Source organism: Dipodomys ordii, unplaced genomic scaffold (assembly GCF_000151885.1).
Source record: "Dipodomys ordii isolate 6190 unplaced genomic scaffold, Dord_2.0 Scaffold7, whole genome shotgun sequence".
Classification (NCBI taxonomy): Eukaryota; Metazoa; Chordata; class Mammalia; order Rodentia; family Heteromyidae; genus Dipodomys; species Dipodomys ordii.
In genome coordinates, this window is record NW_012267223.1 from 14684863 (window position 1) to 14756951 (window position 72089).

Here is a 72089-nt window from a genome sequence, read left to right on the forward strand (position 1 = left end):
GTTAGTAACAGCGGGATTTTATTTCAACAGCACTGACATGGTCCACTTTCTAAATAATTGTTGAATAGAAATAAGTTGACTTCATTATTAAAGCATGTTGAAAGAAAAGGGTTTGGTGTGGCAGCAGATGCCTGTAATCTCAGGATTTAGGAGGTTGAGACAGGAGGATCTTAATTTCAAGGCCACCCTTGACTACATAGTGAGGTTCCATTGAAAAAAGGAAGGAAGGAAGAAGAAAGGAAGGAATTGAAGGATGGTAGGAAGGAAGGAAAGAAGATAGGAGGAAGACAGGAAGGTAGGAAAGAAGGAAGGAAGGAAGATAGGAAGGATAAGGAAGCTCCACACAAAGCTTAAGAATTTGACCATACAGAATAGAATCCAGGCATGGATCTGATGTGTTTTACTTGTTCAGCACATTTTATCACCTACTATGAGATATCTTCAGTTAATAATAATCAGATCAAGCCAAGACAGAAGTAACACAGCAGGATGGAACAGGCAGTGTGGCTTGGGTATGGAATAGGACTAGAATGTGACAGATTTTATTTCATCAAGGCCATTTTTCTATATGCCAACATTAGCTACAACAAAGACCAGAATGGAAGGCCGTACTACAGGCAGGACTGGATAATGTTTGCACAGAGCTCAAATCTCACATTTTCTGTACTGAGACAGTTGCTGCTGTTAGTATCTGAAAAATGAAGGTCATATACTTATCTAGGACTTGTCTGATTTCAAATCCTTTACTCTCAAGATTTAAGAGTTCAAAACCAAGTCTGGATGGGCATCTTTGGCCCTTTTGAAACACTTGGAGAACTATCCTCCTTACCACATTTTAGGGTACAATTTCAATTACAAAGACAGATTTGAACAGAGGTCATTTGGGATTAAGCCTGCATGATTGAGAACGAAGCTTTCTACCCTCTCTACTTTCTCTAGATTTGAACTTCTTTATTGGAAGGAGCCCAACAAGCCCATCAGTGTAGGCTTTTTTTTTTTTTAACCACAACTGCTGGATTTGCCATTTTTGTACTAACGTGAAAGTCTTGGTGAGCAATGTACACTGTTTCCTATAACAGGCATTTTTCCTTAAATTATAGTATATAGCTTTTCCCTGAGTGTGAGCCCTCAATAATGGCAGCAAAATTACACCTTTCATGTGTGGCAACACAAAAGTAAGTAGGCAATTATTTTCTCCAAACATTTCCAGAAAACGTTTACATTGTGTTTCAGAAAAAAAAAAAGGGGGAAAAATCCAAAGGGAATTTTCCAAAAAAAAAAATAAAAAAAAAAAAAAAACCTAAAAAAAAAATAATCTTTCTCACCAGATTTTACTCTGACCAGTACAACTACATCAAACAGTTCTCTTTTTTTTTTCTGAAATAGATTCTCTTTTCCTATAAAACTACCTACTTAAATCTTCCTTCCTTCCTCTCTCCATCTCCCTTTCTCCTTCCCCCATCTCTGAAAAAGGAAAAGAGGCCAGTGCACCTTATTCTTGAAAATGGAACCTGTTAAGCATCCATAAACTATATTCAGAATCTCAAATTTAGGCTTGGCGGTATGGCCAATCTAGTTATTTTTAAAAATTTGTTTGAGTTTCAACTAGAATTGGATTTCTTGATTACAATCAGAATTCTTCCTAGAATTTAAAGTAAGAATATTAGAACAAAATAGGCATATACTTTACACTTAAATTACTACATGAAGTATCATGACTTATCATGATATTTGGTCATGGTATTTTATAACTTCTTCTTTTACCATTTCTTTTTATTTTGGGTTTATAGGAAAGGCATAAGGAACATATAAAGAATATCTCACCAGTGATACAAATTCATGAACTCAGGTGTCTAAGAATGTGAACTTTTCTATTTTTTTCCCCAATTTCTAGTTCAAGCCACTATTTGTTCAAGTGATTATAACTTAATCTTCATGAATTCAGCGTAATCCCAGCCACTTTTGGGTTCTTGTTTCCTTCTTAGAAGTTCTGTTGAATGTCTTGTGGGATCTATATAGCATAGCACAGTATGAATGTTGGCACCAGAACTAGGCTGTCCTACTCTGATTTATGTGGAGATACCTTTATTCCTATTTGGCCATATGCAGGGCCACTGTGTTAGTGCCTGCTTCATGGGTTACTGCTGGGGCTCTATGGGCCAGTGTCCCTTTTCCATTTCTACACAGAGAAGAGTTGGGGCTGCCCATACCAAGGTAACCAGGATTCTTTTGTGACAACTTTATTGTATGCTACATGTGCTAAATCAAACAAGACCCAAAGGTCTTTTTATTTTCTTGCTTCTCCTGGGAGATGAAGTACAAGTTGATTCTGCACTTTGATACTTCCGTGTTATTCAGGTTTTCTGTTATATTTGTCCAGACTCTACTCCAGTAGGGGCCTGGGAAGCAGCTCTCAGCTGAGCCCATGATCACATTTATGTGTTTTTATACCCTATGTTGTGAAATAGTATGTCTTACCCTTAAAAATGTCTTTGTACCATTCCCACAGATTTCCCCAATGGCAGTGCTTTAGAAAAGCATCGTTGTATTAACCCCCCAAAATTCTCATTGCTATAATACTAACTGAAATGAGGATCTCAATCAGATTTCATATTGTTTTTATATATATGTTATATATATATATTTCTATGAAACTGTAGCACATGTATAGATTTGTGTAAACATCTCTTTCATCAGCAGGATTGTTCAGAGAAGAAGAATCAATAGTAGTGTATGGATTCAAACTTAACACATTGACTCTCATGATTATGAAGACATAAGGAAGCATTGATTTTGTAGTTTCAGTCTGGAAGCTGTCTGGAAGCAGAGCCCCTCTTGCTCATGGAAAACCAGTTTTTGGCTCCAGTTCTGCCTTCAATTGATTGGATAAGGGCATCATGAAGGGGCAATCTACTCAAACTCTCCCAATTGAATGTTCATCTCATCTGAAACACCCTCACAACAACACATATTTGGACATTGTGGCCGAGCAAAGCTGATGCATAAAAATCAACCATCATAATCACTGTTATCTGTATATGGAACTTCCCATCATCACAATTATTTTCTAAAGATATATACTATATACTTAAAGTTGCCCAATTTACCTCAAAGTTGTCTACATATAACTACATTGGATCTCTACATTTGCCCTGTAAGATTAAGTGTTAAGAGAAATTGATTTAGATCAAAAAAGATTACTAAGACATATTGGCACAGGCAATATATCACTTACATAAATACATGTCCATGTCCACATACTTTCTTAAGTGTATGAGACATTAATTAAATGTATGATTCTAAATACATACTTACAAATGCACTGAAAACAATCAGAAGGGACATACATTGAACTTACCAAAGTGCCTAGTTTCAGAGAAGTGATTAGAATTGGTAGCGGTGTTTAAAGGCAGATTTAATTTCATTTGTTTAGTATATTAGTAAACAGAACCAGGATATTTATATATAATCATTGTAAAATTAATACAGAGAAAAATTTGGTAACTTGATTATACTAATATTACTTTGCATTCTAACTCAAATTATTTCAAAGGGAAGAGGATTCATTCTGTGCATTGTTCCTCTGTTTTTTTTTAAGTCAAACCTGACCAAATCTTCGTACCTGACTTTTAACTTTTGAGATACAAATATAGGAAGTTGACATGCTATTACATAGAATCAGCTATAATGCCTTATTCTTAAATGAGATACCATGAACAAATGGCTATAAATTTCACCTTATTGTGTGCATTTAGTTTTGAATAGTTGATGAACTTCTTTTTTATGCAAGCCATTGGGGAATCCCATGTTGGAAGTCTTCTTCTACTTCTTGTGTATATCAGAAAACCACTGCGATCAAGCCCAATGAGCAATACCTCTCTTGTAGTCATCTCCCTTTGAAAATGACTGAGGCTTATTGGGTGATTTGTAATGAATAAAATATAGCATAAACGGTGGGATGTTACCTGCAAGAATAGGTTATAAAAGATGATCAATCACGATATTAGTGGCTCATGCCCATTATCCTCACTACTTAGGAGGCTGAGATCTGAGGATTATGTTTTCAAGCCAGCCCAGGCAGAAAAGTCTGTGAGACTCTTATCTCCAATCAACCACCAGAAGGCCAAAAGTAGAGCTGTGGGTGAAGTGGTATCTTTGAGAAAGAAAAAAAAAGAAAAAGCTCCGGGACAAATGCAGGCTCTCTTTGTCTCTTGGATTGCTTACACTGGAAGAATCCAGGCATCATCCCTTTGGAAGAATCCAAGTAACGAAAGTTTAATATTTACCAACCATCATGTACATAAGATTGGAAAACAATTGTTTGCATATTACCTAATAGGAAAACAAAGCTTCAGTGGTCATCTTGGCTATAAATTTTTAAGAGATCTTGAGACAGAGACAGACAGCTAAAAGTGGCCCCTAGATTTCTGACATGTAAAGATTGCAAGATAATAAATGTTTGCTGACTTGAGCTGAAAATTTGTTAATTTAAATAGGCTTTCTCCTATATTCCTGAGATAACTTATTTTCTCTCTCTGTTAAAATCCTTAATAGAAATTATGGTGCTGACCAAATGACAGTTAGTCCTCTGAGTACTTTATTTCCATTAATTTACTTCATCTTCTCATTTTATCTGTCAAAGATATTAGTTTCCCCATTGCTGCTCTAATAGGTCACTACAAACTGAATGGCTTAAAACAAGCACTGTATTGTCTCAGATCTGGAGGCTAGAAGTTGAAATCAAGTAGATTCAGGATCATGTTTCTTATGAAATTCTAGGTAGCATCCTTCCTTAGCTTCTAGTTTCTACTGATGTCAGGCACTCTTTAGTTCCTAAGTTCCTTAGCTTGGCTTCATTTTGTTATTAACATTATTGTAAAGACCCTACTTCCAAATAAGGTCATAAAAATCAGCTCAAAATGGTTTGTCCTTTCATTATTATTATTATTGTTGTTCCTGTCTTAAATACAAAGATAGTTCATGTCAGAGGGGTTATTTGGATCTGGGAAATCTGGTTCTAAAAGCTATGCTGATGGTCACTTCCTCACACTAGCTATAATTTATTCATTTCTTATAGCTGTCCCTTATCAAGCAGCAGTTAATCAGCCACTAACATAGCACCTGGCAGGTGCTCAGGAAGTATTGATGGAATTTAAGTGACATAAAGTATTAAATCACAATTGTTATTTATAAGATGACAAAGAAAGAACGAGAGAATGAAATACTCTTTTTCCAAGCCTTATTCAAGTTGAATTTGAATAGAAGTCCAGAGCTTACAGGCTATTATTATTACCTACTATAACAAATGTTATTACCTATTATAACAAATGCAGCTTCAGGTGGTTATGGGGAACATCTTCTACTTTGAGCAGTACTTGTCATCATGTCCTATAGAAGAGCTCCTTTTGAACCTACTCAACTGATGAATGAAAACTATGGGCTAGATAATTATAAAAGAGTCTACAAAAATGGCCAGAAAAGACATTTTGAAGTCTGTGATTCCAAGGTTAGTTCTCCTTGCTGAGATTCAGTATGGCAGAAGGTTCCTGACATTGGACCATTGTGCCTGTGATCCCTAACCAGAGCTGAACAGGGAACTTTGCAACTGCACCGGAACACTGACCGCATTATGTAAAAGGTAAGCTCATTCATGGTTCCCTGGAATAGCACTGTTTCTCAACTGCAAGTCCATTAGCAAGTTCCATGCAGAGTATGTGGGTTATTAAACAATTAAATAAATGTTGCCCATCTGTGCACCAGCAATTCAAAAGACTTATTGAACAAGTTCATCGGCAATGCTTAATCAGCACGTCAATGGTTACCTACTTGGCTTAGGGACATGGGCAATTTATTTATGCTGGGAATTGGAGAAATGCTTTCGGATGAAATAATTTTACCCTGAGAGCAAAGGAAGCTAGAGATTAAGGCCTTTTTTGCCTGTGTTAGTGTGAATAAGATGTATTTCTCATCCCCTCTCTCTCACAGACTAAGCCACAGCATTCAAAATGTACAGGATACACACAGGGGCTTTTCCTCCAGGGTGCAGTCAGGTTCTCTTAGCATCGCTTTAGGCTCTATCTATAAAAACACTTTTCTCTTACTTTATACTATTATGAAATAATACCACTGAAATAAAATACTAGGAGTTATTATGCAAATCTGAGAAGAATTAGAAATCCTTATGCCCAGCTATAAGACTGAAAGGAATACTTTATTAACGTTGGCTAGTTGTCTAAAAATTCTTAGTTGCAATGCATTAATAACCTAAGGGATTTGCTGACAGTAAAAATCATCTTGTAGACCAGTTCTTCCCCAAAGTACCACAATACTTGGCCTCCTTCCCAGGATACAGAAAGTAAGAGATTGTACCATAGGATGAAACTATTTAATCAAAACAAACATTGCTCTTCACCAACGACCTCATTGACAAGATATCAATGTGGAAAAAAAAAGTAATCGAAAATATAAAGGAGCAGAGGGAAGTAAAATGGACGGCAAGACATAAATTTGTTTTTCATAAAAGTAATATGTTGAGCTGAGTACCAGTGGCTCATGCCTGTAATCCTAGCTGCTCAGGAGGCTGATATCTGAAGATCATGGTTCAAAGTCAGCTAAGGCAGGAAAAAATAAAGCAGGAAGAAGCAGGAAGTGGGGCACTGTGGCTCATGTGGTAGAGCGCTAACCTTGAGCACAAAAAGGCTCAGAGACAGCTTCCAGGCTAACTTCAGGCCCCAGGACAGGTACATACAAAGTACTATGTTGGAACTAGGATATATTTTAAGTGTGTTTCCATAAATCTTAAAACATTATAGGTTTGCCCCTAATAACTTATTTTGCATTCCTGTGAAAGTCTGGAGTTATGTGGTCTGTTCTAGTTCACACATGAAATGACCCTTTATGGCCTTTTTGTTGAAGGATTGGTCCCCATCTGGTGTTGCTATTGGGAAGTCAAAGAAAGCTTGGGAGAAAGTTAGGTTATTGGGGGAATGCCTTGGAAAGGTATATTTCCCTGGCTCTTTTTTTTTTTTTTTTTTTGTCGGTCGTGGGGCCTGAACTCTGGGCCTGAGTGCTGTCCCTCAGCTCTTCAGTTCAAGGCTAGTGCTCTACTACTTGAGCTACAGTGCCACTTCAGTTTTCTGGTGGTTTATTGAAGATAGAGTTTCACAGACTTTCCTGCCTGGGCTGGCTTTGAACCGTGATGCTTAGATCTCAGCCTCCTGAGTAGCTAGGATTACAGGCGAGAGCCACCAGCGCCCGGCCCTGGCTCTTTTATTTTTCTTTCTCTACTTCTCTACCACCTGTAGCTTTGCTCTTTCCCATGGTCTTCACTATGATGTTGTTGGGGCCCAAAAGCAGTGGGATGAAGAGTCCATAAACCTCTGAAAATATGAGAGGAAAATGAATTTTCTTTTGTTATTCATCTCAAGAATTTTGTCACCAAGACGGAAAGCAGTCTGACATTGTGTAAGACTAGTAGGTTACTTTTACTCCATTAAGTTCTCAAAATCCTGAGTCTGATCTCTCTAGCATGTGACTTTAGTTCTCATGTTCCATGGGCCAATCAACAAAAGAAGAGGAACACATGGTATAAAGCTATAAAAAGTGTGCTCAAGATGCCACTTAATGATAGTCCCCAAAGGTTACCACACATTTTATGATCAGATTCAGTAACATGACTAGATATTAGTGCTAGAGAAACTGTACTCTATTTTGGATGGCCAGTTGCTTTATTAAACACCCAAGAAGCTATTTATGAAAATATTGTTAAATGTGGTAGAGTAAAAAGTATCTAGCTTGGTGATGGTTATTACTCCATGAAGTTTAGTTCTGACTCTGTTTCATCCAGACTTTCAGATGCATAATCTAAAATATTTGTTTCCTTATTTCTTGATCTATCATTCATATTCTTTCCCACTCTGGGGGCACCAAACTAATAGGAAGTGGAAGTCAATGTAGATTTTTTTTCGCATTTAAAATATTCACAGAGGGAGAAGATGGATCTGGAGAGTTCATTTGAAAGCTAAAATGGATTGGGTATATCATGGGAAAATAATCCTCTCTACAGGACTATGAGCTCAAGGTTGGACAAGGTTGCACATTACCAGATTAACAGATGGCCACACATTCTTCAAATCTCCTCCCGTTGAGATATAGCGAGGGCATGTCCCATTTCCCTGGAGTCTTGTATAATTCGATGAGTAAATTACAGTAGAACTGTTACTCTGCTGTTTTCCTAGTTCAAGATTTTAAAGACTGGCCCCTTCTTATCATTCTCTTAGCATAAATGTTCTCTCTGGGAGAAGCAAGTCACTGTGGCAGATTATTATCCTAAGACTATCATAAACAAAGGGGCCTAACCTAGCCATGGATAGGACTATGTGGGACCAATCACCCCAGTCAATCACCCCAATCTATTTTCAAGGCATGCGAGTGGGAAAGATACCTTAGACATTCCATGTTCAGCAGATGGAACCAAAGAATCTGGTTGACATCCAAAAAGTGATTCCCCAGATAAACAGTCCTGGTCAATTTGTCCAAGCTCCTTCCAGCCATTCAAGTCATTCCAATATGTCCTAGTTAGTGTGGAATAGACAAGCGATACTTTCCATGGCCATCTCAAATCCTGCCCTGCAAAATTATGAGCAAATACAGTATGTGTCTTTTCCCTTACATGGATAAATATCTGGGATTATTTGCTATGCAACAATAGGTTAAGTAGAACAAGCTCTATAAATCAGGAGTTTTCTTTGACCATCCTATTAGTGGTGTGTAGAAGATATATATGCTTATTATAATTGTTTTTCTGACCTCTCTATAGAATAGAGTCCTGGAGGTTGAGTTAAAGAAGGCAGTTTCCAAATTCAGGATTTGGTTCTTTTTCGTCTACTGAAGCTTGTTATCTTTGTAATGTAATTGATGGTTTATGTTATAAGATTTATATTTAGTTTATCAGTCAGTGGATTAAGCTATTACTTCATTTATAACATGTTAAATGATGCATAAATGTAATACAACACAAATGAAACATGATAAACTGTAGGAATGTATATACAAATTTGATTCAATATGTTGGCAATTTCTCTTGCCCTCTGCCAGTGTGATTGCTTCTGCATAATCCATGTCTCTAATTATCCCTTTCTCTGCTTTGCATATAAATAGCTCATTAGATAGCATCCTGTCAGCTATGAAGTATATAATATCCAAAGACATACTCCTTTAGAAATTTAATTTAGGATAACAGATTGTACTAACCAATTGAAAAGAAAAAACCTCAGGATTCCAGTTGGTGAATCATCTAATGTTTTAATTTGAAGTCAGAAATGTCACAGGTAAGTCAAAATATTGGCCAAAATAATTGATTCTACTTTGGGCAAAGGCTTTCTTTTTTCTTGCAGCTTTATATCATCTCAATGCGTGGTAACAGCAGTGAGAATGGAAGTTGAAATCTCTTTTCTTTAAGGGAATAGAATTTAAGGAAACTACCACATGAGGGGAGAAAGGAAAAATGAAGGCCTAATTCTCAGGTCTGAGAACTAGCATGTTGGGTTGTTAGTAGTACTGAATGAACAAACACAGCATGTGAAACCCCTCACACAGGCTGTTTTCATAGGTTCAACTCTCTCCAAGAATTAACACAGAAAATAGCTATTTCATGTGAATCGTCAGAGAAGTATCAATGAATTTTGCTTAGGAGCACTAGCATAGGGAAAGACAGATTTTTTTTAAAATTAAGAATGTATGCTGCCTTTGCTTGGGGAAAAGGAGGAGTGGATTTCCTTCCATGCAGTAGCTTGGAAGTCAGATAGATGGCTGAAAAAGAGCAGAAGCTTTGGTTTACGTAAGCAAAAAGAACAAAGAAAAAGAAGGTTAATTGTGGAGAGACAGTGTTCAGATTGGAGGTTTGGTGAATGCAGCTTAAATAGGAACCAAGTGAATCCAAACACACAGCCAAGTTCCAAAGATCTGCTCAGAAAACTTCCACAGGAACTGTTTGTCACCATTGGTCATTCATTGCCCTCTGTCAGAATTCACTACCTTGAACACCTGTTGCCATTTGCTTGATTTTGTGGATGAACTCCATTTGACTCGGGGCATTTATGTCACTACTGCCATATTCAAATTGAGAATGAAGAGCTACCCTGAGGTCACCTGAATGAATGTTAGCTACTAATCAGGGAGCGACTATTTTTCCTCCATCAGATTCCTTCATGGAAGGTGAAGTCTGATAGCCATGAAAAGTCCTCAGCTCCATTAAGCAGGGACTCTGGGCACTCAGCTTTAATGAAACCCACGCTAGATTTGGTTAGGAGCTAGCCCTATACTGAGACGTCAGCCCTATGCTCCTTTTAGCCTCCATTAGTGGAGATCAGGAGCAAAACCTAGCTTGAAGGAAAACCAATCAGACCATCAGTTGATAATAAGGACTTCTGAGCTCCAAGGAAAGTTCCATTTCCTGACACAATTTTCCACTTTGACATTTTCTATCAGCCCCCATCTCACATTTCCTAGACTCTGAACCATATTTGAGTTATACATTGCTTACTCTTCCATCCCTCATTCTCAACTCCTGAAACTTTTCTGCCATGGCTGATAAAACTCCCTGTTCATCACCAATAAAATCCTGCCTTCATTATCTTCTTTGATAGTTTCCTTCTCCTGCTTACTCAACCCCAAATTTGTACCTTCATTGAGTTACTTCTTCATTTGAGCTCCTTCAAGTGCTACTTGCTTTTTCCATCTATGTTCATCTACGTAGGTAATTGATTAGTGTCACCTTTAAATTTTCCACAGCCTTTTCTTTCCCTCTTCTCTGAACTCATCCACCTATAATCTCAGACTCTCTAGATGGCCATTCTACCTCATTCCTGACATAATTTACCTGACCTGCGTCACCTTCCTTCTTCACATTTTGTCTCCTTTTGGGGTAATTGACAAATCTTTGGGAAAAAATGATTTGAATATGTTTGTTGATAATCATTGCAGTAATTGCCTACTAGTGGAGCTCATCTATTCTAATGATCTTGTCCATTGTTCTATTTAAGTCACTGCTCTATTTAAGTCACGCTGGATCTTTCCAGATGCTCCTGATCACACACACTTTTTGCTGCTGCACAATCATACAATATCTCCCTGGTCCAGCTCACTTTGCAGTATCTAGCAGTTCATTCCTAGGCTTTTGTTTCTCTCCAAATTACCGGTGTCTGCTCTACTTTGTTCTCAGATGATTGCCTCCTCTTCTGTACTAAGGCAGATAGAACAATTAGAAAATAACTTCCAGTGGACTTCTACCAGCATTTTCACCTCACCAGCCTCTAGATAGTCCTGTACCCAATGAGCTCTTATTCTTCCAGATTTATGTCTGATTCATCTATGTAGTCCTCTACCTATTCCTGCTTTGCACTGCTGAGCTGGTTCTTTGCACTGCCTGAATTGTTCTTCTACCTACTATCAGTGTCAGTCTGGAATTCTGTTCCTCTCTCACTGAAGCTAGAATGGCTTTACTTAAATCCACCCACTCTGATCATGGGGAATCAAGTCTACTTTTTTTTTTTTTAAATTGTCCCTTTTAACAGAATATTAGCTTACTTCACACATTTATAATATACTGTCTACAATGCATGAATTTATAATATACTGTCTTCAATGCATACATTTATAATATACTGTCTACAATGCATGCATTTATAATCTACTGTCTACAATGCATGCATCCAAGGGCAGGAAGCATAGCTGAGTGAAATCCTCTGCCACACAGTCAATGGGCCAATGAATATTGCTGAATAAATAAATAAATAAACTCAGACTAAACTTTTCTCATGAATTACTTGAACAATTAGTGTTATCTAGTTAATCGATCTAGAACTTATTTTTTAACTTTTCACGATGTGCTAACATTGTTTTTCTCTAATAGATAATTACCAGAGCCATATTTATTGGATTGTCTAGCTTTCCGCATTGGTTTTAAATGCCAGAGTTGTCACATGAATAATTGCACTGGATTGGTTTCAGGATTTTTAAAAATGTTCACCAATTACTCAACAATTTAAGTAGTGTAGGAGTAACTGTAGTGTCGCCGTATGTTTTGCTATTTGGTAAAGTACTGCTTGTGTGCTGTGTAATTGGCAATTCTTGTATATTGTTTTTAAATATAATATTTAAGGCAGTTTGAAGAGTTTCTCACACCCTAGATTTTGGCATCAGTGGTACAAGTCTATTATCCTAACTACTTAGCAGACTGAGATCCAGAGGACTGTATTTAAATACCAACCTAGGCAGATTCCAATTCCAATATAACCAGTAAGAAAACAGGGATAGTAACACGGCTTAAGTGATGGAATACCAGCTGAGCTAGCACAAGGTCCTGAGCTCAAATGCCAGTACTGAAAAAAAAATGACATTAGAATTTTCTTTGGATTGGGATGATCTTCTTCCACAAATTTTGGAGAAATTCTATTCATTTTTTTTCTTAAGTCATTCAGTATGTAGTTATTGATTGACCTCAATGTACCATGATAGCTTTATGAGAGCAACATGTTATTTCAAATAGTCTATGAACCACATTAAGAAAAGTAAAGAGAGCTAGAACAATCCTAGGTATTCAGGGTAGAAGAATCACAATATGAAACTAGCCTAGGCAGAAAAGTCTGTGAGACCTCATCTCCAAATATCCAGCAAAATTCCTGGCTAGACGCATGGTCCCAGTGCTAGAGCACAAACCTAGCAAGCTAGCAAGCTGAGTGCAAGTATGTGCCTCTAAAGTCAAGTCCCAATATGACAATAAACAAATGACGTTAATCTTAAATGTGTATTACTTAATTCAAAATCTGATCAATTCCATGTGTAATCAACACAAAAAACCAATACTGTAAACAACAGTCTAGGCATGGGCATGATACATGATGGCTAAAGACAAAAGCTTATCTTTATTGAAATTCTGTCTTCTTCCTTTAAATAATGCTTAAACTTCATTCCCAAGATCCTAAAATGTCATTATATTTAGACAAATCTCTTAATATCCCCTGTACAGTGAATGGTTTTCAGTATATTTTTAACTTCTTTTTGTTATACAGCAATGGTATAGCAATTAGTGGTGCTATTTTTAAATGTAAGTGTTGTTTTAAAATTATTTCTGGTGTATCAGTTTGTTTTTCTTTGCCTTTAACTGATTTAACTATATTACCTAGATTTTTTTTTTTATCTTCTTCCTTTTTTTGTTGTTGTTCAGTTCTGGTGTGGGTCAAGCAAGTTTTCTACCATCTAAGCCGCAACCTCAGCCTTTTTGCTTTCATTTATTTTTCAGAGGGGGTCTTGATTTCACTTGAGGCCTGCTCAGATCATGATCTTCCTACTTCCACTCTCTACCTAGGTGGGATTACTGGTGTGCATCATCACACGAGTCCATATTCTTTTAAATAGGTGTTTAACTGACATCCTGTAAATGTATAGAAAACAGTGTTATTACTTACAAATGTAAATTAAAGCATTTGCATTTCAATATTATCAATCATGCAGTAGTTTGACTGGAATGTTACTTTTTTGTAATCTCTCTCTCTCTCTCTCTGTTGTAGCACGTCTGGTAGACACTCCATATAAAATTAAGGATTTCTCTACTTATTCCTAGATCTTTAACTTCTTTTAATAGAAATTTCATGTCTATAGGCAGACATTTTACAAGCGAACTGGAAGCTCACTGTGGGTGTCTGGGGTTTTTCTATTCATGGGCTCAATGAGAAGAGTTGAAGCTGGAACATCACCTTTTTTCTTCAGACTCTTCAGATGCTACCATGCTAGTTGTTCTCCTGAAGATTATTTAACTGGAAGGAAGAAACAAATCAATGGTTTATTTGTTGCTTGGAGTGACAAAAAAAATAGAGATGCTATTATTTTGTACCTCAGAAGGAATTTTGGTCTGACTTTATGTGAGGTAGACATTTATTTATTTTTCAGGCCTTCAGATTTTTCAGAGTCTGAGTATTTGCTAGTCAGTTTTTCGCCTGAGAAGAAGCTTTTGGTTTTGCAGCTAGAGAAAAACAAAAAAAACAAAAAAAAAAACAAATTTATATGTTCTTTGCTATGCAGAAGCTCTTCAGTTTGATACAATCTCGTTTACCCAGTTTTTCTTTGAGTTTCTGTGATTCTGGATTTTTATTTGGGAAGTTTTACCTCGTGCCTAGAAGGCCTAGGGTTTTCCCCCTGCCTTTCCTGTAATATTTTCACAGTATCTTGCCTTACATTGAGGTCTTTGATCCATTTAGAGTTGATTCTGGTGCAAGGTGACATATGAGTATCTAGCCACAGTTTTCTGCACGTAGATAGCCAATTTTGTCAGCACCATTTGATGAAGAGGCTGTCTTTCTTCCAACTTGTGTTTTTGGCTCCTTATTAAATATTAGGTAGCTATCTATTTGTGGGCTTATTTATGGGTCTTCTATTCTATTCCATTGTTCCTCAGGCCTATTTTTTTTTGGGGGGGGGTCTGGTCGTGGGGCCTGAACTCTGGGCCTGGGCGCTGTCCCTCAGCTCTTCAGCTCAAGGCTAGCGCTCTACCACTTGAGCCACAGCGCCACTTCCGGCTTTTTTCTTTTTGCTTATATGGTGCTGAGGAATCGAACCCAGGGCCTCAGGCATGCAAGGCAAGCACTCTACCACTGAGCCACCTTCCCAGCCCCTCAGGCCTATTCTTGTGCCGGTAACAAACTGTTTTTATTACTATGGCTTTGTAATAAACCTTGAAGTTTGGTATTGATATTCCTCCAGTACTATTCTTTCTGCTAGGTTGTTGGAATTTTGGTGTGTACTGTGTTGAATTTGTTAATTGTAGAATTGCGTGGTTTTTTTTTTTTTTTTTTTTTTTTTTTTTTTACTATTGTAATTCTCCACAACCAGGAGCATGGGAGGGATTTCCATTTCCTTAAGTCTGTTTCAATTTCTTTTCTCAGCATTTTATACTTTTCACAACAGAGGACCTTCACATCTTAAGTTAATTCCTAGGTATTTTATTTTTTTGAGGCTATTACAAATGGATTTGTTTTCCTGATTTTAACATCACTGTTCTCATTGTTGGCTTCCTGGAAGGCTACTGATTTTTGTGGGTTGATTTTATACCCTGCTACTTTGCCAAAGTTTTGAATCAATTCAAGTACCTTGGGTGAGGAATCTCTAGGGTACTTCAAAAACAAGATCATATTGTCTGCAAATGAACCACATAGCAGGTTGGACTAAAGCCACCAGCACCACCATGTTCATTGCAGCACTGTTTACCATAGCTGAGTTAAGGAATCAATCTAGATGTCCCTCAATGGATGAATGGATCAAGGAAGTGTGGTTTATATACACAATGCAATTCTACTCATCCATCAGAAAGAATAACATTGTATCATTCATGGCGAAATGGAAAGATTTGGAAAAAATTATATGAAGCGAAGTAAGTCAGAGCCAAAGAAACATAGGCTGCATGGTTTCCCTCATTTGTGGTAACTAGAACGTGCCTATAAATCTATAAATAAATGCACTGAATCACACACTCATACACACATATACACATATATGCACACACTGGAACATGATAAATTATATAGGGTTCTTATCATTCATATACTGAGGCCAAAAGAGGATATACATAGGAGTGGTGGGCATAGGTTCAATAGCTATGTATAGATGATCACGTAAAATAATATTCTATGAAATGGACTTGAAGAACAGGAAGCAAGAGACATTTTTTTAGTTGCCATTGTTGCTGTTTTGGTTTTCTTTTCCTTTTGTTCATTTATTTGTAGTTGGAAGGGAAAGGTAGGGCATATAAAAGGTGGAACAAGGATGAACAAATACAACAGTGATACTCATTAGACAACATGTGGAAATGAACTGTATATCTTGTGCATGGGGATGGGAGGCAAATCCAGGAGAGAGCAACAGAGGGGAGACATAGTTCAAAAAGAATTGTACTCATTTACCTGATTCATGTAACTGTAGCCCCTCTATATATTAATTCTACAATATCAATAAAAAATTAAAACAAGCCTCACTTCCCACAAATAAACCTTATTAGTAGCTGGCTTATCCAGGAAGAATTAGCTCATGTTATATGGTAACTTTTACCTTGTCATCTGATCTTAATATTCTCCCATTTGGAATTACTGAATTCTGAATATAGGGTTTCTCAGAGCTACTCCTGTAATTTCTTGTCTTTCTGAGTCCTACACAGCATGCATTCTACTCTAGTAATTCCTCTACTATTGTAAATCCATTTTTATTTTATATTAATCTTAAAAAATTCTCAAAATGTCCAAATATACAGGTATCTTTTTCCTATTCTGTTTCCATGTGCATTGATATTTTTATAGTTGTGCCATAGTATTTTTGAGGTCTCTGGAGAAATGAGAGTTAAAGCATGTTTGGTCAATCTGCCCTTTCAAACTGAAGTTGCTTTCATTTTATGAATTTCATAAATAAATTATTCATATAGTTTAGATTTAATTATTTTCTTTTCTATTTATATTTTCTGCCTCCTCAGTTTTTGTTTTTCTAAAGAACGGACTTTAATAATTAACCAAGGGGAAAGATTTAGGTTTCTTCTTCTTAATTTGTTGAAGTCCTGAAAATATTTTATATTTATTTTGCATTTATATTTGAATAGACATTGGATAAAGCTTATTTTCTATAAGCATATTATAGGTGTGCTTTAATGTTTCCTAGAGTCTTACAACTTTGTCTCATGTCCTATTTTGCTTATAGAATTTCTCTTTGTTCTTGGGCATTAACAAATTTCACCACTGTGCTTCTAGATGTCTTTTTCAATACTAATTTCCTATTCAATGAGCCTTTTAATGTGAAATCAAACTTTTCTTCAGATTGTAGATTTGAAAAATGTTTCCTTTATTATTTATTTGGTTATTTTTTCCACTTAACTCTTCTACCTATTTCATATTTCTCTTAAATATTTTTGAATTTATATATTTCTCCTTATTTTCCCCCTTCTGAAAACTCAGTGCCTGAATATTCTGATTTATTAGTTTAATATTCAGCCAGAGTCATTCTGTTATTTAATTTTCAATCAAGTTTCCAAATGCCTTCCTCCTTTTCCCCATTTATCTGTATGAGTTATCTTTTGTTTCATAGCAAATGTTCCCCAAACTAGGAACTTAATCAAAACAACCAGTTGTAGAAAACACAAGCTCTTAGTTCAAACTTCATGCCACAAAAAAGGAAAAACCTTATTATCTCATAGGAAACAATTATTATCTCAAAGTGTCTATGATTGTGGAATGTATGCATGGCTCAACTGAGTTCTATGGCTAGATTATTGTAATGATTCGAATATGAAATGTTTCTCAAAGGCCACGGACCATATGCTAGGGTTTTGGCCAATGGCTTATTGGGAGCTGATGAAACTTTAGGAGGTGAGGTCTGTTACTGGAATTACTTCACTAGGAATATGGCCCGAATAATATATCTGTCTTTAACTACTTCACTTCTCCCTCTTCTACTTTTGAGTTTTTCTCTCTCTGTTGCTAGCTGCCAGGAGGGGGTCAGCCTTCTCAATCACACACTAAAGCAAGAGAGCCAGATGACCATGCAGTAAGACCTCTCAAACTCTGAGTCAAAGTATTTTTTTCCTCCTGTAAGTTAATTTCTTAGGTATTTTGTCACAGGGATGGAAAGCTCACTAAGACACCTGCAATTAAGGTGCTGGCCAAAGCTATTCTCACATAAATGTTGAATTGAAAAAAGTACCTTCTTTCAAGGAACTCACTAATGTGACGATTGGTGTCCAGAGGGCCTTAGTAATATTTTTTTTCTGGATGTGTTAGAGGTGGAAAGAGCCTGTTTCAAGTTTTGATAACAACTGCTGGTTTTGCATATCTGCCCCCAGGCAATGCTTGCTAGTATTGCAGCTTCACTTCTGCTCACTGCTGTCATCACCCATTGAACTTAATAAAATTCACAGACACTGAAGGGTGATTTTAAAAAAGTCCTATTTAAAAGCTACTACTGCATAGTGGTTGAGTTTAGGAATTTTCATGCCCTGGCTTATGTTCTGACTGGTTGCACTCTATGCAAATAAGGTGTAAGATAATTGACCAATCAAAGAAGACCTGAATAGTCACTGCACTCCTAAGGACCCAAAACCTTAGTTCTCCATTAGGTCTGTCTCATGCGACCCCATGCCCAATGATGCCAAAGTAGGAAGGATAGGGTGGGGTGGGGGGCACAATATTGTCTTCTCTGCAGCTGCTGGCACCAGCTGTTGACCGATAAAACCATCAGAGACAGGAAACTGCCAGTGCCCCTTTAGTCTTCTCACCTTGATTTTAACATTTCTTTCTCATCTCTCAGTTCTGTGAACCCATGCCCTGTGGCTTTATGACCAGTCCTGCAGAAATTCGTAAGAGTTTTCACAAAGGTCAGGCAAAAACCTAATTAACATACAATTAAAATTTATAGTATTATATAGCCACTGCATACAAATTGCCATCTTATTTGCAAATGGATGCTGTAAGGTAGTCTCTGTAGCCACCTCTTTTCAGGAAAAGCCTTCCCTTTCTCTTAGTAAATATAATTATGTACATCCTGTTAACATATTACCAAGAAGGGATAGTGAAACCCTGACAACTTCAGAGTTCCTTGGCACTTGACTGCTTGGTCTGCTTGGTTGGCGCTTGGTTTGCTTTTGTTTGCTTATAATAAAACTTGTTGGGAGGAGGGGGACTCCTCTGTGTTCAATATGAATTCTTTCTTTTTGAGAGAACAAAGAAGTTATATTCCAGTTGTTTTGTCTCAATATGTGATGACACTAAGATTGCTATTACTGGGCTGTTGGGTGCAAAAGTCTTCAATTCATTTCTAACATTTGGATGGAAGGCTCTATTAGTTCCTTGATATGTGGGCTTCATTATAGAGCAACTAGATTTCAACTGGGTAACAAATGAGAGATCAAAGGATGAGCATGAGGTAGAAGTTGCAATCTCTCTATAACTTGGAAATAGTACCTCTCATTTTTGTTGTATTTCTATTTGCTAGAAGAGAACGAACTCCAGATAATACTCAAAGGTAAGGAATTTCATGCAAGCATACATTTTCTTGAGAGTCTTCTCATTATCTTTATTTTTGAATAGTTAAAAGATTCAGGTTGCTTTCCCAGTAGGGATCATTGCATTGTAAGTAAATGTGAAGTTGTTTTTAAATCTCTCAGAGGATGCTAATGCTCATTATAAGTAATTTGAGCATCTCTTCTGATGACCACAGTCATTGTTTGGCTTAGTGGTCAAAAATTTCTAGCTTAATACGAATGGTTAGTGTTACTGTTTAGCTTTTCATTTTTATTACCAGAAGACTGATGAGTATTTTAAGCTCTCAAGTAAAAGCAAGTCTGTATTCTACTAGTAGTGGCTATAGATTCTGATTGTAAGACCCTGGTGGTGTGTACATGAAGAGGTAAGCAAAGGTGAAGCCACATGGCATTTTTCTCCAGAGTAACTTCTAAAAGTTATTTTTGGAACCTCACCTTATTCTCTAGAGAACCAGAGCTCATGCTGGGTGTATTCTGCCTTTGAATAGAGAAGACTGTTTGAGATTTAACCCAAGGGCACCTGCTCTTGGAGGAGCCACCTAGAACTGTTTTTAATTAATACCAGTACCTTCCCCCAGGGATCACTGCATTATTTTTTAATCCTGGCTTGCTTTGAATCGAGGTTAGGCCATAGTTTCTCCAGGAAAATAAATTTTCTTTTTTGAGATCTTTTCTCTTTGCTTTAGAGCTTCTCATGCCCCTTTGTCTATTGAGTTTTCTAGTGCCTATCAACATGTCTCTTCTTATTATCTATGATTTCTTTACATCTTAGTCTTTTACTGAAACATTTTCTAGCTTTCCAGTGGCTAACGTATTGTTAACATTTTGCTTAGTTTGACAAAGCTTTCTACAGGCATCTTCCTGGCTCTTGGTCCTGCAGTTTCCTTTCCATTAAAGCATTCTGTTTAGGAAATTAGTAATTGTCGATTCTTTCTATTTATCTGTGAGTTGTAGATCTTCCTGTAACCTCTAGTTAGCATTAAAACCCAGAAATATCTCTTTTGATGATTTGGGAATTCTAGAATGGTAACCAGGAAAGGAAGGAGCAGTTTTCCTCTTTTCTTGTAGAACCTCACTTTATTATGTGCCAGTTAGCAAGCATAGATTCCTAACTTTAATGATCAACCTTTCCTTTGTGAACTTGTAGCAGTTTCACAGTATCTTACTCCTTTCATCTCTGGGGATTGGGGGGTGTTGCTCTGTCAAAGAGCACTTGCTTACCAGGAAGGGGCAGTATGTTTGGTCCCCAGAACTTCAAAACAAAAACAAAAACCAGGTCCTTCTTTTGTCTCAGCAATGTTGAGCTTAGTCTCTCTCCCTATTATAGGATCTTTAAGATTTCCTTACCTGTTTATCTCCACATAAGGTAATTTTTTTCTTTGATGACAGAGCTATTCTGATTGTATATCTACTTTTAGAGTTTGTATTTTCTCAATAGCAGGTTTTCTGATCACAGAGATAATTACAGTTTGGAACTGACAATGCTAATCCTGTTATTTTACCTAGAACTTCAGTTGTCACTAACTAATAAATTGCTGGTGTCTCCATTTTACAGAGGTCCCTTTACTAATTATAATACCTAATTTTTATTCTGAGCAAGTTTGTCAAAGTGCATTATTTATAGTAAAGTATATACTATGTAAAAGATTTTCTGAGTTGACCTTGGAATTTAGAAAAATAATCACTATGATTAGGAACACATTTGATCAGCACAAATGATGGTTAGTTTTAGATAAAAAGTGTATGTTACATGATAGCCTTCTCTAGTATTTTGTACTTTCTGTCAAAAATATCTCAATGTAAAAGATATGAAAATTATAGAGCTGTGAAGATGACTTCTTAAAAGATTATAATAATAAGTCTTTATGCCAATTTAAATTAGAGTCCCCTGGATTTAATGGAAGTGTATTTGTAGTTTGGCACTATTATAAATTTGGCTGAAGTCCTGTATCCTGTAAGAACTTGCCTAAACACTTGCTAATTCTTGGGGGATTTTTCTCAAGAATTTTAGTTCTCTAATTCAGTTTCTCACACTGAATTCCCAAGAACTTTAGTTCTACGATTGTTCAGCACCTCTCCAATGTTGCTCCCTCTCTGGCTTCTAACTCAGATGTGAAACTCGATGTCTTTTTGTTGACTGCCTCTTCCTGCTCCATCCTCTCTTTCCTTAGTGACATAAACCTGATACTGGTGTGTAGGCTGGCAGCTGTGGTTTCACATGAAAGCAAAAGAAGTGCATTAAAATTAATTGTTGGATGTTTGTTTCCATAAGTCTCTAGATTCCTGATAAAACATAATCACTTATAAGACTCCTTTATCTGTGAAGTTAGAACTTTGTCATTTGGTCTTACTTCAATCTCTCAATGTCCTTTTCCTAATTCATCTCTCAATTTGGATTCTGTTCTAACCAAAGTTCCTTCAGCTTTCTTTCTAGAATTTAGCTCTCTGTTAATTGTGAAGTCCCAGAACCAATCTCTGTTTTCTCAACGAAGAACTATCAACTCATAGTATCATCTTGTAGGTCGTTCCTGATAAAGGATTGAAAATGTGTAAATAAATAAATTTATAAATAATTCATTTTGAAAAGAAAACTCTAAAAGAAATAGCTACACTTTGCTGAATTACCAATGTTATTTTTACCATACTATTTAGATAATTAAAATTATCGGAACACTCCACAAAATCAATTTTAAGTACTTGTAAATGAGGATCAGGGAATATTTCAACTTTAATTCTCCTGCTAATTATGCTGATGTTAAATATGTCATGTTATGATTGGCTCAATACAACAGAATAGGATACAAATCTCCCATTTCTCAGTTATGAATTTTTATAGTTCTTACTTTATATAGATATCTTTGCTTAGCAAAGTTATTCCACATACTTTCAAATAATGAGTATATTAAATATGTTTAGAAATTAATTCATTTCTGTTTTGCTTTAAATAAGTTGATAGAGTAAAACTAACTAGAAATATACATCAAAACTCTTTCTATGACAGGTACTTGTGGCTCATGCCTATAATCTCAGCTTTTTAAGAGGCTGAGATCTGGAATATCATGATTCAAAGCCAGCTCAGGCAGAAAAGACACTCTTATTTCCAAAGTAAAAAGCTGGGCTGGATATGTGGTAAGCATGTCACAGAGTACTAATCATTTGAAGTGCAAAAGACTAAATGTTAATTAATTAAGCATTAATAATTGTTGCAGTAACAAATACCACAAAGAAAACCTAAGGAAGCAAGTAAAGTGAGTAGCACTAATAAAATAGATAAAAGAAGTCAGAAAAGTAGGTTACTAAATAAATTCGTGAGCTTTTTTTTAGAGAACCACAACTGTTATGACAAATTATTTTAATTAAGAGAAGAAAAGAGGAGAACCATGAGGTAGACAAAATAGAAATAGGGATAAGAATTTAACTACAGATTATGAGATATTCCTTTGCTCAGATACATGCCAGAATTCAAAGTGTACGCAAAATAGATCATTTTTCTTGAGGAAAAAAAAACGAAGAATTTTTAATTTTTGTAATGGGAGAATCTTTCTCTGAAAGAAATAACTTCAATACTCTAAGAGTAAATACTGATATACTTCTCTATTTCAAAGCTTTCAACTGCAAAATTTGAAAACTAGAACCAAGGAGTTCAGAAAACTAATATGGATCAACTGGGATAAAATTCTTTTCTACCAACACAAACTAAAACAAAACCATGTTTCTGTAAATATATGAGGAAATCATAAGATAAATGAGTAAAAAAACATTAATCTAATAGGAAAATGGACACAGAACAGCAACTGGTAGTACATAATACAGAGAATAAAGAGCTAGGAAAAATAAAATAGATCTGTTAAGAAATTGAAACAATGGGTTCCATTTCATTTATCAGATTGACAAACTCAAAAAAATTACTTGATGATTCACATTTGGCAAGAGGCTGTGAACCACACTTTAAAGAAATGTGCATGTAAATTCTCAACCTTCTTATCTATTTTCATACCTACCAGAGTTGAAGAGAGACAGAGTTTGAACCAAGCTATTCTTCTTCAAATGATGTAACTGGGCTTCAGAGATATTGACATATTTGAACCGAAGAACATATAGGATGTCATTCATGGCAGCCTAGTAACATCATGAATTTACGAGATACAGCAAAGCATTTTTAGAGAATGAGGCATTGTAGAGTGAGTTATAGGAAATGCAAATTAGTGTTGTTCTAATTCTCCCATTGTTTGCGGGAAAATATACCTACAAAACACTTAATTTTTTTAATAAATGGATATTTCTGGAGGAATGCAGAAGAAATGAGCAATATGAGTTACCTCTGTGGCAGGAATTTGAGGGGAGATTAATGGAGGAAGCAAGACTGAATTTTCTCTTGAATCCCCTGGGTTCTATTTGAATGTTTTCTATTCACATACATTTCTTTACAAGAAACCAAATAATGTGACAACACCAAAATGAATGTGGATAGTGTGCAATCCATGGAACACACTTTACATTCAAGGTCTCTGCAGTGTCTAATGCAGTATCTATGGACTACTTGCTTTCTAAAAATATTAGCCAGAAACTTGGTTTTCAGCTCTACTCAATAGAAATCCAATTAGATTCTTTCTAAAGTATCTCAGGAAGTCAAACACTGAATATTTAAAAGGGGGTTCATTTCATTTGCCGCTTAGAGCTCATCGTACCTTCATGATGCATTATTTCTAGGCAATGTCCCTAGGCTGGTATGTTTTAAGTCAGCTTCAATTTATGTGGTCATATTTATTAATTCAAATGAAATTTTAGGTCTATTAGAATTCAACGTGTAAAACTTATGAAAGTGTTTCCATTCTTAATGGTGAACATTTTGGCTTGAATACTTCATCTATTTGAGTACAAATGGTTGGTACTTCCCTGCATCAAATATGTGTAATTTTCTAAATACTCTGAATTGGCCTTAGGCAAAATTGTGAGACAGCATTGCCCTCATTACAGTTGAGTTTCATATTTTCAGTCATGCATTTAGTGAAAGTTATCCACCTGTCCTAGCTATTATTCCTAATTCTGTCATCCCATCAAGTCAAACTACCGGGAAAAGGCTCACATTTGGCTTATGGTAATCATAATACGTAGCATGTATGGGGAAGTTTAAATTGAGATACTTTACCTGCATCACCTGATTTAAGGATACTGAGTATTTCACTTGTAAGAGAATTACAAATCCAAATGTGCACAGTAGAAAAGTGAACCAGAGATAGCTGTAGATATTGATATACATCATCCTGACGTCATTTTTCTTCAGCCTACTGAGGCCCACGTGTCTGCTGAATATATATATTTTTTTACAATATGGGTTCCTTGAATTATTTCACTGAATCTCTTTCTCTGTGATGACAGGGAAATTATATTTCTCTTAAACAGTCTTTTTTTTTTTTTTACAGTGTACTGCTACTGGCAAATTTGATTAAATGTCAGATAATCAACTTTCTCATATTCACAAGGGTTTAGGCCCTCAGGTTTTGAGTTCTTAGTTTTCTGACCTATTCATTTTTTTTGAAGAAACATAAAATAATTTCTCTTGGACCTGGTGCAATGTCTTATTTGTGATTAGTAAGTAAAAGGAATATTAAATAAATGATCTTAGGAGTAGGCATCCATTAGCCTTGGGTAGCAGAGGGTAGGAAGATCAGTATCTGGAGTACAGAAGATCAGGCTCCTTCAGACTCACTTTCCTCATTTGAAAACATGATAAATCTACCTGTGAGTAAAGAGTGATAAGACAGAAACATTGCTGTTGTAGATTACTAATCATAAGGCAAAAGAAACTCAAGAGTCTAGCAGAGTTGGACTGCACGCCTCAGTTGGAAGGAAGATTCTCCATTCTCTCTCCTCTTTTTCTCTTTAAATCCCAAACTAGCCTTTGCAGAGTGTCACTTGTCTGCAGGCCTCAATCTATCTAAAATCCTACTATGATACAAAATGGCTTACTTTTCTCACATACTACATTTGCCTTGATCTCAAAGAGAGGGATCTGACAGTCTTCTCTCTGGGACTTGAATTTTCTAGCTCTGATTAGAAAAAAAAAAACCCATAGGGTGGAAATATCTGTTGCTTTTGTGCTAAATATGGCTGTGCAACTGATGGGGAATTCAAAGCTAAATATTATAATGTGGAGAAGAGAGGAAGTTTTGGATAGCTTAAATGATAATTTAGTTGAAATTTGACAATAAAGAATGGAATATCAAGGGGGAAAGGGGGCAGGGAATCCTAAAGGGCAGAATGTGGTAACACATACTTATAATCCTAACTACTCATGAGATGGAGGCGGAAAATCAAGAAACTGTCTGAAAAAAAAAAGCACAAAGGTTTTGGGGCATAGCTCCAATGGTAGAGCATTTACAAGTGCTAGGAAACTGTTAGTTTAAAATCATTTACAGTGCAGAAGAACAAAGAAACCTTCAAAGGCGAATGTAACGCACAGAGCCCTTTTCTCTTGTTGAAAGATCTCTTCTGTAGAATAGGGTATGTGGTAATGACTGGGTGAGGGAAATCCGCATGGAACTGAAGAACATTTCAGATCACATGTGTAAAGAATGACTTAGAAAATCTGTTATTCTCTCTTTGCTTGCACATACATTGTCTTCCTCTATTGGGTAGCTCTCCATGATTATAATGAAATACCTGAAGCAGCCTATTTCATAAAGAAAAGAGGTTCATTTAACTCACAATTGTGAAGAATACAAATTGACCCCGGCAGAGCCTCCTTTCCTGTATCATATAATGGGTGTATATCTCTATGTCTGTGTGCTTTGTCTCCCTCTCCTCATAAAGCAACTATAACTAAGTCTTCACCCAAATGATCTACACTGATCTAATTACTTTACAAGTCACTAGCAATGCATCTTAGCACCATGATTGGATTAAGTTTATCCCCTTCGTAGCATTAACATAAAGATTTTGGGATTCAACTCCTGTATGAGTTCTGGGTCATAGCATCTCTCATCTCTGCCATTTTGGTACACTGAAGGCCAGTGGATAAATGCTGAATGGCCTGGACTCTCTACTATAATACTTATTAATAAATATATATCCCTTTATTTTCTTCTCTCTGTTCAAGTTTCTTCATTGCCAAGATGTAGTATGTTGTGTTACATTAAATTAATAATCTCCCAAGAAAGCAGTCTTAAGTGCTTAAAAATGAGGACTTGAAAAATGTAACCATAACTCATTCCTTCAAAAACTTCCACCTCAATATTGTCACATGCACACTTCAGGTTGAGTGAGTGCTTATTTTGTGAGTTAATAAATGGCCTGTCAATTCAGCTTTAAGGGGTTTTGTATTGTTTTAATGACAGGATGATCTAATCAGGCAAGCTCTCTCTAGAAGAAACTAAGTGTAATATTTACTCTATCCGGAGCCATATGGCAGTGCAGAACACTTTTTTCAAAACTAAAGATCATTATGATGGGAATTGCCTGTTACCATGTGAAGGTATATTCTCAATTTCCTTTTTTTTAAAGCTTTATAGGTACATAGATTAGATGATACTAACAATTATTTATATAATGAGGAATGATGCTTTAATAAAATACACAGAATCTCAGGCAAACACACTCAAACACATGCATATTAATAGATGTGTGAGCCAGTATTCTTTCACTGTAACAAATACCTTAGATAATTATCCCATGAAGAAAAGAGGATTATGTTGCCTCATGGTTTTAGAAGTTGTCCTTGCTGCTTTGGGTATAACAACATACCTCACTGCATATAGTAAAGCAAAATATCTTAATTCCTGGATAATAGGCAAAAGGAAAATAAGGAGAGAGTTGAAGTCCTTGTATTCTCTTCAAGGGCATACCCTTAATGACCTAAAGACCTCTTATTCTTGGCTCCACCTCTTTTTTTGTGTGGCAGTTGTAGGGCTTGAACTCAGGACCCAGTTGCTGTCCCTGAGCTCTTCTGCCTTGAGGCTAGTGCTCTACTTTTGAGCCACAGTGACGCTTAGAGTTTCCTGGTGGTTAATTGGAGATAAGGGTCTCACTGACTTTCCTTTCTGAGCTGACTTTGAATTGTGATCCTCAGATCTTAGCCTCCTGAGTAGCTACAATCGAAGGTGTGGGTCACTGACTCTGGCTCTCTTTATTATCTTATTTTTGTAAGTTTAAAATGGTTATTCAAAAGGTGATAACAAGATTGGTTAAAGTTATATAAGTCAGATAAAAAATACCTTTCTTTTGGACAATGTCACCCCTTCCCTCAATCTTTCCCAGGGTTTCCCTCCCATCCTCACCTACAAGGTAGATAGTTCATTTTCAACAGAGTGTCCAGTGAGTACCATTTCTGCATTTGTTCACCCTTTGTTCCTCTCTCTTAAATATTTCACCACCTGCCCATAGTATTATGTTGGGGCCAACAATTCAACTATATGTCCAAACTATAGTAATGGACATGCTAATGCATTTAATGAAGACTGAAAAGAAACTCTTCAGAATAATCTTGGTATTTGAGACTTCATTCCAATTGTGTTGACCTGGGTGGGCAAAAGATTGAAAGACTAAAGATTTCATGTTACATAGCACCCTATAGTTGAAAAAACATTTTATGTCTAGTCTGGGCAGGTAGTTTCAGAGATGTGTGGTTTAATTCTCATGGCAAGGCTTTGAATTTATAGATAAAAGCACAACACTGGGAGAGGTTGAAGGGCTTGGTTGAAGTCACATTCATGACATGTAGAATAGCTGCTCATATCAGTCTGGTGCCCATGGCTTTGAGTTTAGCACCTATCAGCTCCCAAAGCTTTACATCGACATCCTTATGACTCCTACTAGGTTGAATATTGTTTCTCATCTGTCCTGATCTGGTAACATCTTTGGAAGGTAGTGTCTTAGTTCACTGCTCCTACTGCTGTGACACAAACTGAATAATTTACAAAGAGTAGGAATCTGTTTCTCACTGTCCTTGAATCTGTAGAGCTCAAGGTCATGGTGTCACATGACTGTCTAGTAAGAACCTGCTCATATGATGTCAGCTACTCATGTCCCCTAGAAGAACAAGAGTGAGTGGTGAGAAGGAGAAAGAATCTTGCTCAGCTTTTCAGTGAGGGCCCTAATCTCATAAAATAAGACCTTTTAGTATTTCTGAAGAGACTAAGTTCTCACATAGGATTTGGGGGGAAGGACAGATACATTCCAATCATAGCAAACAATAATGTGGAATTCTCCTAATTCCTCACAGTCAGGGACTAGCTGGATGTATGTCAAAACGAAAGGAAGATGTTGGTTTAAGATCTGTCCAATGGGGATTCAGGAAAGAACCTATCTGTTTCCAAGAAAATGACTCACTTTTACCATCAATCATAATAGATGAAGTATCAGGATGTCTGCTTTCAAGTTCAGGTGTGGGCATTGACTGTTCTTTGGGGATAGAGTGAGGTTCTCTAGAAGATGTGGAAAAGTAGATTCAATTGTAAAACAAATATGTAATCCATGACAGTAAGTTTAATTCAGGAGACAAACTTGTTGGTAAGTTGTCTGTGGTTAGGGTTGTTAATCAGTCAGAATCAGAGGAGACCCAGGCTCCCTCAACTCTATTTAGCACCTTTAATGCCCTACATTAACATTTCAGGGACTGGTCAGTCATGTGGCTGGCCAGAGTGCCAGGCTTCTTTTGTGCCTCTATTATATGAACAGGAAGCTGGCATGAATGGAGTCTGCTGGGAGGAGGGAAGCCTGTGTGGTCAGGTGAACTTGTCAGGAAAGACACAGGAAGCCATGCTCAGTTATAAGACAGTTCAAGCCGGGCGCTGGTGGCTCACGCCTGTAATCCTAGCTACTCAGGAGGCTGAGATCTGAGGATCGCGGTTCAAAGCCAGCCCGGGCAGGTCTCCAGGAGAGACCGTGAGACTCCTATCTCCAATAAACCACCAGAAAACCGGAAGTGGCGCTGTAGCTCAAGTGGTAGAGCACTCGCCTTGAGCTGAAGAGCTGAGGGACAGTGCCCAGGCCCAGAGTTCAAGCCCCACGACCGACAAAAAAAAAAAAATAAGACAGTTCAAACAAGAACATGTAAGGAATATGTAAGGCAGTTGGGAAAAAAACCCCACATAATTGAGATTGAATTAAATGCCATACTTAATCAGCCTGCAGTTTGCAATCTAGGAAAAACCTCTCGAAAGGAACAACTGGCACGGGACATAAAAGTATTGCCCTCCAACCAGAATCACTGTGCGGTTTGTAGCAATTTTCTTCAGAGTGGGGAAAGAACAGGACTTTAAATAGAGAATGAATGATGAGCTTTTTGACATGTTATCCAAGGGGTTTTTAGCATCTGCAATAGGTAGGGTTAAGATAACAAGAAGTGACAACTTTCAAGACCTCAGAGACGGCCAGGGAATGAATAAAGTTATGAAATGAATGAGCTGCTCCTCCCTGCTAGAATCTGAAGTTGAAATCAAAATCATACCAAATTTTCCCTAGAGGTGCCCGGGCAGTGGGGTCTGGGGTAATATTCAAGTGGAACTCAACACAAGTGGCGTCTGGCAGTTTCATAACCTAGCATCCCTGGGCATTGCAGAGCCAGGATTGTAGGATCTAATTAATTTTCTTTAGGGTGTGTCAGATTAAAACAAATACTAACCAGACCTCATCTTTATTTTGTTGTTACCATGACAATTTATGGTGTGCTGGCAGCCACAGATGGTCTGAACAAATTCTAAATACAAGGCTGCATGCAAGAGAGAGCCATTTGGAAATCTCGATAAAGTCAGGTTGTCTTTATTTAAGGCACTAGTCTGTGACTTTTAGAATAAACTATGCAGGAGTGCCCTATTTCTGAAATGGGAAAAATAGACCCGTGCAAATGTCTGTAGATTTTAATCTATTGAAGTCTAGTTTTGAAAGAGTGCATTTCATGGTCTGTTTAACTGTATCACAGGAATAATCTAACAGGATGGGAAATGAAAAGAATTTCTATGTTCACATCTTGCTTTGTGCCTCAATATGTGACATTTAAAGCTAAAAGACCTTCAAGATTTTGCAATTAATATTAAATATAGGCATCGGGACTAGGACATCTGCTCTCCATCAGTGGTTTGTATTTTCTGAGTATGTGCATGTGTGTGTGTGTGTGAGAGAGTGTACTAAAAAAAATCTTTGAAAAAATTGTAAAAAATATTGATGTTATAATAGCAATAAATAGACAACAGAGTATGAATTACTAGGTCATTAACACAGGTTTCTCCATTAAAGTCAATTTGGTTCTATCATTATGACTTATTACATGCCTGAGGCATGCATTAAGACTACAAAGCACACATGCCTAGACTTCTTTTATTGCTTAATTATCTATAACGGTTATTGCTCCTTGTAACAGGGCCATCTGAATAAAAATTAATAGAAAGTTAGAATTTTCTTCATATTGTCTTTCCAAACTTAGTCTGGACAGCTGCATACTCTCTGCCACTCACCAATAGGCCATATTTGGTGAGAAAAATGATGAGAGAACTTCTCACATCCCTTGCTCACTCAGAGTCTCAAAGCAATTTGCAAACATGGATTAATTATGTTTTAATGCATGCCCCTCGGTTACAGAGCAACTAACTTCTTTCGTCTGTCAAACAGGATGTATGAAACTTGTTTACATCAACCTTTTTATTTCCGGCCCTGCCCTGAGCTACTTAAGAGTGTGCAACCTGTGTATTTTAAAAGAGGTTAAGAAGATCATGTTTACTAAAAGCCAGAATATAACCACGTAAGGGCAGGGGGATCACACATGCACACGCGCACGCACACACACACACACACACACACACACACACACACATGCATACAATTTTCAAGTCCTAAGATTACCCTTCCTTAAGTCCCATTCTTTTTATTATTCATTTAGAAAACATATTCATTATCTTTAAGTAGTTGTACCAAGCGGTTGCCATGCAACAAGGCAGTTTATTAGTACTGGGTATTTTGATCAAATGTCATCCATTCAATATTCTTACCCAACCCTCCCACATCTCTCCTTCCCTCACTTTTCTTAAATTGTAGAGTATTTACTGAATTTCTTTTTTCCATTTAACAAAGCGGTTTAAGTATGCAATGCATCTTGACCTGGGTCATCCCTCCAACATTTTCACCCTCCCCCTGCCAACTTTGACAGACTTCTTCCCTTATTTTTCTGACTTTTGTGGTATATGTACTGAACTCTTGACTGTATTCTTCCTATTCCCTTCCTCTATTCCTCTACCTCTCTCCCTTTGGTCCACTCCCCCAGCCCCCTTGCAAGTAACCATTTCTGGTACTTATTTTGTCGGACTTTAACTTAGTCTTTCTAAAGAATTATACTATTTGAGCTCTTCATAGAGCCTATTATACTTCAGTAAATTCATTTGCAACCACTTGCATACTACCCAGTGTGTTTACTTAGACATTTATAGGCACATCCTAGTTGCCACAAATGAGGGAAACCATGCAACCTCTATTTTTCTAGGTGTGGCTTACTTCACTTAATAAATTTTTTCCCAAGTCTTTTCATTTTCGTATGCATGGTTCAATATCATTCTTTCTGATGGATGAGTAAAATTCTACTGTGTGTGTCTGTTTACACACACACACACACACACACACACACACACACACACACACATCATATTTTCTTGATCCTTTCATCCACTGAGGGGATCTGATTCCTTATCTTGGCTATGGTAAATAGGGCTGCAATGGACATGTGTATACTGGTGGCTTTGCAGTAGCCTTGTTTATGCTCTATTGTGTAAATGCCCAGGAGTGGAATTGATGGGTCATAAGGTAGTTCTATGTTGCACAAGCTTACATTCCTACCAACAATGTTACAGACTTCCTTTTGGCCACATCTTCACCAGCATTTGTTGTTGTTTCCTTGATAGTGGCCATTTGAACTGGGGTGAGAGGGAATCTCATTGTCGAGCTTTCAGACTTAACTTATAAAGCTCCTGAATAAATTTTCTATCATTGCTGCTATAAGGAATTGGGGTTGGAAGAATATAATGTAGGAAGGAGTTTCTCTGGTGATTGATGCCATAAGCCCTTCTGTGTCTCTGGGCCTGCCTTTTTTCCACACTGCTAATAGATCTGGAGTCACTAGTGTGGATGGTGCAGGAAGCACCAGATTACTGCCAAACCCCTGGACAGTAGCCCTTACCTGCTGATAGTGCAGAGATCACACATAATGCTAGAGCCCTCAATGTTTGAAGGTAGAACACTTGTCTAGCAAGCCTGACACCCTCAATCCTCAGTAGTAACAAAATAATAGAAATGTATCATTAATTAGATGATGAGAATCCTATGTCTCTTACGAGCATCTTGAGTTGATTGCATTACTCACTAGCTCTTTTATTCAAACACGGTTGATTTGGCCTACAACTGCTTTCACAGAGACTCAGAATTGGTATCTTAGGCTTTCAGTATCAAGTAGTTTTGATGGCCAAGGGCTATTTCTAAGGGAAAATTTCCACTTACCTTCTGGCACATGGCTATCCAAAGTCTTCTATATAACCTGAAAGGAGTGTAGTCACTTCTACTTTCTGATATGGGCAGGTGTACAGCACTTCCCCATTGTGCCCACCCTCAGAGCTGACTTAGGTGGGAAGAAGGCAGCAGAGGTAACTGGTGAAACTTTTGAAAGCTGTCTCTGTCATAGGGGAAATCAAGACTGTATAGGCTTTATTTTGGTGGGGTAAATGAAAGAATCTTTGGGTATATAAAGCATCTTTGCTGGACTTCTTTTGCTGGCCAGCAAAATTGTTCTGCAAATTTCTATGAAAATTAAATGAGAGAGAAAGAGAGAGAGAAACTCATAGGATATATGCTTATGAACTTTCCTAGAATAAGGGATGATTATGGCTCAATAATAATTATTAATAATTACGGCTATTATTTTGAGTATAAAGCTTTTCTGAAATGTCTTCCCAACTACACAAAGCCTTTGGCAAGTTTGCTTCTCACAAGTGTTTTTGAAATAGCATTTTTTTTCTGGAAAATTAAAAAAAAAAACACCAAGATCTGCATCCCTGGGTTAGTGCAGAACAGTCAAAATGAAATGCTTACTGGAGGTGATAATTAAGAAAAATTAGTAATCAGAAAGAGCAGAAAAATCAGGTCATGAAGCCAGGCCCCAGGTAACCTACAGAAATGCTCAGAAGTACTGGCTTTCTAGAGCATAAGATGGGTGGCCAGAATAATTGTGTATGGGTTACAAAAAGTGATGATTGCTGGCATCTACATAGGCACAAAGTCCTAAGATTCTGTGTGTATATGCATTTTGTGTGTATATAGTATGTGTGTGTATGTATGTGTTTTGCATGTGTTAGCTGTTGGTTGATGCTAAGATTAAAATCAAGAATCTTTCCCCAGCTTTGAGGAGCCCCAATATGCACCCTCAAAGCTGTGAGATTTCTGACCTGGGAATTATGATAATGGGTTTGGGGTCTCAGTTAATTAATGGAATGAGTTCTATATAGTAAGTTCTCTGCTGCCGGGAGCCTCTATTTCCTCAAATGAATAATCATGACATTAGAGCTTATTAAAGGATCTGTAAGAAGTCAAATCCTCCCTTACTCTTGAAGCTATGTCGACACAAATCATGCCCTAGAGTAAATACACACTAGATTTAAAAGTCAATAATTTAAATTTTTGGTTTTCGAAATATTTTTGCAGTTCCAAGGCTTCCTATTGATGGAAAGTTTACAATGTTTCCATTGATGCATCATTCACTCCCCTTCTGCTAGAAGCCTTCTCTCAGTTTCATTAGATTCATGTTGGGTAGGGAAAAAAAATGCTTCAGCAGAAGATGGATGGTCTCACGTCCTAGCTATGAACAAGCCTGGCTTTGAAGCCTACATACAACACAAGTATGGTGGTTTTGACCATCTTTCAGTCAGAGCCCAAAGGCTTGTTCCAGGAGAGAAAAACTGAGTCCTGCCTTTATCACTGCCAAACTCTGAGACCTTAGGCCAGTTTTTCTTCAATGTTCTTAGCTGGGGTTTATTCATCATTAGAAGAAGTTAGAAGATATTGCACTGCCTAACTCACAAGTTTGCATGCAGGGACTTAAAGAGAAAGCAGGAGAGAGAGAGAAAGAGAGAGAGAGAGAGAAAGAGAGAGAGAGAGTGCTGAGTAACTATGAGGAATGATAATGGTATTTTCATTTGGATCAGTAGCTTATCTCCATCTAGTAACTGTTACTTTTTATCTTTGGGTTGTTGATATTGCAATATTGCTAATAGGAAGATGGGTTAGAACAAGGAGGGTGTATCTATATGTAAAGGAAGATTTATAGTATTCCTTGATTTCCTGATGGTAATAAGTACAGCCCTGACAGTTGTGGTTTTCCTAGTGGCATCTTTATATGACTTGACTGAATCCTTTACCAAGATTTATAGCTACTTGAGCAGCCTCCCCGAACCACAATCATCAGGCCCATAAATCTCTAGCACATTTGCGATGACGGTAGTCACGTCCCCTGCCTCCTCAGGCAACTGCGCCAGGGCCTCTTCGTGGATGTTTTTCGTGTGATTCACAAAGATTTCTTTTGAGTTTTGCTGTGTTTGCGGGGAGACTTGAAGTTTTGGTGGATAAATACTAAATTAAGGTCAATCCCAGCGCAAATGCTGTTAAAAGCCAGATGGCTTTTCATGATGATTCTTGGCTCAGTGGAGACCTGGAAAAAGTCAGGGTGGGGGAGTGGAGGAGGGAGTAAGACTGCTGCTTCTCCTCCTTTCCTAAGACTTACAGTCCCTAATGCCAAATTAAAAGATCAAAGCCAACCAGTGCTTGCTGTGTGAAGGTTATAGCCCCAGAACCAAACGTTGAACCATTGTGTGAAGACATAAGGGGTAAACCAGTAACACACCTCCACTTGGGCCTGTGCTTCAGGGAAAATCACAATTGAATTTGACTTTTATGACAGCTAGGTGAGTCCAGAGAGTCAATTGAGGAATTTCCTCCCCTCAGAAAGGTTGTCTCTTCACCTAGGGAACATATTCCACACTTGGTAGCAGTATAGTCTCAACCAACCTTTCCAGTCAAATTTGAAGCCAGTTTCTGACGCGTACATTTATGGATACATCTAATTACTTAATACTTTAATAAACATATGCAATTTCTTCCTTCCCATCCTGGCATTCTCTTACATGCTGCTCCATCTACCTGAAGCACATGTCTTTCTTGTCTACTGAAAAATATTCTTACTCTTTTTTATTTCTTTTTCTTTCTTTTTTTTGGGGGGGGTCATATCATAGGGCTTGAATTCTGAGCCTTGGGTATTGTCCCCGAGATCTTTTTTTGCTCAAGGCTTTACCACTTTGAGCCATAGCAGTACTTCTGGTTTTCAGAAATGGTTAATTGGAGATAAGTGTTTCAGGGCCTTTCCTGCCCAGGCTGGCCTCAAACAATGCTCCTCAAATGGTTTGAGCATCCTGAGTAGCTAGGATTCCAGGCTTGAGGCACCAGTGCCTGGCTTTTTATTCACTTATAAAACCCAGCTTAAACATTGCATTAGTCAGGTTTTACATAATAAATTAATCCCCACACTCAGTAGGTGTGGGTACCATAGTGTTTATTCCTTTGTTGTTGGTGGTGGCGGTGGTCCTGGGACTTGAACTCAGGGCCTAGGCATTGTCTCTGAGCTTTTTTGCTCAATGTTAGTGCCCTACCCCTTAGAGCCACAGTGCACTTCTGAGTTTTGAGTGGTTAACTGGAAATAAGAGTCTCAAGGAGACTTTTCTGCATGGGCTGGCTTGACCAGGAGCCTCAGCTCCTGAGTAGCTAGGATTACAGGTGTGAGCCACCTGCACTCCACTTCATAGTATTTATTTGTATGTTTACAGGTTTCCTGTTGACTGTCTAGTGGTCCAGACATAGCTTAGTTTAGTGACTTTGCTTCTGGTTGGAGGCAGCTGCGATTGGTTCATACTTCTGGTTTGTTTTAGGTCCCTGCAAAGGGATAGCAGTCCTGCAGCATTATTTTGTCTTCAAGGGTGAACCCAAAATGGTAAGCAAGGTTTATGTTCCTGCTAGTCTTATAACCACTAACACCCTCCAGTCCACAGCAAGAGGTATGGCCAAGGCCAATGTTAAGGAATAGCAGGTGCATTCTCATTGTAATGTGTGTCTGATATATAATTCTGTCACAGAGAAGGCAGATGAGGACACATTGTATAATCCAATGCCAATACTTTTTTCTCAGCCCTGCTAGTCAGCAATAGTGATTCCTTCTGTAGTATTTTTAAAGGTATTCAATCATACTTTCCATATTAACTTGCTCTTATTTAATAAAATTTGTTTCTTCCAAATGTGGCAAATTATAGAGCTTCTCCTAATTATTATTATTATTGTATCAGTAAATAGCAGGGTATGTTGCTTATGATAAAAGATTCATACATGTGTTTGAATACATGAATTATCCCTACAAAGAAACTGTCCCTGCATCTTTCAAACAGATTTCACTCATTTGAGGTGATATAACTGCTCTTTCACATAGTAAGGTTATATTCTGACAAAATATGCAGTGAGCTGAACATATTCTAAAGCAAAAATACAGTTCGTCCTAGCTACACAGGAGGCTAGCCCCGGGGGAAAAAGTTAGTGAGACTCTTTTTCAAGTCAAAATGGTAGTATGTTCCTATAACCCCAGCTTGTGGAGGTATAGATAGGGGATCATAATGTGAGATCAGCCTGAGGCAAAAAGAAGAAGGAAGAGGAAGAGGTAGAAAAGAGGAGGAGGAGGAGCAGGAGAAAGAAGAGGAGGAGGAGGACGAAGAGGAAAAAGAGGAGGAGGAGGAGGAAGAGGAGGAGCAGGAGGAGATGAGGTCTTGAATTCAAACATCAGTACCATCAGCTGCTTTTTTAATTCAACAATACCTAATCTACTCAACATCACAGTGTAGTCTAGCTTGAACGTACTCAAAGCACTCTCATTTCACTTAGCATCATCTTATATGTTCATATATACATAGCTTTTGACCTTTTCTGCTTATACTAGTTATTGCAAATAAGGGAAACCATGGGACCTATGTTTCTTTGGGCCTGCCTTACTTTACTTAATATAATTTTTTCCATCTTTCCATTTCCTAACAAATGGGGCGGTGTCATTCTTTTCTGATGGAGGCATAGAATTCCATTATGTGTGTGTGTGTGTGTGTGTGTGTGTGTGTGTGTGTGTGTATACCTAGGTTGGTCCATATCTTAGCTATGGTAAGTAATGCCACCAGAAACATAACTGTGCTGTTAGCTTTAGTATGGCCTTGCTTGTGATCATTTGGGTAAATGCCCAAAAGTGGGATTGCTAAGTCATAGGGGAGGTTTTATCTTTCTTGCTGTTATTTTTAATGTATTTATAATGTACTATGTGATTTTTTTGGATTCTTTTGTATGTTTTTTCCCCATGGTATAACCCCTGTTTTCATTGTATCTGATTCCAGTGCCCTGCATCTTGTTTATACATTTTTCTAATTTGGGGAGGGAAAGGGAAATAACAAAATGCTGAAATAAGGATACAGGTTGACCCATTGTAACAATGAGAGGTACAAGACACTATGTTGAAAATGAACTTTACAACTTTGGCTGCGGGGCGGGGGCGGGGGAGGAGCTGGGGAGGTGGGGAAGGAAGGGATGGTAGGGGAAAAACAAAGGAGGAGGTAACAGTGCTCCATAGGAAATGAACTCATTACCTTACTCATGTAACTGTAACCCCTCTGTACAGTATCTTTACAATAAAAATATATACTATAAAAAGAAAGTAAAACAAACAAACAGACAGACAAAAAACACTTCCAGTATCCCATGGTTGATTCAAGACCATCTGACACAAAACTATTTTACAAGCCCTTGTTGAATGGTTCATGTAATTTATTGATGTACATCTAAGAAAGCCAGCACCAGCGCATCATTGTGGGGTTCCTGTTGTTTACTCCACTGGCTGCACAAGAGAGAGCATTGTGCTGTCTGTCTCTAGTTCAGGACAAGACTGAAGTTCAAAACACAGTCTCTACAAGAGGTGTGTTGCTGTTGCACGCTTTAAAGCCAGAAATTTATCAAGTCAGACCATTTTAAGTCAGAGGTGCTCTATAAAAGAGACATTCTATGTGAAGTATCTCATGCTGTGCTAATTTTCTCTTTATTCAGTAGGTCCCTGATCTCATAAAAACAATGACACCCCTAAGTTTCAGGGTCATTTCAAATGGCATTGGCCTTCATTAGTTTTCAAGCCTCTGAAAACTTGGAGCTGTTGCTTATCCTGTTTCCTGGACTTATTAGGTATGTGTTTCTGGCTGTTAGTACAGTAGTTTGAAAGATTAATATTTGCACCTCATGCCTGAGTCCATGAAATATAATATTCACAGGTTTGTTTTAAGCCGATGAGAAATGTTAGCAGGAAATGAGAATCTTTTTTTTTTTCGTATGGCAATTTGAAGCAAATTAACAGTGGCAGAAATGCCATTTTTGTTGGCAAAGAAAACCCTTCTTCATCTCTTTAGTCAACAGTTTCTTAAGATTTTGGAGTTTGATTTTTTGTGTCTTTTATGGAGGGAAAAAGGTGGGTAAATACAATTTTTCATCCTTACGTTTTTGACTAGTTGAAAAACAAGAGAAATATTTACATTTCATTTGAAAAAAAACAATTTTACAAAATGATTGATGAAAAATGATAGAGTATCTATTATGTCAATATGAAAACAAGAACTATGTGCCTTTCAATAAAGCAAAGTAACTAATTTACGATGGAAATTTACGTTTAATCTTCCTGGAGAGATTGTTGATGGAAGAGACGCCAATTCCTGGTTTTCTAACAAGATTAGAAGCTAAAAAGCAAAACATATGCCAAATTAATTAATCCAATGTTGGGAATTACCATTACAATATGCGTTTTGTGAAAGCAACTGTCAGAAGTAATTTTAGAGTAGCAAGTGATCTCAATTCAAGTTTTGCATAAAAAAGCAAAAGGGTTTGCGTTCTGAATAAGGTATTCTTTGCCCATTCTCTCCTGTAACTCTACCATTTTTCGCATGTGGACATTTCCACTCACCTATCATCCTTCCTTCCCCATCAAACTGCAACATTAGGGCTTCCTTGATAGTCCTGGTCTTTGTGACTTGCCAATGAGATGTTTTGCTTTTGGATTTTCTTCTTCTTTCTCTTATTTTCTTTTTTGCTTATGTGGTGCTAAGGAATCGAACCCAGGACCTCATGCATGCAAGGGAAGCGCTCTACCACTGAGCCACCTTCCCAGCCCTCTTTTTCTTATTTACTTCTCCCTTCTTTCTCTTCCTTCCCTTTCTTTCTTCCTTCATTATTTTATTTTCATTCTTCTTGTTTTTATTCCCTCTAAGTAGTTGTGCTGAAGGGTTTCAACTCAACATGTCAACTTACATGTATCATGTACCCTTTCCACCTTTCCCTCCATCTCTCCTAACCCCATTCATCCCCTCAAGTTATCTGAATCTGTTTTCATATATGTCCATTGAATGTCATGACTGTATTCTCCTACCATTCTTCTCTCCATCAATCCCCCTCCCCTCAGCCTCCACCATCTCTTTGAGTTCCACCTCATCTGGAAAATCATAGTTTAGTTTCCTGGTATTCATTTTGTTAAACTGTCAATTGTTCAAAGGAATTACACCTTTAGAGCCTTCCCCTATATATACTTTTCTCTTCCTTCCTTCCTTCCTTCCTTCCTTCCTTCCTTTTTCCCTTCTTTCTCTTGCCTTCTTTCTTTCTTTCTTTCTTTCTTTCTTTCTTTCTTTCTTTCTTTCTTTCTTTCTTTCTTTCTTTCTTTCTTTCTTCCTTCCTTCCTTCCTTTCTTCCTTTCTCCCTCTCTCTTTCTCCTTCCTTCATTTTTCCCCTCCATCCCTCTTTCCCTCCCTCCTTTGCTTCTTTCTTTCCTTCCTTCCTAGTCTTTTTTTCACTTATGCACAAATTCTTTTAATACTTGGGTATTTCATGAATACCCACAATCCCAGCTATTGGGAAGGCTAAGGTGGGATGAACATGGGTTTGACACAAGCCCAGGTTGCTTACAAAGACCCTCCTCAAAATAAGAAAAAGCAGAAAACCACACACAAACACAAACAAGCAACTAAGAATAAAGACTCTCCTGAAACAAAACAGAGAAAACCCTCACAAAGTCTTCCAGCCACAGTTTCATGTCGACTGAGTAGACTTTAGATTCTGCAGATTTCTGCTCTTGCAGTACTCAGGGCAAGATTTTACAAGAGCCTGTCTGCATGCCAGTCACCCCCGGTGAGCTGTATTCCTGAGCCTCACCCATGGTCAGTCTCACAGAGTCCCTCAGCAAAACATTTGAGGAAAGGTGAGTTAACAAAACAGAATATATCACCCTTAGGATGAATTTCATACTGTTTTGTGCAGCAACAGTCTAGAAAAGCAGTCTTCAACATCAGTCAGCGGTTGGGCTTTCTCTTTTTCTTTTTCCCTTTTTGTGGTCCTATTTCTCTCCCTTCAAAATGGTGGGTTTTCTCTATTTTATTTACTGACCCTGAAAAATAGAATCTGTGTTGTAGCTTTCACTTGTCTTTAGTTAAGTATGGTGAGATTCTCAGTAATTAGTGCTTGTAAAACACTGCAAGGTTCTCAGATGAATTAAAGTGTAAAATTTTATTACAAGCTCAGTATTGCTGAAGTAACAAACAGATGCGGCAAATTTTACCATTTCCTAGTCTCTATTGCTTTTAAGGAGCAGGGATTTGCTCTCCTGCTTGCACTCAACTGGTTTTAGGGTATCCAGGAATGTTTTTGCTTCCATTCCACATCATGTTTTACTTGGTGGCCTCTGATGTTTTTGAACCTGTGAAGAAAGCTTTCCGTACCAGCACAAGGAAATTATGGTGCTGGTCAGAGGTGGAATCATTTAACATTATATGGAACCCCTCTAATTGCTATGATGAAGCACTTGCAGTTCCACACCATGATTGATATTTTAGGCCGGCCCCCTCACCTCCAAAGGAATGCTTACAAAAAGCAACTTTCCATATTAAAACTATATAACACCCAAAGTTTATGTAAGAGTACAGAGCCAGGCACTGGTCTGTTGTCCTAGCTACTCAGGAGGCTGATATCTGAGGATTGAAGTTTAAAGCCACCCTGGGCAGGAAAGTACATGAGATTCTCATTTCCAATTCAGAAAAAAAAAATGTAGAAGTGATTCAAGTGGTAGAGCACCAGCCTTCAGTGTAAAAACTAAGGGAAGCCTTTAGTGTAAGCCTCAGTAGTTGTGCAGGACACACACACACACACACACACACAAGATAACAGAAATGTAGGTTTTGTTATAACAGTCGACTGGGGGAGGAAGGGTGGGTGGATAATGGAAGGCCTACAAATGTACCTCATTTTGCATGCCAATCATTTCAACGGGTAACACTTATAGCTCTAGAAAGATTTACCTTATATTTCATACTGTGAGGGGAAACATCAAATGAACAAGACACACCTAAAGCCCGGCATTCATAGATAAGATAACTTAGTAATTGCTTTAATACACTTCAAGAAGGTAAATAATGAATAGTTATATGGGCTTTGGTTTCCATTGTGTAAATAAACACATATGTCAACAAATCTGGTAACTGTATCTTTTGTCAACAAATGGAGTTCTTCTCTGCTTCTCTTTTCCCTCCCAGTAGTCATCATTAATATAATAAAACCTCCATTATAAAATCATTAGCGTAAATGCAAATAAGGTCTTGCATTGTTAATGCCCCTATCAGGCCCTTCATCATTTGAAATGCCATGCTGCATTAAGTATAACATCCATTACATAGGATAAACACATGAAATATAAAAAAAAAGTAAAACTTTTTTTCCCTAGCTGTTATCTAGAGCAGAAGGGCTTTAAAATTTAATTTCTTTTTTTTGAGCTCTGAACTTATTAGAAGCTAAAGACCTCATTAATTTATTAGTAAATTCCTTGGGTCCCCAAAAGACCTTTGTCTAGGTCTTTGTCCTAGTTCTGTCTTCCAATTCTCATCCATTTACTCCACTCTCCTTTTTAAAAGTTTTCCTCACTGAATGGAGGCAACCTTTTTGACTATTTCATTAATGGCATATTTATTAATTAATCATTTATTTTTTGTGTTGCTACTGGGGCTGGACCTCAGGGCCTGTGCACTGTCCCTTAGCATTTTTGTTTATGTATGTTGCTCTACTTCTTAAATCACTCCTCCATTTCTGGCTTTTTGCTGGTTGATTGGAGATAAAAGTCTCACAGACATTTTTGCCTAGGTTGGCTTCGAACTTTGTTCCTCAGATACCAGCTTCCTAAGTAGCTAGGATTACAGACATGTTTTACTATGGAAAATTGCTTTTTGCTTAAGGATGACACTCTACAACTTGAGGTACAGCTCCATTTCCAAGTTTTTGGTGTTAACTTGGAGATAAGACTCTTAAGGTGCCCTGGCTGGCTTTCAACCTTGATCCTCATATCTAGAGGTGAGCCATGGGTACCTGGCTACTTTTCAGAATATATTGAAGACACTAAACTTGTTTAGACTTCAAAACATAACTCACATTTGATGGGACATTTTGAGTATGTTTTTATCTGTATGGAGTAGGTGGAGGGTTGTGTCATATATATGGAAGAGTGTGGAAGATAGCAGAATATAATCAAAATGCTTTCTGTTTAGACAAGGATTTGCTGAGTACGATATCTCAATAAATATGTAACACTAAAACCAATGACTTATAACCATAAAGCACACACAAATCTCCATAGCAGTCCCTCCACTTTACCTGATTTGATTTCCAGAGAGGAAGATCAAACACTGATTGCTTAAACTTTAAAAAAATATAGTTTCAATCACTGGAATCGCTTTGAGGTCACTGAAAGTAGCTTACTTTGTCAGAGAAAACTTAAAAAATTTTAAAAATAGGGCTGAAGGTAATTGAAGGTGATACACAGGATTCTTGTCCATAGATAGAGAGGCAGTTAAGTGTGTCTGGTAAAAATGCAATTGATTCTTGCCATCAATTATTTTAATTCTTTTTCATGGTCACTGCAGCATTACTCCTATGGTCATGTGTATATGGTACTTTGAATTCTAATACTTGATTTGTTGATATATTAATGAGGTAAGTGAAATGCAAGATGCTAATTCGTTTTAGATTTTGATTAATGTCATGATTACATCATTAAAAAGCCAGTCTTTAATGCTGACTTTATGATAGAGGGCATGCTATGAAATTCATAATGAAATTCAAAGGATTTAAATATCTGTCCTGCAATCCCCCTGGCTTTCTATTCCTTTGTTTTCACCAATGCCTCTATAGAAAGCCCAGGTCAGCGAAGAGTTTGATCCTTGAATACCACTTTGGCTTTTCCATGTTTAGAAAAGTCAACAGGCAACAGAAAACTCAAAAGATATACTAAAATATTGTTGGGGTGGGGGATGCTACCTGGAATTCAGAGTTTCATCATCAGGGATTTAAAGATTCTGCCTCACCATAAAGTTTGTTTCTTGTCTTTTTGCAGCTTTACTAACCAGATATATATTTGTGCTTTCTCAGTGATTTGGGTAGCAGTCATTACAAACTGCCAAAAAGCAAATAGATTCAAATAGATCCAAATGACCTTTTGCTTGGCACTCCACTGTATTTTCTTAGTGTTATAGAATGTATGCCTGTCATTTAGCCTGGTGTTATCTGAACATCTTGTGGCTCTTCTGTTGAAGTTACAGAGTCAGGTCAAAGCACAGATTAAAAGCTTCCTTCAAATATGGAAGAGATGGTTTTCAAGAGATAATTCAGGAAAATCAAATGTGCTAAAACAGGAATCCTCAGCTTATTTTTCCAAAATATTCCTAGGATGGTCTTTTTTACTCTATAAGAAATAGTTATCAATCTTATATCATAAGTAAAAAGTTTCTTGTGTAAAGATAAGGCTGTGTTTAGAAAGTAGCCTGTTATATGCATTATAATTGGGAACGATTTGATTTACTTACTTAGTAGATAAAAATTGTAGGGAAGAACAAGGGAATGTAGAGATGGCCAATACCTCTGTAATAATCAAGTTAACAAGAGGAAAGTGTAACAAATTTTTAAATGATAGTTTCATATGATATGGAAGCATTCAAATTTAGATTCAAATAGTCAGATTAAAAACAACCATGTCTATTTTTACATTCAGTGAAATGTTTCCAGGTATATAGAAAAGTGATCAGACATTTTGTTATTCAACAAAATGCTGAAACAAGGACACAGGATGACCCATTGCAACAATGATTCACACAAGACACTATATTGGAAATGAACTTTACAACTTCTGGGGGGGGTGGCGTGAGGGAGGTAGGGAAGGGAAGGGATAGTGGTAGAACAACAACAAAGGAGGGGTAACAATGCTCAACAAGAAATTTACTCCTTACCTTCCTCATGTAATTGTAACCCCTCTGTACAGCATCTGCACAATAAAATAAAAAAAGAAAAGTGATTGGGCATAGAGGTATGGTGTAATGGAGAAAGATATAAGGCAGGGAGGGGGTGAAGCTAACAAATCCTTGTGTTCAGAAGTTTTTGGAGATAAGACTCTGTAGCAACTTTTCCTACTGAGCACAAGGAAGAACCTCTGAGCTATATGTATTTCTTTTTTCTTTTTCCTTTTCTTCTGGCTAGGTGTTAGACTCAAGGCAGGAGAAAGTTGAAGTAAGATGTTGAAGTTCTGTAGTTTTTGCCTTTGAGTAGATGGGACAGGGCTCTGGTTTCTATGACTTGCCTCTGAAAAAAATGAGTGTGTAAACACCAGAGGGCAAGAGAAGGCAAGAGAGGAGATTTGTTCCTCTGTCCTTTACTTTGGAGTCTCATTTTCTGAGCCCAGACCGAACCAATTTATAGGAGTCATCATACCTGTGAGTGTTCATTTTTTTATTAAGATTCTTAATACTCAGATTGGAGATTCAAAACCCAGTGTCAGATGTGTAGAGAAAGTTATTGGTTCTTGACTGATAATGGACCAAAATACAAGAGGTTGGAAGTTGGGCAACAACTAGTTAAGATACAATCCTGGGAGACATATTCTTAGGAAATGTCTACGTAATATAAGAACGGAATCCTGTACTTCCTAAGCCAAATGGTGTAGAGTGCATGGAGTCCTTACATTTATTTCTCATTTGTTATTCCTTTGTGTTTCGAGAACTCTTTTAGGAAACTCCAGCTTGTATTATGTGTACTAAGGAATCAAGGAAAGAGATTTGCTTTGGGTTCAAAGTATTAAAGGGATTGATGGAAACCCTGAGGCTAATATGCAGTGGCTGTAGAAATGTGACAGAAAAATCTCAGGAGAAGAAGAGTGTCAAGATGACAGAGCAAATACCTGTTCATTGATCATTTCTCATTACGGGTTAGACTGTCAGAATTTATTGTACTAAAGAGGCAGTCCTTAATGGTAAAGTCTCTATCAAAATAACATTGTGGGGGATGAGTGGACAAAGGACTATGAAAGACTCTACAGTATTGAGTATGTTTGTATAAAATGTTGTTTTTCAAAAAAAAGAAACATTCTAACACACACACTGCAACATGCATGCGATAAAGTAAGAGGATAAAGGAATGAGTCATGGTGCTGTCTTTGGCAAAGAGATTAGTGGTAGTATACCAGGGACCCCAAGGATGGTTTTGACTGTTGGATGAGAATTGGTCTGTAAAGCTAGAAATAATGGTGTTAAGAACACATCTTCCTTTCCAAGCGACAAAGAGAAAGAGGGAGGAAGGAAAGAAGACAGGAAGGCAAGGAAGGAGGGTGGGGGAGAGAGGAAAGGAAGAAAAAAATGAAAGAAGAGAGAAATAAGCAGAATGGAAGGGAAGGAGAGAATGGAGGGAAGGAGAAAAAAGGAAAGGGAGTGAAGGAATAAAGGAAAGAAAGGAAAGGAGGAAGAGAGGTGGGGAAGGAGAGAGGAGGGAAGGGACAAAGGGGAGGAGGGGGGAGGAATAAGAGAAGATGGAGGAAGGCTGACAGAAAGGAGGAAGCAGAGCAGAAAGTAGGAGAGAGAATGGAAGAAGGGATGGAGAGAGAGAGGGAGGAAGGAAAGAAAGAAAGAAAAGAGGGAGAGGGGAGGAAGGAAGGAAGGAAAAGAGGGAAGGAAAGAGGAAGAGAAAATACTACTGTAAGAAAGAGCCATGCAGAATGGAAATTACTTCTATTTGTTTGGTTTTCCAACTCTAAGATTCTGTAGTAAGGAATGGGCTGCACAGGAGTATGGTAAACAAAGGATGCAACTATGAATATGCCTTCATGTCAAAGTTTTCTGTGAGCTCTCACTGGTTTCCGGATATGGAACATTTCACCAAGCTTTGGCAAAGCAGAGTTTGAAAGATACCTGAAATTATCAGCCCTGCAAGCAATGATGAAGGGGTGTACAAAAGCCCAGAATATGGTGGTCTAGAAACTTCCAGCTTTTATATGCCCTCTACAAAGGCATTATTTTATCTCTCTTCTTTTCAATAGTATGCATTACCCTAAGCAAAAGATTGGAACAGAACACTTGTATAGCATGTATCAAACATTTCTCTTTTCCTTTTAATCCAGACTCATACTGTGAGCTACCTATGTTGAATCTCTGAAAATATTCAATATACTTTCAGTCTTTCTAGTTATTGAAAGCAGGATAAGTTAGTTTCCCATTAATGCACAAGAAATAGATGTATTTATTATTATAATTTTTATTGTGAAAATACCACATAGAGGGGTTACAATTACATGGGCAAGATAATGAGTACATTTCTTATCAAGCATTGTTGCCTCCTCCTTTGTTTCCCCTTCCCATCCCTTCCCCTCTCCCCCCTAACCCCTCCCACCCCCCATCCCTGCCAAAGTGAGAAATAGATGTATTTTTAAAGGGTGGTCAGATTATAATAAATACATAACTATTCTTCCAAATACTATTATGTTGGTCTATTATTTGACAGCTGAATTTTAATTTATATAGATTTGTAGTTTGTGGGTGAGTTAGGGTACTACTATCTTAATTCCTGGATATGAGATATGATTAAGGAATTAGAGAGGAATCGCAAAGGCAGCTCAGGAAGCAGAATTCATTTCAATATCAGCTTGACTGTTTATTAGCCATGAAATGGCATTCAAATTCTAAGAGCCTCAGTTTAATTATCTGCAATCTGGTCACAATGATTCTTGAATTACCTAGTTGTTGTAAGGTTTACTTGAGGACTTTGATGAAAAAGGAATTCTTAGAAGTATTTTAAAATTCTGGTTTCCTTCCAACGGATTGATTGAAGAGACTTATTAAAGATTTATTTAAAACTTCATACAGGCCATTTCTTCCAAGACTGAAAGTGAAGAAAGAGAAATGTGTGAGAATTAAAAGAGTTCCTGGAAATAGTCTCCCGAGACTTTTCTGCTTTACTCCTTCCCACACACAGAGATTTCTCGTTGTTAAAGTGAACCAAATTTAGCATCTCTGTGGTTCAATGTCTTTCATTTATTCTCCATGATTCTCTGCCCGGGTTCTCACCTGGTGGACTGAATCCTACAAGACCTGCCCCCAGCTTCCTTATTTTCTACCTCTGTTTGGATTTGAGCAAAGAAAGATATCACCAAGAGCTTGGAGAACAGGGACAAGAAGGTTAGAAGTTTTTTGTGTTCTTGCTCCAACTCCCATCCTGAAGTGAACTTGTCTTTCTGCAGGGCTGGTGAAGAGCTAGAGCTCCTTATGGGCCTTCCTCCCCTTTCCCCTTACCTCTCCCCCATCAACAGATCCAGCTCTCCCTTGACTGTTTTAGAGAGAAGACTTCTTGTTCTCTCTTTAGGCCTAGAGGTGTCAGAGTTTTCCTAGGTGCTGTTTATGCTCTGTGGATCCTCTGTCTCTTATTTCCTGCAATTCTCTTTTGACACATTTTGGAAGTAGACTGTATTTCTGTCTTCTGACGGAAAGGAATCCTTCGCATCCATCCCGGGGGACCACGCGGAAGCAGGCCAGCACAGGAGAAAGATTATTATAAGGTTTAGTAGAGGAGCCATATTTCCCAGGAGAAGGAGCACATGGCATCTGTCCCTATCCATTTAGGGGCAGGGCCTGGGGGCAGGAAGTGAGGTAGGTCGGTGCTCAGGTGAGTCTGGGCAGAGAGAGCGAGAGTCTAGCTGTATGGTGGGAACTCCGGGCTGGGAGGAGAGCAGGTTTGAGCGGCGCTGAGGACCAAAGGTGGGGATAATACTAATACTGACCACTGTAACTTACTGCAAAACTGGTGGTCAGAACTATGGCAATGTATTATCTTTCAGCTCTGGAAGCCGGAAATGCAAAAGTAAGGTGTTGGCAGGAAGATGGTCTCTTCAAAAGCCCAAGGGGAGAATCTTTTCTCTGCCTCTTTCATCTCCGGCTGACTCCAAGCAAGGCTCCACTTGTGATTGGACAACTCCAGTCTCTGCCTGAACATCGTCTGGTGTTCTTCCCTCTACCTTCCTCGTTCCTGTTTCCTGTAAAGACACTTGTCACTGGATTTAGGGTTGGCCAAGACAATACAGGATAATCTCATTTTAAGGGATGTTCCAAGGATTTGTTCACACAGGATCACATTTACACAGGATCACCACACAGACTCTTAACACTTAAGGAAAATAATAACTAATGTGCTCTTTTATGGAAGAAGGGTCATCAGACATCAGCTGCGCTTACTCTCAGCTGTCAATGATGTGTAAGGACAAGAAATTCAGACACATTTCTTTTTTTTTTTTGTCGGTCGTGGGGCTTGAACTCTGGGCCTGCACGCTGTCCCTCAGCTCTTCAGCTCAAGGCGAGCGCTCTACCACTTGAGCTACAGCGCCACTTCCAGGACAAGAAATTCAAAGACTAGAAGGCATTTATCTAATACCCCAAACCTAGTAAACAAGATTACTAGGTAGAGACTTTGTTCAGGGATCCTTTTCATTCCTGGTATTTAGGAGGCTGAGAAACTAATTGTATAGTTAATATCATTTACTGTGCTGGTAAGACAATTAGGCATTCCTTGCAAGGTTAATTCTTGCTTTCCAGGTGTTTTCTGTTTAGCAAGAGGAGGAAATATTATGATTAATGTCTCTCCATTTAATGATTCTTAACACGGAAACTTAGGTAAAGAAATGTGGATGAGTTCCTTATGCTGAACTACTGTCAGATAAAGAGTGCTAAATGCATTCTATTCCCCCTCCCAGTTCTGTAAATGAAAGGAAATTGAAGTAAAGAATGTCAAAGCAACTTCTAAATTAGTTTTGGCAACTGACACCAGGGTTTTCTAAAGTTCTAGAAAAGGAATACCCTCTTCCTGTTTGATGGAGTGATTCCTAACATATGGTGTTTGCTATTTCCAGTGGGATTTCTGAGACTGAAAAGCAGAGAGAGCAGCAGTTTTTTTGGACTGTCAAGTTGGCTCAGGTGTGCAAAAGGATTGTTTGCACATCTGGTATAACATATCTGCAAAACAGAGGCCAGGGGAGGGGAAGAGAGGAGAGGCGGGCAGAGGGAAATTCTTATTAGTCTCTCCCTCAATTTGGATCCCTGTTGTGTCGCTTGTGGTTTATTTTAGCTTAAAATATTTGAAACCGCCTTGGGGATTACTAATCAAGGCAAAACAATTATGCTTGTTTATCTCCTTGGATTCTCTGAAAGCTTGGACAATGCTTCCAGGATTTTATTTATGCCAGGCTCATATCTCTTGAACTTCAGATCCCCCACTTCTTTTGTATTTCTTTATTTTTCCAGTCCTGGGGCTTGAACTCAGAACCTGCGTGCTGTCACTGAGCCTCTTTGTGTTCAAGACTAGTGCTCTACTACTTAAGTTACAGTGCCACTTCCAGCTTTTTGTAGGTAGTTTATTGGAGATAAGAGTCTCAGGGACTTTCCTGGCTGGGCTGGCTTTGAACTACGATCCTCAGATCTTAGTCTCCTGAGTAGTTAGGATTATCTGTATGAGCTATGGGTACCTGGCTAATTTCTGTGTTTTTGATATACTTTGGCTGAAGAGTATATTCTATTAGGCAATGCAGATGGGATCTTCTGACTTAAAATTTCCAGAAGAGAAGAAAGACTTAAGCCTGAACTATCATTTTCCAAGTGTTCTATAAAATGCTAAGAATAAAACTTCTTTGTGTTTTTTTTCTCCCTATAATTTTATGTGGGATTTATGAGGAGAATCATCAACAGTTTTTGAATGCTTTGCATTTTTTCAGGCAGTTTATTTAATTTCTTCATCCCACAAAGGATTATTGAGAATGTGTAAATCAAACTATATCCTTGGATTTGGATTTACTGTGTTAACCAAAGAGATACAATCCTTATTCTTGGGAAAATTATTTGAAAATAAGCAAGCAAGTAAGTATAAAAGAGGAAGATAAGCCAGCTGTAGTGACCCTAACTTGCAATATGAATACTCTAAAGGCTGAGGCAAGTAGATTGAAAATTTAAGGATAGCTGGTGCTTTGTAGAGAGTTTGAGGCCATGTTGGGCTGGGTGATGATGAGCTTATATTTTGTCCTGAGAGTAAATGGCTCTTTAAAGCTCTTGCAATGAGTTCCTTTATCTCTCCTTTATCTCTTTGCCTAGGCAGACTTTTTTTTTCCTTACCGTAATTTGAAAATAGAGCATTATTTCTCAACAGGACTAATATGTCTATGCATTTGAAAAAAAACTCACCTAAAACAATTACAACAATCAAGCAGATGCAATCATCCTGCTCCGAGAAATGTGCATTGCCTCGTTGATAAATGCTTTCCATTTAATTAAAATATTGATCACGACACATTTGTCTTTATCAGAGAGGTCATGTGTGGTCTTCTAAGGAATTATTGTTTATTGGTTTGAGAAACTAATAGTCAGCTTAAAAGAATACGTAGGCATTTAAATTTATTTTCTGTCTTTTAGCTCGTTACATATTGCTCTTAGTTAAAATATGATCTCTTGCCTGCTTAAAGCATCCATTGGAAGATATGTAGGTTGCAATAAACACTAATTAGTTCCTGTGACCATCCAGCAAAATGCTTTGGAAGAATCCAATGATTTGCCTTACAAATATCTGTTCATTAATGGAGTGTCTGATGTGAAGTGATTACAGATTTATAAAGGATGTAGACTTGAAGCAATGGTATTAAGTCTCTTGGGATCAATTCACCTGATGGCACAGGAAAACCTTTTTAAGAAGAAGCTGCCCTAAATTAATACATTAGAAGAGGTCACACTTACTTGCAATTTGTGATTGTACTTAGGGATGTAGTTTATTCTTTAAATGGAAACTGGCTCGTAAAAAGGGAAATTATAATTCACTTTTAGAAGTAATTCAGAAAACAAAAGTACATACTTAACTTATTTTATGAACAAATGAGCATCTGGTTTATGGGCCCGAGTATCAAAGGGAGTCTTCCAAGGACACTAGGTAAGTGACATAGAATTAACAGAATTTGAGTGCTTATTGAACAACCATAGAGCCATTAATAAGTCCTTAAATCATGATCACTTCTTAGTGTCTGTTCCAAAATATTATCTGAAAATATCCCAAAGATATCAAATACCCTTTTTAAGTAAGGATAAGTTATGAACTGTGGTAAGGGCTATGAAAAGCCATCTTGACTATGGTTAGCACAGGTGAGGGAGACCCTGAGAAATGGAGGAATGTGTTTCCATGGAAATGGTACTTACTGTGAGAAATGATCTTTTTCAATAGCCCCGGTAGTCAATTTTCCATTTTGACACTAATTTTTATTTTTTTGTGCCAGTCCTGGGCTTGAACTCGGCCTGGGATCTGTCCCTGAGCCTTTCTGTTTTCAAGACTAGTGCTCTACCACTAGAGCCAAAGCACCACTGCCAGCTTTTTCTGAGTAGACTATTATAGATAAGCATCTCATGGACTTTCCTGTCCTTGGCTGGCTTTGAACCAGGGTCCTCAGAGCTCAGCCTCCTGAGCAGCTAGGATTATAGGCGTGAGCCACCAGCACCCAGTGCTTAGTGATACTTTAAAGCCATAGAGCCATTTCTTTATTTTGCTTATTTTAGTGATATCTATCCCAAAGCCATAGAACCAATTCTGTAGTGTGTGTGTGTGTGTGTGTGTGTGTGTGTGTGTGTGTGTGTGAATGTGTGGTACATGTAGCCTTAGACTTAATGTATAAGACAATAGAAATCTCAGAACTTTCGTTTTTCCAAAAAATAGAAATAGATAGCTAGGAAAGCCCTCTTTCCCTCTCCCTCTTTCTTGCATGTCTCCTTGATTTTTACACAGCAACTAGGGCAGCTGGCTTGCCATCATCAGGAAACATATAGGAGAAAATGGCCAGGACTGTTAGGAAGTTTCTTCCTAGAAGATTGTCAACTGATGGCACCAAAACCACAACTGCTTATCTCTAAACTCATATAATCAAAGTTTATTATCCTATTTATTTAATCCTTATGTTAGATTTTCTGTAACTTGTACTAGGAAGTATTCGTTTTTAATGTAATTTTTCTGTCAAGATGATGTACAGAGGGGTTCCAGTTACACACATAAGGTAGCAAATACTTTTCTTGTCCAACTTGTTACCCCTTCCCTCATTTTTTCCCACCTTACCTTCCTTCTCAGTCCCCCTCCCAATTTGTACAGTTCATTTCTAACCTATTCTCTTGTGAGTATCACTATTGCATTGCTTTGCCCTTTGTCTCACCATTTTGTTGTTCCCCTTCCCTTTTCTAATTCAGATAAATTTATATACAATACCCAGGGTACTAAAATCACTTACAGTGACAACAGGGGATAAACCCTAGGAGAAAAAGCACAAAAGAAAAGAATAAATCACATAGTACATTAAAACAACAACAAAGAGAAACCTCTTGTTTCTATATCTTGGAGGTAATTTCACTTAGCATCATCTTATATAGTCATATGTACATAGCTTTTAAGCTATTCTGCTCATCTGCTAGGAATATCTTAGACATATACTAATTGATGCAAATCAGGGAAACCATGTAATCTATATTTCTTTGGGTCTGGCTTACTTCACTTAATATGATTTTTTCCCAAGTCTTTCCATTTCCTTATGAATGAGGCAATGTCATTCTTTCTGATGGAAGCATAGAATTCATATATATATATATATATATATATATATATATATATATATATATATATATATATATATCACATTTGCTTAATCTACTGAGGGGCATCTGGGTTGGTTCCATATCTTAGCTATAGTAAATAATGCTGCAATAAACATGTTTGCGCTGGTAGCTTTAGTATGGCAGGAAGTATTCTAAATGTTACAAACACAATGAGCAACAATGTGATTAACTCTGGCAATCCAAATGCCATGCTAGGTTGCTTTAATGGAAATAGAGGTGTCTAGATATTGGATATTAATATGCTAGTAGTTGCATTCTGTTTTATTTTCCAACTCAACAGGTAATGAAAAAAGCCAATACTACATGGACATTGAAGGAAGGAAGGTGAGGAATAGGAGGGAGGTTAATGTTATGAAATCAGTTGAGGTTTCAGATGCTTCTTTTACTTCTTTCTTTTTCTGAGAAATAGATTTTCAGATGGTATTTTTTATATGAATGAGGTTGAAGAGTTACAAATACAATGCCTGTTTTTTTTAAAACAAAAGCTTGTATATTTTGTCTCTAATTTCCAGATAGACTGGCGCATTATAGCATTTTAACATCAAGTGAGGCTGGATTTGATTTTCTGATTCCATTGTGAGTTGGGAAACATGTAACAAATTATTTAACTTCTCTGAACTTTCAGCACTTTGCATTTTTCTTTTCAGGCCAGAAGATGAAGAATGTATCTCTCTTACTCATGATGTGAGGTTAACTGAGCTTCATTTACCCAAATGTCTGCCCTTCTGTAAATGCCCCATTTACGTCATAATATAAATTTGCAGGTGGTGTAGATTGTGACAGCGTGGAGAGGCTGTGGGCAACTAGCAGGTGTTCTCTTGCCTCAGCAAGTGGTTATGTGGTGGTAGCCTTGTCTTTTCCTTGAGCAGAGTCAATAACTGCTTCTGGCTTCTATATTTCTACTTTTCAAGAGTTGTGGCATTTCCAAAGTAGAAGGATGAATGAAAAGCATATTAAGAATAAAAAAGTATACGTTTTATTCTGTATTTTTCCAGATAAACTCAATGTTTATTAATTGTCAGAGTTTCTCTAACTTCCTCTTCTCCCTTTTTTTAAAAATTTTTTTTGGTTGGTCATGGGCCTTGAACTCTGGGCCTGAGCACTGTCCCTCAGCTCTTCAGCTCCAGGTGAGCGCTCTACCACTTGAGCTACAGTGCCACTTCTGGTTTTCTGGTGGTTTATTGGAGATGAGAGTTCCATGGACTTTCCTGCCCAAGCTGGCTTTGAACCATGATCCTCAGATTTCAACCTCCTGAGTAGCTAGGATTACAGGCATGAAGCCACCAGCACTGGCCTTCCTCTTCCTCTTCCTCCTCTTCTTCCTCTTTTGTCTAGTTCAAATTTCTTTATCCTGTTTACTGAATGAATTGTATAAAAGCATAACTTCTGGACATTCTGGGCAACAGACATAAAAGAGATATGGTTCCTTAACTCAATTGGAATTGATAGATACTAAGAAACATAAGATAGTTATGATAATGATATTAGTATAAATGAAGATTAACAATAGATGCTTGCTTCCAAGGAAGTGCTGAAGGAAATTGGAAGAAAGAATTGATACCAGCTGGGCTGGTTTTAGGACATTTTGCAAAGATGGTAATTACAATAGACTTTATACACAGTGATTAGGGCTTCAATACACATACATAGAACTGAAAAATGCCTGTTTCAAATAGATGAGGAGAAGAGAAAAATAATAAAGAGGATATTCAGTACAAAAGTAGAAATAATTAATATTCTTCCTTAAGACTTTGAAAAACTTATCAGATATATGGAGAAGAGCGGGTGACCCTCCCCCCCAAGATATCTAAGATTTTCCTAAGTAGATGAATGTTTCAAAGGCTCTACTGCACACCAATTCATCTCTTTTTCCTAGTCAGGATTTTTCCCCATGGAAATTTGCCATTGTAAAACCAGAGAAAGTGGATGAGGCCATTTAGCTCACAGAATAATCGGTGTAAAATGTAGGCATTGAGAACACATCTGTGGAAAATTCAAAGGGAAAATATTTAATTAAGTCAAATTATTTTGAGATGAAGTCTTTACATTTGGGGGAAGTAAGTTTTTAGTACTGAGCTTTGGCTCTATCTCAACATGAATTCACTTCTAGGCATTATCTAAAAAGGCAGAGTTGTAATTCTATATTTTAAAAAATTCTTACAGCTCTTTTTTCCTTCAGGTGATATTTATCAACTTATTTGGTTAATATATTATACACAAGATATTGTTTGGAAATGAGTAATTTAAAAAAGCACCCTCAAGTAGCTCCGTCATCAAGAACAATAAACTAAAATAACAGTCTTCTAGGTCTTCAAGAGTGAAAACTGTTTAAGGATACAAAGATGGATGACCTTTAGCCTATTATCTTTCTTGGGTATGAGGAGGGATGATATATTGAAGTATCTTCAAATCTGTCTTGAAAAATTAAAGAGTGTGCAAACAAAATTTACTCCTGGAGGTCTGGAAAGGTGGCTCAGTGGTAGAATGCTTGCCTTGCATGCATGAGGCCCTGGGTTTGATACCTTAGTACCTCATAAGCAGAAAAACCTGGAAGTGGTGCTGTGGCTCAAGTGGTAGAGCACTAGCCTTGAGCTGAAGAGCTGAGGGACAGCACCCAGGCCCAGAGTTCAGGACTCACAACCAACAACAACAAAAATGACTCCTGGAATCCTTGCTACTTAGGAAGCATACATTGGGAGGATCATAGATTGAGGCTAAGATGGGCTAAAAGTTCAAATTCCATCTCAGCCCCCGCCAAAAAAGCTGGGAACATGGGTATGCGCTGAATCTAAGCTATCTGGGAAGCATACATAGAGGTTTCTCTGAGCCAATTCCTATTTAATGCGCTCAATAAGAAATGTATTTTGTAGTTGCTTTCATACATAGCAATCTCATGTTTGTCCTCACCATTTTTGTCTATGACAAATATTTCCAAGCAGAAAATCTCAGCTGTAAAGTGGTCACAATGTACTGAACGCTCAGTAATTGGGGCCAGGAGTCTTTTGATTCAAATCCTAGGTTTACTACAAGTTCTCCAATTGACTTGCCTGAGCATGAATTTCATCAGCAGTAGATCTGTGGACTTGAGACAATAATATTATAGCATACATTTTTTTCTTTTACAGGCAATGACATTCTCCAACATGACCATCATGTAGCCATTCACGCTGCTTGGTGAGGAGGCCCAGGAATTCTTGCGTCACCTGTTCACACTCTGACCTCCAATACCAAGTTGTTCTAAGAGGATGCCTTCCTTACTCTCCTCGAGATTTGCTACGCAGGCCATATAGCACCTGGACCTATGTTCCCTGCACTCTCTGACTAGGACCACTGTGTTTCTCTTCATCGTCAGTGATCAGGTTCTTCGCTAATTCTACATACAAAGTTTTAGGGTTCATTTTCTTGTTAGTAAGAAAGAAGAGAAATATGTTCCAGCATGGCAAAGAGGAATGTTGTTGGCGTTTTGAATATCAGCCCAGAATGTTTCAGAAGTCTTCAAGAATTTTAATACAGAAGTTAATATGGAGTTATCATTATATGATCTACCAAGAGAGTCGATCAGAATGTAGTATGCTATCTAAAAGGCAGTAAAAGCAGAATGATGGTGGCCATACTCTGCCTCTTCTCAAAAGGAAGACTATATTAAACACTTCTCTGCACTGGTCCAAATTGGACTAATTGGGGCATGGAAGCTGCTTGGTAGAAAAAAAATCCTAAATTAGTCCCAGTTGAGCATCATTGCACTGTATTTTTGTCTTTCTGCCCAAATTCTCTTGATGTTCCTCCCCCCACAAAAATTCTCTTTATTCACAGTTAATTTTATGATTTTATTTTTTTAGCTTACCTCTGGGCATGTTCAAGTGCCTAACTTCAGTATTGCTGTCTCATCTCAAATATTCAATGTGATTCTGTACACACATAATCAGAGATCACACAAGTCGAAGCCATTTCCCCCTCTTTTGTCCTTAATTTTAGTGGTACTGGAGGTTGAACTCAGGACCTTAGCATTCTAACACTTGAAACACATCCTGGTCCTAGTACAACATAACTGGTGTGTACACACAATAGAACATTTTGACTGTTTATCAATATGTCAATGCTGTTTCATGCTACACAGGGCTTGCTGACCCTGGAGCACTTTTCCTGGACTGCCTTATGCTTCTTAATAGTACATTCCTAGTTAGAAACTTCCAGTAAGCCTTGCCATTGACCTTCTTGTTTTAGAGCCTGACATTGAGAAAATTGTCTAGCTCTGGCTCTTCCTCAAACTGACATGAGAATAAAAGCTAAATATGTTATTGCATGCGTTTTCAGTAATAGTTCCAACTTTCTTTGGTCCTGGATGACCTGCATTATGCTTCAGCACGGAGATGAGAAGGGTAGAGGTGAGAGTCAGACTGAAGAGCCCAGGTATTCACATTTCTTTTCTGCAAGGTTAACCATGTTCTCCTTTGCAGAGTGAAGAAAGAGAGACCTGATTTTGTCTCTCATTTGGCTGGATTTGGGGTGTAAGTTGCATTACTGGATTTCGTGAGAGTTTAATCATCTCCATGGCAACAGGGCTCTATCTGTGATGGTGATCCCACTATTGCATCAAAAAGACATGCAGAGCTTTTATTTATTTATTGTAAGGTGACAGATCCTTCTTCTATCATTCCATACCAATAGCAAGTACAAGGTAAAAATGCAAAAGTCAGCGATCAGGGACAGACCTTAAAACTCCATGTTCTCTCTTGTTAGTCAGACCCAGTGAGAACGTCCTTCTCTTTTAAGCTTTAATTCTGAAGCTTCTTCTTTTTTCTCTCACATTCTGAAGTGGTAAATGGCTGTCTTCTATTTCTATCAGACTGACACTATCAGTCAGCCTTCAGATCTCAAACATGTTTGCAAACCATCTGTTACATTTACTAACAGATGAAACAAAATAGCTGGCACTTGACAGTGTTCCTGATATTAACTTTGAAACCTCCTGAGTTTGCTTAAATCTTCTGGTATGCCACAACCAACTCTCCATATTCCAAAATCTTGCACAGTACCTCCAACCAAAGCCTGGTGATTACTCTCCCAAATTCCGTCATTAGGATTCAGAAGGCAATCTGCAACCAATTCATTGCCTTTACATAGAAGGGTGTACTCTTGGAAAAAAGGGGACTGGATTTGTAAATGTATTATTATATTCATCTCAAATGCCCAACATGCAATTATTCAAATCCACCCTCTGTTGCTTGTGTACTTGAGCCATGCTATTTGCCAGAGATCCATAAAGTGATGTCAGATGAATAGAATTAGAGAACCAAAGGGTAAACAGCATTTAGCAATAATTTGGGGGTAGATGATACTTTGTGTTTAGATAATGGGCTCTCCAGAGTATGATAGAAAATATTGTTCTGGTTGGAAAGAGATGAGCTATTGGGCAAAGCTTTACCTCATTTCATGACTGTATCATTGCCAGAATGTCCCATAGAGTAAAGCATGGGAGGCATTCATTATAGCACGGAGCAGCTATAAGTTGTGATGGTCACCAAACTTATACATTTATATGATGCTTTATTGTTTATACAGGATTCTGATTACATGATCATACTTATACCCTCCTGGGAGTCAGAGAGAAATTCCATCTACTCTCTGTACATAAGGATCCAGATTTAAACAGGTGATAGATTTGACTTAAATCTCAAGTTAATAAGAGGAAAGCTTGAGCCACCAACGATAATCATATTCCCCTCCTCCTCCTCCTCCTCTTCCTCCTCCTCCTCCTCCTCTTCCTCCTCCTCCTCCTCCTCCTTCTTCTTCTTTTTCTTCTTCCTGAAAGGGCTTCTTGGGACATGAGACTTTTAATTTTAAAAATAAAACTAAAGATATGGGTACTGGGCCCTCATGAATGTACTCTTATCTGTTACTCAGGAGGCTCACATGGGAGAAGATCTTGGTTCAAAGGTAGTTTGGACAGAAATTACCTATGTGACTCTATTTCCAGAACAACCAGCAAAAGGCAGAACTAGAAGTGTGGCTCAAGGTTCTGAGTACCAGGCACACAATCAAAGCTGAGTGAGCATGAGGCCCTGCATTCAAATCCTAGTACTGCCACATTAAAAAAAAAGTAAGACAGAGGCATTTCCTGGCACCTAAGTCTTTCAGGAAAAGCCAAATTCTGGTTGGAGGAACTTGAATCAACGGTTAGGACCTCCATGTGCATTCTGAAATACTTCAAGATTTCTCTGATCACATTGAATGATTCCATTGACTCCATGTGGCATCCTTGGTGTCTCAGCCTGGGACACTGAGACTTACAAGGTTGAAGTGTCTCGCCATGCAGTTCAGAGGCTGACTTGGTGTAGAGAGCAAACTGACATTCATCCTCAGTGTCTTCAATGATTCTCCATGCACACAGGACCACAGGAGAAATGCCCAGAGGAACACCAAACCCTAAAGTAAAACTCTAATTCATCAGGGGAAAAAAGGAAGTGATTTGTAATGTGCAGTCCTCATTTGGAAACAAAGCACATTGATTATATATAGTTACGTCTCAATGAGATATGTGTTCTGCTGTAAGGTCATCCATAGTGATGGTTCACACTGTGATCAACAAATTAGCTCCAGCAGCAGCCTGGTGTCCAGGTTCTCATTTTTCATTGTCCTGTATGCTTTAGGTAACAGAAACTACGCATCCCAGATACTACAGCCCTTTAGGATGCCATGCTAGCTCAAGGTGACAATCAGGAAATAGAGAAGACTGGCTTCACAGAAGGGTGTGCTGCTCAGAAAGTTGCATATTACAAAGAGTTTTGAACTCTACTAACCCTGCCAGGAGACATCCCCTGGTGAGGAGGAAGGAATGCATCCTTGCCAAACAAACTAATTTGCAGTTTCTCTGACTTCATTGGTGATGTTGGTGGTTGGGGGGGAGGGGGGCGTGTTCTTCCAGGAAGTTATTTCTGACTTGTAAACAGATGATTTTTTTTTCCTTTTTCAAAACAAAAGCCCAGCTAATAAATGTAGACTGTGTGACAAGATAGGAGTTACAAAGTGGAAGTCTCTTCAGTAATCAGTTTTTTTCCCATTCTGTTATTTTTTAAGTCCAATATAAATCCCAGTAAATGTATACAAAAATAGTACACTGAAATCTATGAAACGTTGGTGAGAAAACTCAAAAGCTAAATGTACTTGTAAAGGAGATTGCATTTTATGAGATATGTCAATATGAAAAAATGTTATGTGACACAGGATTCCATTAACATCACATTGATCAAAGATAAAATTAAGAATAAAGAACAGATCAGTCCTTGTTAGAGACTAAGTAGGGGCTGGGGGTGGCACAGAAGAGAAGAAAACCTGAATGAGCCTGTGATGATGCAAATAAATAGGATTGTATGGCTTACTTTACTGCCCTTTGTCTTGGTAAGATGAGACCATTTGAGGAAAGTGGATTAAGGGTACACAGATTTATCTGCATTGTTTCTTGCAACTACAGGTGAAACTATATGTCAACACCCCCCCCTCCCCAGCCCCCACCAAACCAAGTCCATAATTTTCCAAAATAGAAGAAGGTGAAACTTAGCTGTGATCTTACAAATATTTCCTGGCCCCAGAGTGATGAATGTCTCCGGTGATTCCATCACCCAGAACATTCCAGGTAGATTCTTGTTCTTTTGAGGTTGCTCTTACGTTTAGGTGGCAGCAGTAATGTGTATTCTTCTGGGTGGACTTAGACTGTGGTACAGAGGGGCTTGGTTAAAACCCTCCTCTAGATGCTGCTATGATTTATGGATACAATGTCTGAGTCAGTGGACTTTGTGTAAAGCATGCTACCCTGCCTGATGGGGCATGACCTTATCTGATCAGTAAAAAGCCTTCAGATGAACGGCAGAGGTCCCTTGAAAATAGAATTTTGCTTTCAGAGACTCCATATGGAAACATGTACTCACCTGTTTTCCAGTTTGTGAGAACTGTCCTACAGAATTTGGACTTACTATTTCTTACTAATTACATGAACTGGTTTCTTGAAATAACCCCCCATTCTCTCTCTCATTTCCTCTTCTCTCTGAATTCCCTCTCTCTCTCTGTCTCTGTCTCTCTCTCTGACGTGCTTCTCAAGAGAATTTTGACAAATGGAGCATCCCAAGGGGATTTTTTTCTTCTTTCAAAATTAAATACCTTGCTTCTCCTCAGATACCCCTGTAGTCACAATGTCTATTGTTCCTCTCTGAGGTGCCCAACTTCTGTAGCCCAGCAAATTTTTTACTAGTCAGATGCTTCATTGGGATCTCAGTCTTTGCTGAAGGAATTGATTACAGACATCACATTCAAAGTGGAGACATGGAGACAATTCCTTTATTTTCCACATGTATTGATCATTTTTCTAGCCTCTTCTGAATAGCTCTCTTGAGTTTAGTAGATTTTCTAGAGGGAGAGAGAAAATATGCTAATCAAAACTGCAAGCAATTTAGCAGAATGAAAGCCAGAGAGGTAGTTTATAGTGAACAACAATAAACCAACTGGGCAGGGTGGAGGGGGAAACCCCATAAATACCTGTGGGAACACCTTCACTGGTACGCTCTCACACTAACACATTAGGATGAAGAGATTACTAGACAATTAGGCAAGTCTCCCCCACTTCCTTCCCCCCCTCCCCGGACCAACTATGTTCAAGGCAAGGGCACTCCCTTCCTAAAAGAATAAGAACCACATGAGACCATATGGAAACTAAATCCTAAGAGCCACAGTTAAGTATATATCCTTGAAAATGTTGAAGATCTCTCTTGTATAGTTGGTGACAGTAAAGGTTATGTTTTCATTTACATAAACAAAATGTTGCTAAGAAACATCTTGTTTTCAGAACATCTTGCTACTTGGTTCAGAAAGAAAGAAAATGTCAGGCAGCTCTGAAAGAGTGGGCTAGAGAACCAAAACTACTGGACTCTCACCCATGAAGTAATGTGATTTTTTTAAAATACACATTGCAAAATTTTCACACTCCTGTAAACATTGTCCTTCAAGCTGGCTGCTTTGTGCGTTAGTTGAGAGGTGGAGGAACAGATTTCTGTTATACCGAGTGTTGGGGCTTCTTTTAGAGCACAGCATGAGACAGTTTGTAAATCCCACTAGGGAAGTGGCTGCAACATTTAGTCCAGGATGAACTATCAAGCACATGGACTTTGAGACTGATTTAACCCCACCCGTCTTTTGTTCCCTTCTCATCTGTAAAATGGATCTCATACAAGACTGAAGATGTTTCTATGTGATCTGTGGTAATAATAGTAGCTACTGTTTTTAAGTGCTTCTATCAGACACTATTCTCAGCATTTTAATACGCTGCTTCATGAACCTCACAATAGCTCTGTTAATCAGGTGTTATCAGTAATTGCATTGGTAATTTTCACTTAACAGTCTTAAGAAACTGGTTAGAGAGAAGAACATTGTCCAAGGTCACAATTTGGTACTGAGGTGATACTAGTTTTCTTTGACTCCAAAGTCAAAGTTCTTTACCACTTTATCTCTTAATAGTTAAAGTCAGGAAAAGAGAAGCTTTGTCTAGGTATGCATGCATGCACAAACACATACACAGTCAAATATGAATAAATTCCTACGTAGACACTCAAAATTAATCTATAACATGGTCATCTCTCCCCTCTTTTAGAAACTTATGGGTGGTTATATTGATTTTGAATGACTTCTTTTTTAATGTAAGTGATTGGAAGAAATGACCAACCTCAGGTTGAGTTCTAGATAATTTCTCTGGAAACCAGGTTCTCACCCAAAAGGCATGCAAGTAAACACAAGCAGGCAAGTCAACTTGGCTTTCGACCTATTTTTCTTCATAAGCGAAGACCAAAGGTCTTCTCTCCTTATGCACCTCTCATAGGAGGTTACCAAATGTAGTAGATCTCTCCCCTCAGTGATCAGTCTACCCCCTTTTATTGATTTGCTTCATGAAACAAACTGGCTTTTTGGTGTTATGCACTTGTCATATTTATCTAAGTAAAGAGAAGGAAGGTTTGGAAGTTGTGACTTTCAGAAATAGATTGAACATTTGATCTATGATAGAAGATGATGAGTGGTATTTTTTTAAATCTTAGAACATATATTGATTTCATCAGTATCACAGGCATTGCAAGAAGGGTTGAGGTGACTTTCATGGGAAATAAGAAATCCTCAGTAATTGATATGCCTCCTGGATTAGAGAAGTCCTTGGACTATAGCAGGATTCCAGTTGCTTTTCATGTGTGGGACAGATAGTCAACTAATCATTCAGAATTGGCTGGACCAGATGTTTATGGATGCTTGTCCGTGACATTGGCCCTGACCTGAGTCTTAGCAGTTAATTAAGTGCTTTGCACACATGTGAAGTAGAATTAAACCAGGTGAAGGTGGACTGCAGGTTATGGTAAGATTGTTGAGTTTTAAAACTCAACAATGAAGATAACCAATGGCATGGCATTTCTTATTTTGTTTTATTTTTTCTTTCCATATATATTTTTTTATTGTAAAAATACTGTAGAGAGGGGTTACAGTTACATGAGTAGGGTAATGAGTACATTTCCTATCAAGCATTGTTACCTCCTCTTTTGTTTTTCCCCTACCGTCCCTTCCCTTCCCCACTTCCCCAGCTCCTCCCTCCCCCACCCAAAATTGTAAAGTTCATTTTCAACATAGTGTCTTGTACATTTCATTGTTACATTGGGTCAACCTGTATCCTTATTTAAGCATTTTGTTATACCCCTTACCCTCCCCAAATTATAAAAATGTATATACAAGATGCAGGAGACTGGAATCAGATACAGTGAAAACAGGAGTTATACCATGAGGGAAGAATATACCAAAGAAACAAGAGAATCAAATGATACATTGTAAGTACATTAAAAACAATAGCAAGCAAGAAAAAATTACTTGTTTTCCTGTCTTGGGGTTCATTTTGCTTAACATCATTTTATATGGTCATATATAGATAACTTCTGACCTTTTTTGCTTGTCCTAGACATGTACTAGTTATTACAAATAAGGAAACCATGGGACCTATGTTTCTGGCTTACTTCACTTAGTATAATTTTTTTCCAAGTCTTTCCATTTCCTAACAAATGGGGTGATGTCATTCTTTCTGGTGGAGGCATAGAATTTCATTATATATATGTGTATATATATATATATATATATGTATTTATACACACACACACACACACACACACACACATATATATATATCACATTTTTTTGATCCATTCATCTACTGAGAGGCTTCTGGGTTGGTTCCATATCTTAGATATGGTAAATAATGCTGCAATAAACATGGTTGTGCTGGTAGCTTTGGTATGACCTTGTTTGTGATCATTTGGTTAAATGCTCAAAAGAGGGATTGCTGGGTCATAGGAGAGTTCTATGTGGAGTCTTTTGAGGAACCTTGATACTGCTTTCCAAAGTGATTGTACAAGTTTACACTCTCACCAACAATGCAGTAGAGTTCCCTTCTGGCCACATCCCCTCCAGCATCTGTTGTTATTAGAGTTCTTGGTTGTAGCCATTGTAACTGGGGTGAGGTGGAATCTCAGTGTTGTTTTGATTTGCATTTCTTTTTATGGCTAGAGAGGTCGAGCATTTCTTCATGTGTCTATTGGCCATTCTTATTTCCTCTTCAGAGAAGTTTCTCTGTAAGTCTTTAGCCCACTTATTTATCAGGCAGTTGTTTCTTTGAGGATTTGCTCTTGGGGGATTTAATTTTTTGAGTTCTAAGTATACTTTAGATATACTTGTCCATTTTATGGCTAGTGAAGACCTTCTCCCAGTCTGTGGGCTTTCTATTGATTTTGCTAGGTATGTCTTTTGCCATGCAGAAACTCTGCAGTTTCATGCAAACCCATTTGTCCAACCTTTCTTTGATTTGTTGTGTTTCTGGGTCTCTATTAAGAAAATTTCGGCACTACTATGGAGCCCTAGAGTTTCTTCTATTCCTTCCTATAATATTTTTAGGGTATCTGCTTTTATTTTGAGGTCTTTGATCCATTTGGAGTTGATTGGCTTGACATTTATATGGGAACTGCTATTTCACTTCAATCCTACTAAAAGAGATACAGTCCCAAGGTAGAACTCGTCGTGTCTCTCTGTACCTCCGTGTTTTCTCTTTTATCTGCATAATATAAATCTAAGTCCCCATTTGGAATAACATGAATTCATTTTCTATACATGGAGTGTTTACTACACACTGTGAATTGCACTACATGTAATGAATGCAGCCATTGAGTAGGCTTTCAGTCTGGTAGAGGCTGTTTAGAGTAACAGGCTTTGGACTCACAAAAATCTGGACCAATGTGATGGAATTCAGGTTGTTCTATTTATAAAGTTGTGAATAAAACTGTCAGGCTATTTTGAAGATGATGTGAGACCAGGCACAAGAGTGTAAGGAGAACAGGATCTGGCACAATATAGAGAGTGAATGAAAAAGAACTATCTAAGTGTGATCTAGTTTTGAATAATCCTTAAGATTATTTTCTTGTTTTAGAGAGATTACTTCTGAAGCATTAGCATACCACTTTGCATCCACAAGGATCATATCACATCTGTAAAAATATGGTTCATTTACCCAGTTCTGATTGTCCATGGTTCTAGGGTCTTTGACTATGAAGTTATTTCCCTCTGGGAAAGAGAACATTCTAGGCTGACAAAAATCTACAGAGTGGTTTCTGAGGCACATTGGAGCCTCCTAATAGAGAGCATTGGCACATATTTGCTTGTGATGGAAAAACTGAGCCAAGGAGACAATGACTTATAACAGTGCTCCACGTAAGGCCAATCTTTTACTGCTTTCCTGACTCACTGCTTTCTACTCATAAGCTTATTTTGGCTGTCATGATTTCTAGCTATGGCCCTACACAAATTCCCTAACAAGGTATAATCATACCAAAAACACACAAAACCCAAGCAAAACTTCGATACATTTTTTTTAAACAAAGAAAGAAAACTGTTGAAAAGAATATATGTTCTGCAGGGTGCTTTTATTGCCTGCTGGTAACTCATACAATAAAAAACACAACAGCAAACAAACATTGCCTTTCTGCATCCCACAGGTATGAATGAATGGCTTATATATTGATAATATAACTTTAAAATATATAATATAACGATAACAGGCATGATGCAAAGTGCTGAGGACACTGAAATCAGATAATTACTCAATCTTGGTTTGATTTAGGTTGAGTAGAACCCACAAACAAATGCAAGGCAGTAAATTAAATGCTATGAGCAGCAGAACCAGCACAGGTATGGAGTCCACAGGAAAAGCATACTGTAGTGACCTGCAGTTCCCAGTCATGGGTTACTTCTCCTCTGCACAGACCTCTAGTGGCATACAGAAATACTTGGTGGTCACCGTTGAGGTGCTAGGGTCTACTGGAGTCTAGTGGGCAGAGGACACAAAACAGCACCCACCCATTAAGAATTACCCATTTCATAAGGATAATAGTGGCAAAGTAGAGAAACTGTTGGCTACATTGAAGAGGTTGTTGAAGCCTTCCTTGAAGATATGATTGAGAAAGTCTGGCTTAATTGAGAGTTGAGGAGTTAGGTGTGAGCAGTCTATTAAAGGGAGCAAGACTTGTGAGTAGCCTTCGTAGGGAATCGTTGGAAATGGTTCGAGTGAAAATGTGCAGAACCAGAAATAATCCTTTCTAAAGCTTGCTGGGAAGGAAATAGCTCAGAAGCTGGAGTCAGATGGTGCAGCATTATATTTTATTCTGTTTGGCTTCAAAAATGGATAGGATTTAATACACAGAGTTCTGATGGAAGAACACGAAGCAGAATGTCGACCTGAAAACACAAATAGGAGGAAATCAATAGAACGAGGTCTCTGCATGCCATGCGATTATTTATCCCTGACATGTCCCAAACAGACAAATCTACAGATAGTAAAACAAGGTCGCCCAGAACCCTTATTTGTTATCCATTAAAAAAAAAGTATGTCACTGTTTCAGCTTGCATTTATTGATTGCTATTTAGAAGCTAATCCTCCTCCGTTCTCTTAGTCCCCTTTACATGTGAGAGGAACTCTGTTTTAGGACCTAGTATTTCATTCTCTTCCCTTCGTGTTACTTTTTCTACCTGAAACAACACTAATGTTCTAACCACCCATTATTTAACATAAAAAGATGAATTCTTTCAAACCAGAAGGAATTGCCATTATGATGCACACCAAGTGAACAAAGTCCCAGCTGGGTACTTGTGAGATCAACTGACTCCTCCCAAAGTCTTGTTCTTTCTGTGGCGATTGATGCATAGCTGTCCTTGGCTGGCGACCAGGTCTCCAGCATGCAGCCAAGAAAAGGAAATCAGAAGCTGAGGCTCTACTGATGAGGTGATCTCTTAAGCTGTATACTCAGATCTCCACTTCTCTGACCTGTATAATAATGTATTAACATCTTCAGAGTAGGAAAGCACTCATTCAACAAGAGCATGGGGCTGCATTATTGAGTCTGGGCCTATAACGCCCTACCTTTTCAATCAAGGGAAAGCAGGATGTGGCTGGCATATTCAGTGATAAGAAGGATGCTGGAGGCAGGGTAAGGAAGAAGTTAGCTGCAGCCCTGAGGAGATGTGTCAGCATTTTGTACAAACAGGCTTGATCACTTCCAGGGAGCCAAGTGGACATCTAGCAACTAAAAGAGAAATGTGCATCTTGCTATTTTTTTGTCTCTTATTGAGACTGCTTTTCAAAATCCTTCGCACTAACCAGATTTGTCAGGTTATAGTAGCCCTCTATTGGGGCAACAGATTCGATATGTCTTCCTAGGCAATTAAAAATGATCAATGTCTTCACATACAATTATAATGTATATCTAATTTATACATATACATATATACACAAACATACTGGCTAAAATTTAGTATAAGCAGGTGTAATGCCTTCAAACATTAAACTGACAGTTAAACAAAATGAAGGCCTGATACATCTGATACATGTGTGGTTGGGGTGTGAAGGAAGGAGGTCATGGGAAGGAGGAAGGACAGATGGATGGAGAGAGAAAGGATGGATGGATGAAATACAGTCATAAGATTCAATGTACATGTGTGAAAATGGAGCTGGGTAACTTGAAGTAATGGTTGGGAGACCTGGGAGACATGATGGAAGAGGCGACATTGATTCAAGTTGCTTGGTGTTCAGAAATGATCTCGTTGAAATTAAACCCCATGGTGCAACTACTTAAGGATAATTTCAAAACGGTGTAAAAACAAAATGACTAATGTGACATTTGTATCCACCTGTGTGTTTGAACATTAAAACGTCAAACAAGTTCTTCTGAAATAAAGTATGTGAAAATCCTTGGGTAGAAAGCAAAGCACTGTAAACCCATAAGGGATTATTATTGTTTTACTAGGACTCTTCCACATGTTCAGTTCTCTTTCTCTGCACCATCCTCCATGACCCTCGGCTTAGCTAATTGTCATAATCTTCCCTAATGTGTTCACTAATAATGGCTTGAGGTACTATCTCCCCCTGGGGCATCTTGAATAGATATTCCCCTATTTATTTAATTATATTTATTATTCTTTTAAAGTGATGAAAGTAATATATGCTCATTATAACGATGGGAAAGTACATGAAATAATAAAGGAAATAAAATTATCGTGAACCTGCTGCATCAAGATAATCACTTTTCTGTCATTGCTTTCAGCTCTTCTAACTGTAGACACCAGGAATGTAAAATATATTGCACACAATGTGAGCACCCTGCATATTAGTTTTGAATATTACTTTTTCATTTAAGATTATAGGGAGAGAGAGTTTTATCTTGTGATTAAATGTTCTTCAAAAACTACTTTTATGGCTTCCTAAGAGTTTATTATGTGAACATAAATCATTTAAAAACTAATCATCCTATCCAGGAATATTTTCAGTTTAGTGTTCACAATTTTCATTGTTTCTAATCTAATTAACATATTTAATTATAAAGTTTTTGTTTTGCTTTGTTTTCTCCCATTTCTACTCATCTTTTGAGGGCCAGACTTCCAAATGGCATTATTAGCTGATGGGTTGTCAAGATGTGTGCATGTTTGGTAGCATATTCTTGAAAGTACAAACAAACTAGTATGCCATGTAAATTTCTAGATGTTTTGTCAAGACATGAAGTGAAAAGGTTCTGCAGTAATGAAAGTTTTTTGTAATGCTCTAATCACCTACACATCAATATAGGTGCATTATACATCAATGTCATGATCCAAGCATATCAGACTAAAAATTTTATATGTTTTCTCAAAGATCATGTATTCCAGTCTTCTTTGGATAAATTACTTTCAGTACCTAGTGTATGTATGTATATATATATATATATATAGTATATAACATATATATAGTACACAGTATATAGTATATATATATATGTATATATATAGTATCTTCTTTTCTTCTCCTTTATATGACACTCAATTCTTCCACAACTGAGAGCAGATGAACTTCCATTATTTGCTATTCATAACTAGAGCTATATACTCTCAGTCTTATGGCTTCTAAAGGTGATAAGATGTGATACTTATTTATTATAATTTTCTGTAGCAAGATTTAGAAGCTACATATCAACAGAACACATACTAATTTGAAAGTGTAGCTTTGAGTAGAGTGTTTGTATTTTGATATCATTTTGAAGATATTTAGTTAGAAGAGCTTAACCTTCTCGCTCCCAAGGATATCTTATAAAACTCAAGTTAATAAAGATGTGAGGGATGAGGATTTTTTGCATTTTTGACCAGTTACCTTCTGTTCAGATAACTCTACCTAGATAACTGTTAGGATCTGGTTAAAATTTTTCTTCTCTCATGCTAGAGTTGCTCAGAAAGTTAACGTTGCTTTACTTGCCCATGTATAGGTAGAGTGTGATTGGCATCACTGATGTAGTCTGGGGTGTGTATGTGTGTATGTGTACATGCATATACTATGTATTCTATCTTATTTTGGACAGTTATAATGCCTTCTTCCTGATAAACCTTTGTGTTTCTGCATAATGATACTAACTGTACTCTGTTGTAACAACCAAGGGACCATTTAGATCAATAGCTAATTCTCTCTTATGGGCATAGAGCAAGCTTCATTTGTGCTTTCCTAATCATTTACATTCTACTCTTTGCTGGTCTCTTCACATTTTATTTCTGTGATCCAGGATGCTTATTCCTCTTTTGATTTTTGTTAACTTCATACTTATTTTTCTTTTTGTCTTATCTGAATCCCAGGAGTGTGACAGAATCACAAAAACCAGTCATGCTGAGCTTGGGGAAAGATGTATGAGATAAGGTACAACCCCAACCTAGAAGGATATTAGAATAGTGTGTCTGTCTCATTCCCAATAGCACGAAACAAATTTGGAACTGGATTATAGTTAGATATTCAATCATAGTGCAAGTTGTGACAAATCTGAGCCAGGCTATTCATAAGAAGATCCTTGTATGAAAGTGACATCTAAGCCTGTGGGGGCTGAAAAAAGTAGGAAATAGTCTTAAGTTCATGAAGTCCAACAGCACTAACTCACTCATCTTTTATTCTACCTTACTTTGGTAAGAAGATATTGGAATGTTGATTTCCTTTGCTGTATGGAAGTTCTCAGCTCTTCGTTAAGGCGTGTAATTTGGAAACCAGTGGTTCCAGCCTAAACCTAAAAATTCCACTTTGACTCCATAGCAGGATCAAGCTATCCACATGAGGGAAAGTAGAATTCCCTGTTGGCCTTTTCCTTCTGCATTGGTCTGTCTGAAATTTGGTCTAAGTTTGAAGGAGAATGTATGGAGGAAGGTATGGAAATGCATGAAAAACCAAATGAAAATAAAGAGAAGTTACTTAAAGACGTTGTAAATATTGTGGTCAGAGTGTTATGGTTATATAATCTGTCCACTGTGGGTTTTACAGTTAGTCTCTCAAAACACTCATATTCTAATTTCTGATCATGTGATTTTATTGAAGTCCTATTTCAATATAAATTAATTCCGTTCACCTAATTATCTCAGTGCTAGGGACAATATCTTTCTTCAAAGGGTTTGTAAGTCAATGGTAGCAAAACAAATAATCCTTATTTGACCACTTCCACAACCAAAATGCTCTGGGAATTCTGAGTGTGGGTTTTGATATTGGGTTGCATGGATAAATTAAAAAAGGCTTCAAGGGTAGGTAGAATTCAATGTGAAACTTTAAGAACATGTAAAAAGATCTTTGCAATGACGAAGATAGTTGGAGAGATTACCCTAGGATTGAGAACAGTTGATAAGAAAAGTAGGAGCCCTATGACAGATTTACCCTCCTAGTCTATGTTGTTCTGTGCAGTTGTGTTTTGAGTTCTTCCATTGATTCTTAACTCCTTTACTGCAAGTTCTCTTTCTGAATTCCATTCCATCTTCATCCCATTAGCACTTGCCAAGGTTTCTATGAAAATATGCTAAATGGTTAAACTTCAATACATAAAGTATGACTTGAAAATGTTACCAAACTCACCAGGTGCCACTGGCTTGTGCCTGCCATCCTAGCTAGTTAGGAGCCTCAGAACTGAGGACCACAGTTCAAAGCCAACTCAAACTGGAAATTCCATAAGACTCTTTTTAAATTGTTTCTTATTTTAATTTTGTTGTCAAGGTGATGTACAGAGGGGTTACACTGTATAAGTAAGGTAGTGAGTACATTTTTTTTGTCAAACTTGTTACCCTCCCCTCATTTTTCTTCCTCTCCCTCTCTCCATCCCCCCCAAGTTGTGCAGATCATTTCCAACATAGTGTCTTGTGAGTATCGCTGTTGCATTGATTCCTCCTTTGTCCTTTGTCTCACCATTTTTTTGTTCCCCTTCCCTTCCCTAATTCAGATAAGCATATCGACTTAACCACCCAAACCTTGAGCTGTAGCTCAAGTTATAGAATGCTAGCCTTGAGTAAAAAAAAAAAATCTATGAGTTGAAGCCCCAGGATCCACACAA